Source organism: Camelina sativa, chromosome 20, assembly GCF_000633955.1.
Source record: "Camelina sativa cultivar DH55 chromosome 20, Cs, whole genome shotgun sequence".
In the NCBI taxonomy this organism is placed as follows: Eukaryota; Viridiplantae; Streptophyta; class Magnoliopsida; order Brassicales; family Brassicaceae; genus Camelina; species Camelina sativa.
In genome coordinates, this window is record NC_025704.1 from 18,513,774 (window position 1) to 18,585,862 (window position 72,089).

Sequence of the window (72,089 nt, forward strand, 5' to 3'; positions counted from 1 at the left end):
CGATCAGGACAGCTTGAGGCGTAGTGACCAAGCTTGTCACAACGAAAATACATACTTTTCGAAAGGTCTCTTCCTCCATTAGGTCTCTTCCTTCATTAGGTCTTCCACAACCTCTTCCTCTCAAAGGTAACCGTTCTCCTCGTCCTCTGTATCAAAAGTCTCCATTGTAATCACGATTTGGTTGAGTTTCCATATTTGTGTACATCAGCTTGCCTTGGTCCTCTTGTAGTGCTTCCTCTTCGAAGATTCTTTCTTCGTATGCTTTCAACCGACCAACAATGTCTTCAAAGCTGGTCTTGTTAAGATCTAGAACATGTTCTAATGAGGCTACGATGTGAATATATCTTGACCGAGGAAGACACTTGAGGAACTTTTTCACGATCTTAGGCTATCCATGATTTCTCCAAGTGCTGCAGCTTTTGATGAGATCTCAGATAGTTTTTCCAGCGAGATCATCGACCTTATCTGCATCCTTCATCCGCAGTCGATCAAATTCAGACATTAGGGTCTGCAACCTTGCTTCCTTGACTCTCTCTACTCCGACGTGTGTTGCTTGGATTGCATCCCACACCTTCTTTGTAGTGTCTAACTCTCCAACTTGCAGGATGAGTGCTTCCAGAATTGATTGAAACAATAGTGCCATCGCCATGTTGTTCATTTCGTTATCATCACCAAGAGCTTCAATGATCGGCCAAACTTTGTGTATTTTAAGAAGTATTTTCATCTTCATAGACCAAACTGTATAGTTTGTGGAGTTTAGCATTGGACACTTGAGCGAAGAGGATCCTCCTCCATCACCCGGTTTTATTGCAGTAGCTTCAATGATTTCTCCCATAGGTTTGTTATCTCCCATCGCTCTGATACCAAATATAGTTTCAAAGTAGTTTAAAAAACACAAGAATTTAAAAGAATCACTCTTTTTTATTAACCTTTAGGAAACTCTCTCAAAACCAAAAGCTTTCTTGCTCTCTCTCAAACTTCTTAAGTTATGCCACACATTGGCATCTCCTTATCTAGAGAACTCAAAACACCAAAACCTATTCTTACACTACAAGAAAACATCATGTTTTCCTACCGCAAATATTGTAGGAAAATGGTAGGAAACACATATTTCTTACTATTTTTCTACCAAAAAAAAATAGAGGAAATAGCCTGAAGGAAATCAATATTGGTGAGATTTTCGTAGGAAATTTCCTACGAAGTTCCTACGAAATATTGTTCGTTGGAATTTCGAAGGAAAGTGGAAGGAGATTTTTTGACTATTTTCCTACCAGAATATTAGTAGGAAATTCATTCTTTCTATTTTCCTACCAAACTGATCTTACAATTTTCCTACAAACTTAATAAAAAATAAAATTAACAAATGTAGTTTTCTATGATTATATTAATTTCGAATTTAATCAAAAATTTAAAATCATTAATTATTAATCCAAATTATATATATATAATCAAATTATTAATTTAATCAGAAATACAATTCTTTTTTAAACTAAATTACAAACTTAATAAAAAAAATTTACAAACTAAATACTAAATATAAAAAATTAATAGGTTTGCTTGAGACGACGCGGTGAAGCAACTCCTCCGGTGTGACCACCTCCTCCGGTGTGACCACCTCCTCCGGTGTGAGGACCAATTGAGTGAAACGCTGAACTCTCTTCCAAAACTTCAGATCTGGAACAATGCTGGCTTCCACATGGAGATTCCCAGACTATTTTTGCCAGCGTAGATCAGATTAGGTAGAGTCATGAATCGTGGTCTATAATGATGGTGATGCATGAATAGATCGATTCAACTGTTGGTGATGTCTTGGTTTATTTTCCAATGAAGAAGAAGGTAGAGATCTAAGAGGTAGAGAAAGAGACCAATTGCTTATCAGCGAGATTGGAGTCACTCCGATTAGAAAACGTTGAGCAAAATGTTGGATTTTCTAAGAAGAACAAAGGAGAAAGAGAATAATGAAAAATGAGGAGAAAATTTTGACCCAGGAAAATAAAGAAAAGAAGAAGTTGAGAAATGAATGAGATGGAGGCTGGAGCGTAGATTTTTTAGATCTAGGGTTTTTATCAATTTTCCTACCAAATTATTACTACAAGCTTTTTTATTTTTATTTTTAATTTATTACCACATTTCTTTTGTAGGAAATTCGAAATAATTTTTCCTACCATATTCATTCTATGTCTTCTCCTTTCATATTCCTTCTGGTTTCCTACAAATTTTCCTTCAACCAAATTATTTGTAGGAAATTTGAAATAAACATTTCTACCAAATTCATTCAACATCTTTTCCTTCTATATACTTTCAGTTTCCCTACAAAATTTTTCCTTCAACCAAATTATTTGTAGGATTTCGTAAAAAATTTCCTACAATTTTCTCATATTATTTTTGTAGGAAATTATCTTTGTTCTTCCTACGAAAATTGCGTTTCGTCAAAATCAGGTAGGTTTTTGGTAGGAAATTTTTCCTACCAAACTTTTCGTAGGAAATTTTGTAGGAAAACATGATGTTTTCTTGTAGTGTTATTAGACTTTGTATATATTTAGATAACTCCTAAATATATCTGGTCATTATCCTAATCTTTTAGAAACCACAACTTGGTAGGATTAGGATTCCTTATGACTCAAGCTTTCTTCAAGCTTAAGTCAACAGAAACATCTTCGGTTTATCACCGACAACAATTTCGTTGTTTTGTCCTTCGTCAACATTGAAGAAGAAGCCATTATACGTTGTTTGTTTACCGAGAGAGAAAAAAAGTAAAAGAAGAAGTTTATTAGTTTCTTGACAGAGAGAAAATAATAACAATCTTTGAGAATTAGGGTAAAACACAACATTGTTAAGGGTTATTATATAGATTTCGATTTTCATATATCTATTTCCTTAATTATAATTTCCATATCTGAGGTTTAGTTTCCTTTTCTTTTTTTGAAGTGTATCTTCTCTTCATTAAATGATATGAAGATACGCGTTTACTAATCTAACTATCTATATATAATAATTAATCACAGTAAAAACCCTAAATTGCTCTCTCGATCGTCATCTCACATTTATTTGATTAGTCTCTAATTTTGTTTCTTTTGAGTGTGTTTGGTAATGACGGGTATGAAACGTTGGTGTACAACTCAAGAGCACTTCCTTCCCAGGAAGCGATCCAAGGACAATATTGATAGGTTTATACCAAATAGGGTTGCGATGGACTTTACTACGCTCATTACGCTCTAACTGAAGGAAGAAAAGTTAAGTATGAGGTAACTTCACCATCCAGAAAAGCCTACATAGAACGATTAGGTGAGACGATGAATATGAATAGAACCCGGATTCTCGCATTCAGAAACAAACCTCAAGCTCTGCTTTCTAGTAGTATTCACTCTGCTTCTTCTGATCCTCACCAACAACAACCTAGATCCGTAAAGCCTCGTAGATGTATTCGTCAGACTTGTGAGAGAACCTTGGACCTACCTGACATAGCTGATGACTTCTACCTTAACTTGTTAAACTGGAGCAGTGATAATGTTTTAGCCGTAGCTTTGGGAGACACTGTTTACTTGCAGAATGCATCCACTGATGTTACATCTGAGCTTGTGACCGTTGATGAAGAGGACGGACCTGTCACAAGCGTTAACTGGACGCAAGATGGTAAATATCTTGCAGTTGGTCTTTACAACTCTGAAGTGCAGCTGTGGGATTCTTCTGATGGTAGACTGATAAGAACATGAAAGGTGGTCACCTGTCAAGAGTAGGATCATTGGCATGTAACAATCACATTCTAGCAACTGGAGGAATGGACGGACGGGTCATCAACAATGATGTGCGGATGAGATCACCCATTGTGGCTACTTACGTGGGTCACACTGAAGAGGTTTGTGGTCTCAACTAGTCATGATCAGGACGGCAACTAGCAAGTACTCTTAAACTCGGCATCAATCGTTTCATTGCAATTCACTTTGTTACCAAACCAAGGTTTTTTGCATTGAAACCACAACCCACTTGAGGTGACTGAATAATACTGATCATGGTCGGGATAGAGTGTGTGAGGACAAGAGAAAGGGGTCACTCGAGCCACATTTTTTTTTCCTGCTGCTTAACTTAGATTCGACAAGGCACGTTAAGCAGCTCAAAAATGATTGTGATCACACGCTGCATAAGGACAACAAAATGTGGGAGAAAACAGAAAGGTATGCTACTCAAGAAACGCTAACTAGCCAGAAACAAAGGCTAGGATAAAACCAAATCATAAATTCAACTTCAACTATGGGTCAGACCTAGCCGATATTTTACGATGCTACAGCTTGTCCCGTGATGATGAAAACACATCACAATTCATGTTCATGGTAAGATGTTGTTGCCCGACATGAATAGCTGAATAATGGGATTATTGAATCATTAAATAGCGGAAAATCAACATAACGACAAAAATGTTATGATGCAAATTTGTTTTATTCTTAAGCGCTTAAAAACTATTAAGATGTAGATAAATGAAGTTTTTCTAATTTAACTATAATATAATTATATAAAACATGCAGTCATTCCGTGCAAGGTTTTGTAAACGATATTTATTTTGTTTGAAGGTTTTTCTGAATGATATTTATTTGCCAGAACTATGTTTTGAAGATGTAAATGTGAAATGTGAAAAAGTTGCATACTGTTTAAGCCAAATGTTTTTTTTTTTTTGTTAAAAATTGGTAAGACCTAAATATTTCTCATTTTGATATGTATTTCAGACAACAAAGATACTAATGTATTATTTTTTACTCATAATGTATTATAATTTGCTTTCTTTCAATTGAACCCACAATATTTAGTGCTAAATATAAACATATAAATAAGATGAGAACAAAATAGTATACACTTTATATTTGCTAAATGTTTTTTTTTTAAATAGATAAAGATAAATTTATAAATGGAAAAATATAACCTTTTTTCTCACACATACATTACATTTAATATAGTGCAGCTGTGTTGTCGCAATATCACCACTGTAATTCAAATATGGTATCCATATTGATGCCTAAAAAGATAATGTCATTTTTTCTTGTTGATATAGATTAATGTCATTTAACTTTTTATACTATATAAAGAACACATCAACTTCTTCCAATCCAAAAGCAAATTTAGTTCTACTTATCATTGGGGGTATAAAAAACATCCTCACTTTCTTCACCACCAAAACATAACATAAAAAGAAAATTTATCCAAAAATAAAATCTTATATACAATAATCTACGCTCCTTTTAAGCAAGGTTATCAAAAAGTTTATCTTCTAACTCGTTTAAACATGATCAAAACGTTGTTCTACACCTTCCTTCAAACAAAACACCAAGAAGAAAACGCTGATAGGACATATCCTAACTATCCATTGTTTCCTCAAGAAGTCGAGATTCGACCCATAACTCCTTTCTGTTGGAAAATCCTCAAAACCCTCACAAGACATGAAATATTGGACGAAGACAAGTTACAACTTCCACATGAGAAAATCCTAGATATTTTGATGAGATACTATTCAAAACGTGTCATATTTCTCACAAATTATCTGACTTGTCAGCTCAATTTATTTGTGAAAGATATTGATACAAACACTATCCATTTTGTTACATTGTGGAAACATCCACATGAAGAAAATTTCACTATGTGTGAGTCTTGGATCAAAGAATTTGTTAAGAGGAAGGAGCTTGTGGCTGGCATGGTGGTTGGTATGTATTGGGATTACGAGAATTGCATGTTTTGTTTCTCAGTATTAGAGGGAAGTGAGTGACTCAATAGATTTAGAATTGCTATAACATATAAATAAATATATTCATTTTATGTTCAAAATGAGATCTAGCAATAAATTGTGTGAGACTTTTAATTTTAAATTTTTGGGTCTGGTAAAAGAAGAATCATATTCCATTCAATGTTTTTATATTAGTTTCGTTAATATATAATTAATATGAATATCAATATGTATGCAGTACTGTATGTATGAGGTAATTAATTTGAACGCACTGAAACGAAATGGAATGTGAGATGATGAATGTGAATTTGAACACAGAGAGAAAAGTTTCATCGCTGATGACGATCGAGAGCTAATGATGAATAAAAAGAAAAAAACTAGTGAGAGCAATGTAGGGGTTTTTTTTTGTTCACTGTGATTAATTATATACTACAACGGTTAGATTGATTTTAGTAAAATGGAAACCGAATCTCAGATTGTGACAATAAACTAGAAAAATCCGAACGGTTAAATTAGTAAACGTGTATCATCATATTATTTAATGAAGAAAATATACACTTCAAAACAAGACAAAAAAAAAAAAGAAGAAAGAAATTATGAAGGCCTTAGATAAGGAAATCTAATTATACAACGGTTAGATTGAAATTTAATTAAGGAAATATATATGGAAATCAAATTCTATATAATAGCCATTAATCGTGTTTTACACTAATTCTTCTCAAATCTCGAAGAGTGTCCTTCTTTATTTTCTCTCTGTCAAGAAACTAAAGCTTCTTCTTTTCTATTTTTTTTCTCTGTAAACAAACAACGTACAATGACTTCTTCTTCAATGTTGACGAAGGACAAAACAATGAAATTGTTGTCGGTGAGAAACCGAAGATGTTTCAAGAAACAACCCTCGCTCTCTTTCGTTTCAAAGAAGACAACAAATCTTCCTTTGAGAGAACAGACCATGTTTAAGAAAGCCTCCAAGCTTTCAATCCTATGCGATATCGAAGTCTGTGTTATATACTACGGCCGTGACGGAGAACTCATCAAGACATGGCCAGAAGATCAATCCAAGGTTCAAGACATGGCGGAGAGATTCAGCAATCTAAACGATAGAGAGAGACGCAAGAAAAGCAGAGACCTTTCTCTGTTTCTGAATAAGAAGACCCTCAAAGACAAGAAGACATCTTTTGATATCAAGGACAACAAATTCTCTGAGAAAGTCTTGGAGATGGAGGCTTCGTTAGAGAGTGCTCTACGAGTGTTACAAGATAAGCTTCTTCGGTTACAGAACCAGACGGAACCCGATCAGAACCCTGTGGTGTCTTCCGCCGGCTTCTTCACAACAGATCCATCATTGATGAGCGGAATAGAACAAGACCTATAGACGCCATCATTGACTCAACAACATCAGAGAAAAGTTTCAGTCTTTCTCTATAACCATGACAACGGTAGCTTCTGCCAATTCCCTCACTTTGTTTCTATCTTTGACCCATCGATGAGTACAGCTTCACTTGGGGCACAAGGACTTTGTCTAAGAAATAACGACTCGGATCTTCCCATGTTGTTTCCTCCTCAGATTCAGACACAAACCCCACCACTTGTCCACTTTGATCAGTTTGCCGGGTGGAATCAAACTCCGTCGTCTTTTGCTGATCCAGTGATGTTCTCTTCTTACAATTGAGTTAGGTCTTTGACTAGGTCAATGGTTTATTATTTTCTATTATGTATGATTATGAATGTTAGATTATGAGTTTTAACTCTGCTAGCAAAAAGTATCTTCTTGTGGCCGATTTAGGGTTTGTTAGAAGTCGACAATTTTTGTTATTATCCTTTGAATTGTATGTTTTCCTAAATATGAATGTATTTTTTTCTCAAGTTCCTCATATATATTAAGAATTTAAGAGTTTTAATATACAATCGACATTGAATGTTGGACACTAGAAAATTTTCAAGATACTATATTGGTATTCTTTCTTTTTTTGACAATGATATACTCTATATTGGTCTTCGAGAATATTGGTTAATAAATAATGGTCTTGTTTGTAACGAAACTACAAGATTCTGTCCATGTTGGCCAGTATTCTTAGACTCGGCATCAATCGTTTCATTGCAATTCACTTTATTACCAAACCAAAGTTTTTTGCATTGGAACCACAACCCATTTGAGGTGACTGAATAAATACTGATCATGCATGGTCGGGATAGAGTGTGCGAGGACAAGAAAAGGGATCGCTCAAGCCACATCTTTTTTTTCTTCTTCTTTTTTCTGCTGCTTAACTTAGATTCGTCAAGCAGCTCAAAAATGATTGTGATCACACTCTACATAAGAACAACAAAATGTGGGAGAAAACAGAAAGGTCTGCTGCTCAAGAATTGCTAACCAGCCAGAAACAAAGGCTAGGATAAAACCAAATCATAAATTCAACTTCAACTATGGGTCAAACCTAGCCGATATTTTACGATGCCACAGCTTGTCCCGTGATGATGAAAACACATCACAATTCATGTTCATGGTAAGATGTTGTTGCCCGACATGAATAGCTGAATAATGGGATTATTGAATCGTTTTTTTTTTGAATAAAATGTAAAATTTATTCGAAAAAAGTAGTGTTTACATCAAGTGCAGCATGTGGTAGATTGTTTGCCATAGATTATTGAATCATTAAATAGCGGAAATCAACATAACGACAAAAATGTTATGATGCAAATTTATCTTATTCTTAAGCGCTTAAAAACTATTAAGCTGTAGATAAATGAAGTTTTTCTAATTTAGCTATAATATAATTATATAAAACATGCAGTCATTCCGTGCAAGGTTTTGTAAACGATATTTATTTTGTTTGAAGGTTTTTCTGAATGATATTTATTTGCCAGAACTATGTTTTGAAGATGTAAATGTGAAATGTGAAAAAGTTGCATACTGTTTAAGCCAAATGTGTTTTTTTTTTTGTTAAAAATTGGTAAGACCTAAATATTTCTCATTCTGATATGTATTTCAGACAACAAAGATACTACTGTATTATTTTTTACTCATAATGTATTATAATTTGCTTTCTTTCAATTGAACCCACAATATTTAGTGCTAAATATAAACATATAAATAAGATGAGAACAAAATAGTATACACTTTATATTTGCTAAATGTTTTTTTTTTAAATAGATAAAGATAAATTTATAAATGGAAAAATATAACCTTTTTTTCTCACACATACATTACATTTAATATAGTGCAGCTGTGTTGTCGCAATATCACCACTGTAATTTAAATATGGTATCCATATTGATGCCTAAATAGATAAATATCATTTTTTCTTGTTGACATAGATTAATGTCATTTAATTTTTAACACTATATAAAGAACACATCAACTTCTTCCAATCCAAAAGCAAATTTAGTTTTTCTTATCATTGGGGGTATAAAAAACATCCTAATTTTCTTCACCACCAAAACATAACATAAAAGAAGATTTATCCAGAACTAAAATCTTATATACAATAACCTACGCTCCTTCTAAGCAAGGTAATCAAAAAGTTTATATCCTAACTAGTTTAAACATGATCAAAACATTATTCTACATCTTCCTTCAAACAAAACACCAAGAAGAAAACACTGATAGGACAGATCCTAACTATCCACTGTTTCCTCAAGAAGTCGAGATTCGACCCATAATTCCTTTCTGTTGGGAAATCTTCAAAACCCTCACAAGACATGAAATATTGGATGAAGGCAAATTACAACTTCCACATGAGAAAATCCTAGATATTTTGATGAGATACTATTCAAAATGTGTCATATTGCTCACAAATTGTCTGACTTGCCAGCTCAATTTATTTGTGAAAGATCTTGATACAAATACTATCCATTTTGTTACATTGTGGAAACATCCACATGAAGAAAATTTCACTATGCGTGAGTCTTGGATCAAAGAATTTGTTAAGAGGAGGGGGCTTGTGGCTGGCATGGTGGTTGGTATGTATTGGGATTACGAGAATTGCATGTTTTGTTTCTCGGTATTAGAGAGAAGTGAGTGACTCAATAGATTCAGAATTGCTATGACATATAAATAAATATATCATTTTATGTTCAAAATAAGATCTAGCAATAAATTGTGTGAAACTTTTAATTTTAAATTTTTGGGTTTAGGTAAAAGAAGAATCATATTCGATTCAATGTATTTATCTTAGTTTCGTTAATATATAATTAATATGAATATCAATGTGTATGAGGTAATTTGAATGTACTGGAACGAAATAGAATGTGAGATCATGAATGTGAATTTGAACACAGAGAGAAAAGTTTCGTCGCTGATGACGATCGAGAGTTAATGATGAATAAAAAGAAAAAAAACTAGTGAGAGCAATGTAGGGTTTTTTTTTGTTCACTGTGATTAATCTATATATACATTTTTGGAGAAATTTATGAAATAAATCCTGAATTTCATACCAAGGCATGTAATTGGCATTAAATATTAAATATTTAAAATTTTATGTATTAATTTTAACAACCAAGATTTACATTTTACAGAAATCTATACATTAACACAATTAATTGTCGAGTATAAGATCTCCTAGACGATATTACAAGATATCTCTTTCCATCTTTTCCTCTAATATCTGTAAAAATCAAATTAAAGAAACAATGATAAATGGCACAGGGTATAATATTCCTTCAATCTTCCAAAATAAAATCGATTACAAAATACTTTTATACCTAATTAGTTTTCTAAAGCCGTGATTTTGGAATCGAAAGATTATAAGAATTATCGACCTAATGATTAGCCTATAAATACTCTAACTTACTTAAAACCTTGAAGATGGCGTAGTTCTCTTCATAATGGATGCTACTTTTGTTCTTCAGATCCTACAAAACAGCTTGGAGGGTTCATCCTCCATTCATGGCATCTGTAAACACAAATAACTGATGAAACTCTCGAAGATGGTTTTGTCAGATGAAGTGGTAAAGATCTACCTATTAAATATGACTACTAATACAGTTTTTCGTTATTCATTTCAGGGTACAAAAATTCATTTCTTAGTAAAGAAGGATTTGGTTTCCAAAAATGTGAATAGGCTCTCTGTTGGTGACTGGGTTTTCTTTAAGACATTTGGGTGAAGAAGGTAATCATAAAGGTTGATGATTAGAACTTAAACATCTTGCTCTATTTCTATGCTTTATTTGATTCTTTAAGTTAATTATATAATCAACATATAAGTCATGTTAACTAAACAAAACCATCTATAGCTCTAAGTGTGGGTCGAGTCTAAAAAACCGATTAGTGAACTACTAATAGCACTTCTATTTTTTCTTCCTCACCTTCTTTTCCTTTTCCAGGTCATAACACAGTCTGTAACGAAATGAGAATCAACTCGATAACCATGTTCACAAGCATCGTGAGGTTAGAGGTCTCGCATCACAAGTAAAGAAGAACAGAGGTTTGCGTGGAAAGGGTCATAACAACCATAAGAATCGACCCACACTTAGAGCTACTTGGAAGAAAAACAAATTTAAACTCTGTTACCGTTGATTCTCTTGAACATAAACTAATTTCCATTACCCTTGACTGGCCTACAAGCCTACTCAATCGATGATTTCATGTTGAAAGCAACCCTCAGTCGCTAATCTACAATGTTTTCAATATTAATCTATTAACATCTCTGTTCTTGCACTTGATGTCCTATTTGATACCTAAAATGAAAGTGGGATCGAAAAAACCAAATTATGAGGAAAGAACAGAGTCTCTTAAGGTCTGATTCAATTGACAGCTCTATTCGAGTAAAAAAATTAGAATCGTGACAAATCAGGATCATTAGATCGATTGTTAGACCATAAATCAGATCAGATAGCATGTTGACAATGAAAGAAATAATGTGAGCGAAGAAGATGATGTGTTTGTTTTTATAAAATCATATTAATTTTATTTTACACAAAAAGACAATAACAAAATATATGTCTTAAAGTATGTACTTTAAAAGAAAAATCAATTCTTGGTTCAATGGACTGTTTTTTCCATTTCTAATATTATATACACAATTACTTTATCCATTTTACTAATGAAAGTTTTCTTAAAAATATTATAAGTATGACTGATATGAGCAAAAACAAAAACAGTCAAACATTTTTCTTTTCACTCCACAATGGAAATATATATATATTAAAGTGCTACAACTGTTAGATTGATTTTAGTAAAATGGAAACCGAATCTCATTCAGATTGTGACAACAAACTGGAAAAATCCAAACGGTTAATTTAGTAAACGTGTATCATCATATTATTTAATGAAGAGAAGGAAAAAAGGAAATTATGAAGGCATATATGGAAATCTAATTCTACAACGGTTAGATTGAAATCTATATAATAATAACAATCTGAAAAAATGTCAACAACAGTTGCGATTTTTCGTCGTACCTTTTCGTAAAAAGTATATTTTTTTGAAAGAAAAATTCAACGGTTACATCTCTTTAAAAAGTTGCGTCTTTTAATGTAGAGTTGTGTCTCTTACAAACAGTTGTGTCTATTCAAATGTTCACATCTTTATAAATTTATATATAAGTGACTTCTCATCAATGTATTTCTATATAATAATAACAATCTGAAAAATGTCAACAACAATTGCGATTTTTCGTCGTACCTTTTCGTAAAAAGTATATTTTTTTGACAGAAAAATTCAACGGTTGCATCTCTTTAAAAAGTTGCGTCTGTTAAATGTAGAGTTGTGTTTCTTACAAACAATTGTGTCTATTCAAATGTTCACATCTTTATAAATTTATATATAGGTGACTTCTCATCATTGTATTCAAATTTTCTTTATTTTATATTTTTGACAGTAAATTTTTACAGTTGCATCTCTCTAAAAAGTTGCGTCTGTTGAATATAAAGTTGTGTCTTTTTCAAACAGTTGTGTCTGTTCACATCTTTAAAAATCTATATATAAATAACTTCTCATCATTGTATTCAAATTTTCTTTATATTTGTATTAGTTAAAAGAGAATTTGCTAGAAATGACGTCTCATCACTATGAGAAATTTATTCCAGTTTAATATATTTTGTTAATCCTTGTAATATTTAATTATATTCAGTCTCTAGGTATACAACCATCTATTCATAGAGGGTTATCATTCTATTGGTATGAATCCAAACCAAAATTTTTGTTTTTAGCTGTTAAAAAATGTGGTTCAAGTTAGTTTTTCAGAAAATGAGAGCATATTGGCTCGTATATGTTTGTTTATTTTTTTTTGTCACAAGTATACATTTGTCTACTCCATGCTTTTTGATTAGAAAACTAATTGTATTATAGAAAACAAAAATGGATTTCTATATTTCTATTTAAAAAAAAAATCTGATTATAAAATATCAAGGTAAAAATAAAAAGTATGTTTCATCTATAAAACGATAGTTGTTTGTATTATATATTCATTTACAATACTGCCTTTATGAAAATAAATGTATTCTTTTTTATATGAATATATAACTGAGTTTTGATTCAAATAAATAAAATATGTTATAATTTTCTGTTTAGTTATATTCAAATTTGAGAGGATTGGTAATTTTCTTACTGGTTGAGTGAATAGTAATATTTTTATTCATTTTGTATGAAGTAAAAATTGATTTTGGAAATAGATATATGTTTGAGTTATGCTAAAAATACTAAAATAATTAATTAAAATGAATTTAAACAAATCATTATGTCATTTTAAGAATGGTCCTCAATTAATATTTTTCATATTTGTAATTTATTATATGATTATTTAAGAAATTTATATTGTCTTATACAATGTATTCATAATTTTATCATTTAAAAAAAAAAATATATATATATATATATATATATAATCATTTACATATCATATTTGACAACAAGAGAACAAGTTGTAACGGTTCATAAAATATATAAAAATACGACTGTAGATTGCATCTATTCATTTTTCAGAAATTAAAAAATATTTTACGAAAAATTATGACGAAAAGACAAAGATTAAAGGTTACATTGAAAAGATGCGAACGAAAGGCAGTTAATCGAAACGCATAAAAGCAAACAAAATAACACGACTGCAATGTAATCTCATGGCAGTTAATCGTAAAAATTTGTTTAATTTGATGTGTGTAGCATTGTTAATTACTTATTTAATTATATGTGAAGGTAAGATTATTTTTAAAGAATATCTTTCAATAAAGATATAAAGAATGTTTCAAAAATTTGTATATTTTTGAAATTTTTATTAAACAGTTTAGAAATCCCAATAGTTTAATAAATAAATTTAATTAAAGAATTTTTGTAATGAATATTTTACTAAAATGAGTTCTTCCGCGATATCGCAGGGCTCCATACCTAGTTATAATTAATGAAATATATGGAAATCAAATTCTATATAATAGCCCTGAACCTTGTTTTACACTAATTCTTCTCAAATCTCGAAGATTGTCCTTCTTTATTTTCTCTCTCTCAAGAAACTAAATCTTCCTTTGAGAGAACAGACCATGTTTAAGAAAGCCTCCGAGCTTTCAATCCTATGCGATATCGAAGTCTGTGTTATATACTATGACCGTGACGGAGAACTCGTCAAGACATGGCCGGAAGATCAATCCAAGGTTCGAGACATGGCGGAGAGATTCAGCAAACTAAACGATAGAGAGAGACGCAAGAAAAGCAGAGACCTTTCTCTGTTTCTGAATAAGAAGACCTTCAAAGACAAGAAGACATCTTTTGATATCAAGGACAACAAATTCTCTGAGAAAGTATTGGAGATGGAGGCTTCGTTAGAGATTGCTCTACGGGTGTTATAAGATAAGCTTCTTTGGTTACAGAACCAGACAAAACCCGATCAGAACCCTATGGTGTCTTCTGCCGGCATCTTCACAACAGATCCATCATTGATGAGCAGAACAGAACAGGACCTATAGACGCCATCATTGACTCAACAACATCAAAGCAAAGTTTCAGTGTTTCTCTATAACCATGACAACGGTAGCTTCTCCCAACTCCCTCACTCTGTTTCTAGCTTTGACCCATCGATGAGTACGGCTTCACTTGGGGCACAAGGACTTTTGAAAGCAAGAGTCGATAACCCTAGTAAACGAGAAGAGATGGTGGCTTACAAGGATAATTTCATCTTATTGTTGCTTATTACATCACATAGTCTTTATATAGACAAGTCTTAGGTTGACAAGATTAGGATTGTTCCCTGACAAGTGTCATCATCTGCAGAGGATTGCAAATCCTAGAGGAGCGAATCTGTTCGCAGTTTGGAGCGTTGTGTGAGCTGTAGAGTGAGCTGTCTGCAATGGTTTGACTGTACAGCAAGGTGCACATGGTTCTGCTTTGTTACCGTTGCAGAGCATTTCTCGACTTAGAATCTTAATGGGCTGGACAACCTTGACGAGGCCCACCTTCTTACCTTGTTGGACCGAAAAAACAAGAGCAGTGTTGTTATGCTTTACACCCNCCCGTCAAACTTTGTGTGGGCGGTGAGACTACACCAAGTTTGAACTTGAGATCATTGAACATCGGGATTGGTAAGGACTTTGTGAAGATATCTGCCAATTGATGAGCAGATGGAATGTGGTAGACCGTCAGTGACCCTTCTGCAACCTGTTCTCTCACATAATGATAATGCGTCTTGAAATGCTTAGACTGTTTGTGCAGAGTGGGATTTGCAGAGAGATATACCGCGGACAGATTGTCACAGTACATCTCTGGGACTTGAGAAGAAGGCATGCCAATGTTCTCTAACAGATCTCTTATCCAGTTTACTTCAGCTGCAGTGTCGGATAGGCAGCGGTACTCTGCTTCAGTGGAGCTTCGTGAGATTGATGGTTGACATTTAGCCGACCAAGAAATGGTATTTGAGCCAAGAAATGTGCAGAATCCTCTTGTGGACCGACTAGTACTTTGACAGCCACCCCAATCACTGTCACTGTAGGCACGTAAGGTATAATCAGTGTTTTGACTGAAAGAAAGACCATGATCAATGGTACCTTTGATGTATCGAATAATCCTTTTGAGGAGACTGAAATCTGCCACTGTAGGTGAGTGCATCCTTTGACACACCAAATTGACTGCGAATTGAATATTCGGTCTGGTCAGAGTGAGATATTGCAGTTTGCCAGCTAAACTTCTGAAAAAGTTGGATTATCGAACATGTCCTCTTGTCCTTTGACTTTCTGAAGTTCCAATAGTAGAGGTGTTGCAGCAGGAGCAAAATCAGTCATTCCTGCAGCAATAAGAAGATCCTCCGCATATATGTGTTGATTGAGAAATAAATCGTCAGAATGGTAGTGACATTTTATCCCGAGAAAGTAACTCATCTTCCCCAAATCTTTCATACGAAATTCTTCACTTAGTTCTTGGAGAAGCTTGTTGAGCAGCTCCGGATTGCTCCCTGTCAAGATTATATCATCAACGTAGAGGAGCAGCACAATGATGTCATTACCTCTGTCATAAACGAAGAGTGAGGGATCCTTCAAACTACATGTAAAGCCAAATTTTAGAAGAAATGTGCTGAACTTGTCGAACCAGGCACGTGGTGCTTGTTTTAAACCATATACTGCTTTGTTCAATTTCCACACATGAGATGGATTTTCCTTATCTTCAAATCTAGGTGGTTGTCTCATGTAGACTGTTTCTGTCAAATCTCCATGCAAAAAATCATTCTTAACATCAAGTTGTTTCAGGGGCCACTTGTGAACTGTTGCAGCATGAAGAATGAGACGCACTGTAGCAGTTTGTACAACTGGACTATATGTTTCAAGGAAATCAACTCCCTCTTCCTGATCATAACCTTTTGCCACGAGACGTACTCTGAGTTTATCCAGGCTACCATCAGCATTGATCTTTGTTTTAACCCACCTGCAGCCGAGAACATTCATTACTTCTTCATGTGGAACCAAATCAAAATTGTTAGTCTCAACAAATGTTTCTACTTCTTCTCCCATTGCTCATATCCACCCCGGATGTTTGAGAGCCGAAGCTACCGTCTCAGGTTCCTGAACCGGTGTTTGAGTGATGGTGAGAGCATACTTTGGATTAGGTTTCCGTACACCATCTTTCCCTCTTGTGATCATAGGGTGCTGATTAACTGTTAGAGCGACAAGTGGAGGAAAATCTGCTTCTGTAAATAAGGGAGCTTGATCTTCATGCAGAGACTCATCATCAGAATTTGTGTGTTCATGAGCATCATCGCCTGAGATAAGAGCAGGATCCTCAACAAGATCAGTGTTGTTCTGTTGTTCGACAATTGCAGGTTGAGGAGACTCTGAGGCAACCGAGCTTGGTACTACAATCTCATCATGAACGTGGAAGAAGTGTCAGGTTGCTGCACTGGAGTAGACTGAGAACCACATTGCCAAGCCGACAACAATGGTGTTGTTGCTGCAGGGATTAAAGCCGAGTACTCATCGACAAAGGGATAAGCATTTTCATCAAAAAGAACATGTCTACTAATATAGACACGACCAGTAGGAGGGTAGATGCACTGATACCCTTTGTACTTCTCATTGTAGCCGAGGAAAACACATTTTAAGGATTTGGGATCAAATTTATTGTTCCCATAAGCACGAAGAGTTTGATAACATACACTGCCAAAAACTCGTAATGCAGAATAATCTGGTTTTTGTGCAAACAGAGCTTCATGTGGACTTTTTGAGTCTGAAAGCACCGAAGAAGTTAGTAAGTTACTCAGATAGTTGGCAGTGAAGAATGATTCAACCTAGTACTGTTGTGGCACTTTACTCTGAAACATCATGTTGAGACTCAACTCTGTTAAGTATCTATGTTTTCTTTCTGCTAAACCATTATGTTGAGGGGTATAGGGACAAGAGATAAATTGCTTGATTCCACAGTTTGCAAGATGATTGACAAATTGAGAGTTAACAAATTCACCACCACCATCACACTGAAACATCTTGATTTTCTGATTCAGCTGATTCTCAACAAACTTTTGAAACAACACAAAAACTGAGTAGAATTCTTATTTATTCTTCAATAGATAGAACCAACAAAAGCGAGAGTAATTGTCAACAAAGATAACATAGTATCTAAACCCCTGAACAGATGTGATTGGAGCAGGTCTCCACAAATCACAATGTATCCTCTCAAGAGGTTTACTAGCTACAAAAGTAGAAGAAGAAAAAGGGAGTTGAACACTCTTTCCAAGTCTGCAAGGTTCACACAGCTTGTTGGTGCGCTTGTTTATTGAGATAGCTTCAGCATTAGATAAGATTTGTAAGACTTCTGCACTTGGATGCCCCAAACGTTTGTGCCAAACTTCATCACTAGCAGCCATTTGACGAGTCGAATAGAAAGAACCAAACGCAGGATTAGCCAGAACATAGTGGTCCTTACTCTGGTTTCCGGTTGTGAGGAGCTGTTTGGTATGCTTATCATTTACATGCACACCATCAGAGTCAAATTTAATAGAACAAGGGTAGTCGCCACAGAGCTTTGAAACGGACAACAGAGACTTGGTATTGTTAGGACTGACTAACACATCATTAAGAGGAAGAAAAGTACCTTATACAGTCTGCAGAGGAATCGAACCAATATGCGTATAGGTAAGAATTCACCATTACCAACCATTACCGAGTCATGACCTTGATATGTTTGAGCTTGTTGTAGGTTTGTTGTAGAGTTGGTGATATGAGCTATAGAGCCACTATCCGGTAACCACTCAGTGCCAGTGTGTTGTTCTCCATCAGAAATACGCATAGCAGCTAAAGCAACAGGCAGTTCTGGCTCCGGAAGAGACTCATTGTATCGATTGTAACACTTGAAGGCACTGTGTCCATACTTCCCACATATCTGATAAGTTGGTCGAGAGGAGACATTGGATTGAGTACTCTGACCACTTCCATGCTGCTGAAAACCTCAACCTCTGGTAGAGTAATTTCCCCTGCCTCTGTAGCCGCCTCTAGATCCTGAACGACCTCCTCTGGTGTTTGAACTACCTCTATCGAAGTAGCCTTTTCAGTTTGAAACGCCAAGTGAGGCGAAACCACATGCGCAGTGTTGTAAGTTTTCAGCTTATCATCAAAAGAGATGACTTTAAACACAACATCTTCATAGCAGGGACCAGGAACCGAATCCATAGAGTGTTCAATAACAGTAGTGACCGACTCATACTCCTTACCAAGGCCAGTCAGCAAGCCATGAATCTTTTCTATATCATTCATAGGGAAGCCAATAGAATCAAGTTGGTCATAGATCTGTTTCAGTTCACTAAGATACTCTTCCATTGTTCTTCCTATTTTAAGACAGTCTCTCAAACGGTTCTGCAACTCAAATTTCCTAGTAGTAGACACCCTATTTAACTTTTTAGCTAGAGCATTCCATACCTCATAAACAGATTGCATACCGTATACTGCCCGCAAAGCTGGTTCCATAAGCGAACCAAAGATCCAGGCCATGACCAGCTGGTCATTACGAACCCACTTCACAAATTCTGGGTTAGGCTCTTCAGAGGGACCTTCAACTCCAGCAGGACGTGTAGTTGCAGGTCGAGTAGCAGCATGACGTGTTATCGAACCATTGACGTATCTGAGTAACATTTGTGGTGAGAGGAAGGATTTGAATTGAGTCTTCCATAAGAGATAGTTGGACTCTGATAGTTTGAGAGTCACAACTTGAGAAATACAAAGAGGAGAAGAAGAAAAAGAATCTTCTGGAGCCATAGATCGTATTACCAGCGCTCTGATACCATGAAAGGAAGAGTCGATAACCCTAGTAAACGAGAAGAGATGGTGGCTTAATAGGATAATTTCATCTTATTGTTGCTTATTACATCACATAATCTTTATATAGACAAGTCTTAGGTTTACAAGATTGGGATTGTTCCCTGACAAGTGTCATCATCTGCAGAGGATTGCAGATCCTAGAGGAGTGAATCTGTTCGCAGTTTGGAGCGTTGTGTGAGCTGTAGAGTGAGCTGTCTGCAATGGTTTGACTGTACGGCAAGGTACACATGGTTCTGCTTTGTTACCGTTGCAGGGCATTTCTCGACTTAGAATCTTAATGGGCTGGACATCCTTGACAAGGCCCACCTTCTTACCTTATTGGACCGAAACAACAAGAGCAGCGTTGTTCTGCTTTACACCCCCCNCCCCCCCCCCCCCTCAAACTTTGTGTGGGCAGTGAGACTACACCAAGTTTGACCTTGAGATCATTGAACACTGTGATTGGTAAGGACTTTGTGAAGATATCTGCCAATTGGTGAGCAGATGGAATGTGGTAGACCGTCAGTGGCCCTTCTGCAACTTGTTCTCTCACATAATGATAATGCGTCTTGAAATGCTTAGACTGTTTGTTCATAGTGGGATTTGCAGAGAGATATACCGCGGACAGATTGTCACAGTACATCTCTGGGACTTAAGAAGGAGGCATGCCAATGTTCTCTAACAGATCTCTTATCCAGTTTACTTCAGCTGCAGTGTCGGATAGGCAGCGGTACTCTGCTCCAGTGGAGCTTCGTGAGACTGATGGTTGACGTTTAGCCGACCAAGAAATGATATTTGAGCCAAGAAATGTGCAGAATCCTCCTGTGGACCGACTAGTACTTTGACAGCCACCCCAATCACTGTCACTGTAGGCACGTAAGGTAGAATCAGTATTTTGACTGAAAGAAAGACCATGATCAATGGTACCTTTGATGTATCGAATAATCCTTTTGAGGAGACTGAAATCTGCCACTGTAGGTGAGTGCATCCTTTGACACACCAAATTGACTGCATATTGAATATCCGGTCTAGTCAGAGTGAGATATTGCAGTTTGCCAACCAAACTTCTGAAAAAAGTTGGATTATCGAACATGTCCTCTTGTCCTTTGACTTTCTGAAGTTCTAATGGTAGAGGTGTTGCAGCAGGAGCACAATCAGTTATTCCTGCAGCATTATGGTTTATGATTAACTCAGATTCTAAACAGAGCCGTTGGTCCGATTGTCACAAAAAAAGAAAAAAACGGAGCTATCGGATCCAAGGTACATGTGAGTAGATGAAAAAAAAAGAGAGATGAGAGGAGAAATGAGAGAAAATATAATATATTCTATATAGGTACATGTGAGTAAAAAAAAAAATTACAGGATAAATATTACGTTATTGGACAAAACCACTAGGTAAAAGGTTGATATCATATGAGAGTGCGGTTCAATACATTATCCAGCAATAAAATCTGCAAATTCTTTTTTTTTTTTACTTTTAAGAAAAACCGCAAATTGCTAAAAAAAAATTTTGATTGGTGACAAAAATCGTTTTGTGTGGTTTTCACTTTCCAATCCCACTTTTATAAGTTACCATTCATGGCATTTAAGCATGAACAGTGAAGTGAACACGTACGCAATAGAAAAACAAACCGACCACATTTTGACTCGTTGTTCTTGCCCGGTTGCCCCTTGACCAAGGTAATTACCAAATCATGATTCGTCGGTACCAACAAACAATCATGTGGTTTAAGCTCTTTTGTCGTTTTCCCCCCCTAATTTTCTTTGCTTTTTATTACCTAATCCAGAAGATCTTTTGCTTCTTGATCGTTTCCTTCTCTATTGTATGTTGTTTTATAACTGTAAGCTCAAATTAGTTTCTGGTTCAACACCTACAACTTTGTCGAGATATACACGAGATTAGATTCAACGGAGCTCGGGTTCAACTCAGGTAAGTTTTTTTTTCATCATCTCTCTTCAAAGCAGTGCCGTGCTCACATTTATGGAGGCCTAGGGCAATTTTTTTTGTTCACTTTTGTATATTTATTAGTAAATTATTTTAATATTAAATAAAAATAAAATGTTAATAACAAAACCAATAATATGAAAATAAAAATTAAGATCATTTTTTTAACTCACAATGTTCTATAGTAATTATCCACATGTACTACTTTTAGTCATTCTTTGTTTAAATACTTTTTCTTGACTTATGTTGTTATATATTAGTAAGGAATTTATTGAAAATCTCAATAAAACTTAAACTATTTTTAATATATACAATTTCTAATAAAAAATTTCCATTATTAAAACCAAATTATATTAACTTAACTAAATATAAGCTTACTTTTTATATAAAATGTGGCCTAAAATTTTAGTTTTTTTTTTGGTGGCCTGGGGCATTTGCCCTTTTTGCCCAAGGGTAAGCACGGCTCTGCTTCAAAGTTTGTTTTGATGTTTTGGTTTGTGTATCGAGTAAACCGAACCCAACGCAATCTCAGTTTCAATTTCATGAAATCGGTTTATTGAACCGATTCTGGAAAATATCACCTCAAATTCATTTCATGGGTGTATAATACATTATTATAGGGCTTATGCTAATCTAATGGGCTTTTCTGCTCCAAGATCATGCAACATTCGGGTTTTCTTTTTTTACCCCAGAAATCAGTCAATGTAAAAATTAAAAAAAAAATCAGTTAACAACAGTCAAAATACAACATAAAAAACTCACTCAACATAAAAACTCAACGTAAGAACTCTTTTCACAAAAAAAAAAAAAGTTAGTTTCCTATTTGTCCACCACACCAAAACTGTATAACAACAGTTTTCGGATTGACCAATCCAATGCTGAAGAGTTATATATCCATGTAACTTTATTCACATTGTTTTTTCTTCCAATATCTAGTTTATCGTATATATATATTTCCGTTAATTAGTAAACTATAGCTAGTATTTTTCTCAATCATCGAAAATTTCAAATACGAATCATTATTTTAGCAGGAATTTTTTTTTAAAACCAAAAAAGTGTTCCCTTTGAAAATCTTTAAAAGGCTGTGATGAGTCTCTCTACTTAAGACTTGAGAGTGACTTAGCCGGGTGAACCGCCTCTCATGTACCATGTGTGTCCTACTAGAATGTAACGTTTTATCCAAAAGGTTCTGAAAGGTTGTGCTCGCGAGTGGGCCCTGCGAAAACCGAATTCATCATAATCAACTAATCATGCATGTGATGGTTCTAGACTAGGTTCAGTTGCCGAACTGTAAACTTCCCCACAAAAATGGGAACCGATCACTAATCGAGGCTCTCTCTCCGCTCACACGGCCACACCAAAAAATTCTCTTGGTGGAGTGGCTAGTGAGTCTCTGTTTCTCTCATCACGTGTTCATGCATAGGTCATATGACTCATTACCACGTCGGCTCAGATCTAATAAGAACACCGAACACGTATTCTTTTAGTTTCACAAGATTTGAAAGATACGGATATCTTTTGGTCTATGTTTAGTATGTTACTGTTTTTAAATACACACTAGGCTATTTGTTTATGAATAAAAAAACTGACACAAAATATTTTTTTAAAAATCTTTAAATGTGCATTTAAATGGTTTGAAAATTCAAATTCCAACCTGTCGAAAACCCCTTTCTTTATTTACTACAATCAAAACGCCAAAAGATTATTAAAAACAGAGAAAAAGATTTGATGTTTGTTGCATGATTGTTGCCGACATATTGGGGATTCATTTCATCCAACGAATACACAAAACAGAAGAATCAGTGTTTCTTGTTTTCTTATGCGTGTTCTTTTAGGTCCCACTACCGTCACAAGCGGTCAGAACCACAGTCCCCACAATTGTCCCACTGACTTATTCCCCTTCTCGAGTAATGTGAAACCCGATGGGCGATGATAGAGAACCTTCAACGTCCAATTTCGTCACGGCGTCTAACTATTATTGCGACCTGTCACGTTACGGTTTCCAATTTCGGTTCATTCCCTTTGAGATCCAAACCGGAATATAGTAGTAAGCGAATCAAAAATATCTTTGATTAGACCGGAATATAGGACTCATGATGATATAATAACGAATCGAACCAAACCAATCAACTCTTTTTTCGTGAGCTGTCTATTGCATATATTAACACTTTGTAAACGTTCAAACAACAACATGATATTTGATGCATTGTTGTTTGAGATATTTCTATGTGATTCGATGATTATTTATATAGCTTTTTGAAATAGTACACTAAATCGATGTTAATCTATTAATTATATAGATATATGCACCTTTTATAAAGTATATTACTTTTATAGTTTCAATGATTTAGGTACAATCAAACATGGCCCATTTCACATGTCCAATATTATATGATTGTTTTTTTGTATACTTTATGTAAAACTGTTTATCTATACTTTAGGTTCCCTTATGTAAAACGTGTACGCGCGACCTACGTACTTTAATAGTATGCATTTTGCATTACTCAAATTGGCTTTCTCCATTAGCCTTTTTACCCATTTAAGTAAGTACTCTCAGTTGGTTTTTTAATTAGCAATTGTATGTTCGCATGTTGAAGTTAAATGATTACTAAGCCAATACGTTTATATATTGTTACTATACTAGCGTGCAAACCATTCAATTCGATTTTTTATACATAAAAAGATTAAGATAAATTGGCTCTTTCAAAATTCGAATAACTTATGCAAATGATTAGTTCGAATTATTCGTTTTTGAGTTTGAATTCAATGATTTATCTCTGAAAGTGATATTTTTTATTTTTACTTTTATTTTTCTGGTAAGTTTTTTTATTTTTTAATTAACTGTTGAGAATGACATACTTATTTAGATGTTATCGTTATGGTAAACCGAATATAATACTTATAATATAGATGTTATCGTTATGTTAAACCGAATATAATACTTATAATATAGATGTTATCGTTATCGTTTTATTCTTATCAGTGGTGAAGTTTGAGTTGTCAAGAATTGGTTTTGTCATTCAATATCCTCTTGGGCACACAGTCTAGACTTACAGAGATATAAAATGAATGTACATATTGGTATATGAAAATTAGTTATTAAATTATTATTTCAAAAAATACAAATATATAAGACGAAACATTATTATATATATTTAAAACTATATGGTTTACCAGGCGGCCGGTGCATGAAGGTGGAGATGTGGAAATGTCAATGGTATAGAACTATTTTTGGAATTGCTTAGAACTATTTCTTGGTCATGTGTCCTCTTTTTTTTGTTGGGTATAGGTTTTAGGTGTAAGTTGGTAAAAACATTATTAGAAAAATGTTTATGTTTTGTAAATTATGACTTTTTGGAAGACAATTGATATACTCGAACAATAGAGTACTAAACTTTAGTTTCAATAGATCTCAACATTTATGAACAAATGCCTGATTGCTAAGAAGCTAGGCATGCTTTTGTAGCTTTTTGCACACAAAAAAACCCATGTTTTTGTAGCCACTATAAATGGATTAAATACTAAACATATATGGTTTTCAACCAGTAAATATAAAACGAATCTTGATTTCAATGTAATATCTAGGAAATTTACATCTTATGGCAAAGAAAAATTTTTATTTATGAAAATGACAAGATGGTGCTCGAGTTATAGAGACAAAATTGAGTGTAAGTGGTTTTAGACGATTTTGTCATTATCATTAACAGTTATGGGACCGTTGATTTATCAATGTACAATGTTATTTTTCAATATCGACTTCTAATTTATGAAATTGATGTTGATACAACCAACAAAAAATACATAGTTTAAGTAACATAAAAATCGGAATTTTTTTGTAAAACTTTGATATATCAAAAGATTTTACTTATTTTTATATAAATGGATGCTTTATTATTTAAAATTCTGTATAATTATCTAATGTATTAAATATTGATATATTTATAGCAGATACTATATAAATATATATATATATATATATATTTAAACTTCGAGATTATTTTTTTATTTTAAAAATTGATATAGAGTCTGCATGAATTTTTACTTGTATTGCTTGTTATTTCTAGCAGTTTTTTTTCTTTAATGGTCTTTTTGATTGATTCGCCAAGTTATAGAAAATAACTTTAAACGTTGATGAAAAATTCTGATGGAATTACAATTACCAGTATTTTGTTGATGCAAATAGCAATGCTTGAGTTAAGAAAAAAAATAACAATCAGTGGCTTCTTCTATATTAGACTTTCCTAAAAGTTAAATAGAGCATTATTGTCAAGTCATTTCTATCGGCTCCATGCTTTTTCTACCCCTCTTATTTGGTCGGTAGTCAAAATCCATATCCAAATATAATCAAAACTTTAAAATATCTTAACTAATTTCTAGTATCTTTTTATAAATTCACCGAATCCTATACAAAATATTTAGATCATAAAAAGACTGATATGTAAAAAAAAAAAAAAAAATTCACTATATTGCAGTAAATATTATAACACTTTTTTCTCTTGTTTTCTTGTACCACTTATTTTTGGTGACACTAGTTTTAGACCATGTTTTAGAAATTGCTAGATGCTAATCGGGCGATCAGGGTAGGCCTAGTGCCTAACAAGAAAATAGGGAATTAAGCGGAGATTAATCAGAGACTAGTTTTAGGGTTATTTTGTTAAATTACTAATAAAATAAAGATATATATTATTAAGTATATGTATTAATTCTGTTTATGTTAAAATAAAAATATCAAATAAAATATAAAACTATAGTATTTTCTTTAAAATTACTGTAAACATATAAAAATGTAATTTTAAAAGAAAATTTACGATTTTCATTAAAAGTTTGTACATTAGTTATTGTAAAACATCATAAACTCTTAATTTAAATTTTTAAACAACAACAACAAAATTTGATTTATATTCGGCTCTAAAAATAATCATTATATACACAATTAAGCGGGAAGTAATCGGATTAGATGGGTTATAATCAAAGTAGACAAGTATAATTAGATAATTGATGTTAGGCAGGGATTAGTCATTAATCGAGGCAGAGAGGGTGGGCCTAGCGATTTTGTGCAGCGTAATCGGTGCTAGGCGGGGATTTTTAAAACAGGGGTTTTAGATTAGTACTGTTATTATTTTATTTATTTGTTTGATAACCATAGTCTTAATCCATGTTCTAAAAATCCCCGCCTAGCACCAATTACACCCCGCAAAATCGCTAGGTCCACCCTCTCTGCCTCGATTAATGACTAATCCCCGCCTAGCATCAATTATTTGATTATGCTCGTTTAATTTGATTATAACCCGCCTAATCTGATTACTCCCAACTTGATTTTGTGTTTATCTATTATTTTTGAGCCAAATATAAATCAAATATTTTTGTTGTTGTTTAGACATCTAAATTAAGAGTTTGTGATGTTTTACAATAACTAATGTACAAACTTTTAATGAAAATTATAAAGTTTTCTTTTTTATTTGATATTTTTTTTAATATAAATAGAATTATACATAGATTTAATACTATATTATTTATTTAATAAAATAACCCTAAAACCCCTGTTTTAAAAATTCCCGCCTAGCACCGATTACACCCCACAAAATCGCTAGGCCCACCCTCTCCGCCTCGATTAATGACTAATCCCCGCCTAGCATCGATTATCCGATTATGCATCTCTAGTCCGATTATTTTCCGCTTAATTCCGCTTAATTTTGTGTATCCCAATTTTTTTTAGAACCAAATAAAAATCAAACATAAATATTTTTGTTATTTAGGCATTTAAATTAAGAGATTATGATGTTTTACAATAACTAATGTATAACTTTTAACAAAAATCATAAAATTTTCCTTTAAAATGATGTTTTTATGTGTTTACCATAATTTTAATGACAATACTATAGTTTTATATTTTATTTGATATTTTCCTTTTAATATAAACAGAATTATACATATATTTAGTATAATATATTTTTATTTTATTGTTAATTTAATAAAATAACCCTAAAACTAGTCTCCGATTAATTCCCGTTTCATCTCCGATTTTCTCGCTAGGCGCTAGGCCCACTTCGACCGTCCGACTAGCGCCAGTGATTTCTAAAACTCCCTAGTCCCCGATTAATCCCCGTTTAATCTCTTATTTTTTCGCTAGGCCTAGACCCACTCCACCAACTGATTAGCCCCTAGCGAGTTTTAACATGGGTCTTAATGTATGATTGTATTCTTTACCGCAAAGCCTACAATTCATTTTAATAAGAATAAGGCATCTAAATCTGAAGGTGATCGTAGAAGATTTTATGTACTTAATTACAAAATTAATATAATGAAACTGACCTTTGTATATGCAGAGTGAAAGTTATACAATTTAAAAATTACAGTAGTATGGGATATTGACCTATAAATTTTGTTTGGTTGGAAAAAATAATTGATAATAATTTATTATTGGTTTTTGATGTGTGTAAATTTGATAATATTTTATTCAAACGTATATAATACATCAACTATGCTCGCGTAATTAAATATACTCACTCCCAAACAATATCGTGTATATTTTACTTTAGATTGATGTCGTTAACATGCCAGAGTATAGTTACCACGATAATCATATGATGTAATGCCATATAAAAAAGTAGCAATATCTTTCATAACAATTTTTTAAAATAAATAATCCCTAATATCAATGATAACATTATTATATACTGTTTTTTTTTATCAAACATTATTATATATGTATGATTGAATTCTCCAACTATCGAATTTGATTTTCTTTACTTGCTTGCCCAATTTTATTGTTTTGTATCTTTCGCTTACCTAATTTTATGCTAATTAAGAACATTTGTTCTTGCTATTATTCGAATAATGATTAAACACACAACATAATTTGATAAATAGTTAAAGAACACATAACGGAACTGTTGACATTCTCTACGGTACGGATAATGCTAAAGATGTATATCACTTTATCTTACGCATAAATAAAAATTACGTAAGTTTGACTTCTGCAATTGAAGAAAGAAAAAATACCAGTTATAAAATAAGTGAAGAATAACAATAATATAAAATTATCAGAAAATATTTGATTATTATTCTTGAAGAACTGTAAATTTTTACTGATTTTTTTCTTTTTTTCTTTTTTTTTGGAACTGCTTTATTTGGCCTTTGATATAACGATTGGGACACATCTAGCCAGCCATCGCATAACCCATTTCATCATTTACACATTTTCTGATATTAATATCTTTATCATATAAAATGTACAATCAAATCTCGACACCATTTTAAATTGTTTAAGTTCTTTATGTTTGTTAAAATTTTATAATATCTCAAATTAAACAGTTTGAATTTGAGATAATTGTTTAACTTCTTAGTCGACGCTGTTTCTTATATTACATATATAATATTGTTCAAATCAACCAATTTAAATTTTAAACTGATTTCCTTTGAGAAACATATATAAAAATCATCATAATCAACAAAATATCGTGGAGAAATGTAATTATATTGAATAATATTTGTGGTACATTTGAATTTATACATAAGCTACAAATATCTTGGAGAAACGTAATAATTGAATTATATGAATTTTTTAATATCAACCACAAAAGACCAAACCGAAGACGATGTCGTGCTACTTCTTTGTCCTTTCTCCTACCACAAGATTAAGAAAAAAAATGAACAGCGATCGGAAAAAACGTACCAGAAAACTTTTAATTAAAAATTCAATTTCATTCCTTAATTGTTTCATTTAAATCTCTTTGGAGCATTAAAATGGATTCTGATATATTGTTCTCTCATCGATGCTCCATTAGCTAAATCTTCTTCACCGTTGAGGTGTTACGTCAGCTTTTTCCGACCTTACATCATACCTCCGGCGCTTCATCCTTACGTGACATTTCAAAGGTCCCTCTATCTTTCTCTATCTTTATACATCTATTAAGAATCTGATTGAGAAAATGAAGATCCAAATGAAAGCTTAAGAGACACCTTTCTTGGGGTTCTTCTACTTTTTTCTCAGTCAGTAAAGATTTAGAAATTTTATCTTATCCAATGGTTATAAAAATCAGAAAAGCTTTAAACTTATTTTTGAAGCAAATTTCTGTGGAGATTAAGTGTGTTTGCTTCTTTTACCCTTTTGGGTATTCATATATTAATATATAGTATTAAGCAACAACATGCTGAGAAAGTTGTGTTAGTTTTCCTGGAAAAAGCAAAAGAGAAGAATCTTGGATTCTTGCAACTTGTTTTTTCATTTCCTTATTAAGAAATATCTCTAGATGTGTTTTCTATAAACAGAAACTCGATTTCCCTTCACGTCAAAAAACATTTTTTCTCATATTTATATCACAAAGATAAATCTCAGAAACTTGTTTCAATGGAATTCCATGTCATACTTATGAATATTCCACGAAAGTGTAATTTTTTTTTTTTTTTGGTAGTCTAGATTCATAACACTATGACTCATCTTCTTACGTTTAAGTTTTACCCTCTGTTTTTTCCCCGCAAATCTGATTTTTTTTTTGCTACTTTTGACATTATATTATCTCACCCTAAACACGTTTACTATATATCCAAGTTTCTAAACAATTTCTTGTTTCTCGTTTTATCTTTTTTTACAGATTCAGGATCAGGTCAAGCATAACAAGAAAGTTAAGGTCGTTATTTCTTGATATTTTCATCTTTCGGGGTGATTAAAAAATGGGGCATTTCTCTTCGATGTTCAATGGGTTAGCTCGAACATTTTCGATAAAGAGAGTGAAGAACAACAATGGAAACAGCGACGCAAAGGAAGCTGCTGATGATATGGCTAAAGACGCAAAGAAGAAAGAACTGATTCTGAAATCCTCTGGTTATGTTAATGCACAAGGTTCTAATAACTCGGCTTCTATTTTCTCTAAACGCGGCGAAAAAGGCGTTAACCAGGACTGTGCTCTCGTTTGGGAGGTACATTACTACCCTCTTAAGTTAGTATTTGGTGTTTTCTTTCTGTGTTTGCTTTTGTTTGTTAGTTTGCTTGGTTCTTTTTGATGTTAGCAACTCAACAGCAGCTAGATTTTTATAATGTGTTATGCTATTTACCACGTTAATGAGTATATTTATCTTATGAAAAAGTACTTATTTTTGTAAGAATCTCGTTTATCTTTTGTAAATAGGGATTTGGGTGCCAAGAAGACATGATTTTTTGCGGGATATTCGATGGACACGGTCCATGGGGTCACTATGTATCCAAACATGTAAGAAACTCAATGCCTTCATCGCTTCTCTGCAACTGGCAAAATATTCTTGCTCAGGCCACACTAGATCTCGAAGGCTCTAATAAAAAGCTCTCGAGATTCGACATATGGAAGCAATCTTATCTCAAAACATGTGCAACCGTTGATCAAGAGCTTGAACATCACCGCAAGATCGATGCTTACTACAGCGGCTCAACATCTCTAACAATTGTCAGACAGGTAAGACTTAATATGAATAGTTTCCTATTGTTAGTTACTTAGTTAACTCTTTTGAGAATATATATATATATATATATATATATATATATATATATGTATGTTCACTGATTAATGGTATTTTTGGCATATATAGGGTGACGTTATTTATGTAGCGAATGTAGGCGATTCAAGAGCAGTACTAGCCACGGTTTCGGACGAGGAAAGCTTGGTTGCGGTTCAGCTCACCCTTGATTTCAAACCGAATCTACCACGTTAGTTTTCTTAATCCCTCTTAAACTCGGATTCCATGGTCCTAGAATTCAGAGTAGCATACAAAATATGAATCTTATTGTGGTAAACTCTTGATTCCTAATTCTTGAATTTGTTTTGCTTTGAAATAAAAAAAAATAAAACAGAGGAGGAGGAGCGGATACTTGGATGCCAAGGGCGGGTTTTCTGTCTAGAAGATGAGCCTGGAGTACACCGTGTGTGGCAGCCGGACGCAAAAACACCGGGGCTCGCAATGTCGAGAGCATTCGGTGACTACTGTATCAAAGATTACGGATTGGTCTCAGTCCCTGAAGTCACTCAAAGGCATATCTCTACTAAAGACCACTTCATCATCTTGGCCAGTGATGGGGTAAATACTTACAAACCTAATATATATAGGTTACAATCATCTTTACAATATTGTAAATACTTACAATCATCATCCGAGTTGTACACACTCCTCATTTATTTATTCATCAGCAAAGTTATTAACCAATCTTTACCTTTATTTGGATTGAATATAACAGATATGGGATGTGATCTCTAACCAAGAGGCTGTAGAGATTGTTTCCTCCACGGCTGAGCGGCCAAAGGCGGCTAAGCGGTTAGTAGAGCAAGCAGTTCGGGCTTGGAAGAAAAAGAGACGAGGAATCTCCATGGACGATATGTCTGTGGTCTGTCTCTTCCTCCATTCTTCTTCATCTTCATCTCTATCACAACATGCCACGACTTTTAAGTAACACTTTGCCTTGTATATAAATAGATCAGCGATAGCCTTACGTTTGTGACATTCATCTTGAAGTTCGAAATGCGTTTTTTGGTCACAGCCATCATGACATGAGTTGATTCAATTGTCTCAATGTCTCATTGTTTGTAAGTTGTGTTGATACCCATAAAAAAAGTTGATACCAAAAGAAAGAACGTAACAATGAATTAAGTAAACCATAAGAAAGAAAAATCCTTTTCAATTAAAATGGGGTTTAGTCCATTATTAAACATTCTAATGGACTAAAGTAGTTCTGTAATGTTGGGTGTCTCTTTTTCAATTAGTGGGTTTGGCTCAATTTAGTTTCGTTTCCGCTGCGTGCAATTACGTTACAAACTTATCAGAGATAATATAAGCTCTTCTGTGCTTCCATCTGAAGTTTTAAGTCAAAACAAAAATAATGTCACGAACTCTTTCATTATTTTTGTTTATAAAGTGCAGATCTAACATTTTAAACTTAAAGTGCAAATCTAACATTTTAAACTTAAAGTGCAAATCTAATAAGCAGCTTCAGTTCCCCACTTGAAAAAATCCGGTTTAATTTTAGCGTCACCAAGGCTAAATTAAGGTCAGCTTGTTCGAGATATGACATGATTCTCATTTAAAGCATAATATTTGATTGATACTGTTTTAGGAAGTGTCTGTAATTAGCTTAACTTAGTATCTTCTCTACCTTCGTGTATAAATATCACAATGTACAAGACTAATGAATATATCAAGCATTCATTCTTTTTATAGTATCAGAGCTATTATCGATACCCTAAATTTTTTTTTTTTCGGCTGCCTCCCTTCTTCTTCTCTTTCTTCTCTATCGCTTGTTCTTCAGTTCTCAGCCGCCTATAATCATGGCCACTCTTGATGTTGTTGACACCAATCAACCCCTTCTCAACATCAATATGGTGAATGTCACAAAACTCACCTCTCACAACTTCATCACTTGGAGTCTCCAAGTGCACTCTCTCCTTGATGGCCACGATCTCGCCTGTTATGTCGATGGGCCATGGCACCAAGCCTGCTCCCGACTCTACTCTCACAACTGATGGTCAGTCTCGACCGAACCCAGCCTTTGCAACATGGCGCCGCCAGGATAAACTAATCTATAGTTGACTCCTTGGTACTCTCTCCCCTTCTATTCAGTCCGTCGTCTCCAAGACCACCATTGCCGCTGAGATGTGGAAAAAGCTCGCCACCACTTACGCAAATCCGAGTTGGGGACACATCCAGCAACTTCGTCTCCAACTCAAACAATTTTCCAAAGGTACGAAGACCGTTGATGAATATATGCAAGGTCTTGTCACCCGCTTTGATCAGCTCGCACTTCTTGGTAAACCGCTTGAACATGAAGAGCAGATCGAACACATCCTCACTGGCTTGTCCGATGACTACAAGTATGTTATTAGCAGATTGAAGGTCGTGAAATCCCACCCTCTATCACTGAAATTCATGAGAAACTCCTTACTCGAGAGGCAAAACTTCTTCTCACTGCATCCTCTGCTCCGTCTCTGGTGCCTGCCTCTGCCAACGTTGCCACATCGCGCCAACGTTCCTTTCCAAACAAGCAATCCCAGCGTAACAACCAGAACTGGAACAACAACAACCAGTCTCAGTATCAATCCTCCCGCAATGACAACCGACTCTCTCGAGGCTATCAGGGTAAGTGTCAACTATGTGGCGTGTTTGGTCACAGCGCCAAACACTGTACTCAACTCCATCAATTCCAACCAGGGTCGTCCAACGGCTTGCTCCCTTCACCGTTTCGTCCTTGGAAACCTCGTGCCAACTTTGCCACCGCCTCTCTCAATTCAAAAACTCCGTGGGTCATGGACAGTGGAGCGACACATCATCTGACGAGTGAACTTAACAATCTCTCGGTTCATCAACCTTATCACGGTGATGATGCGGTTCTTATTGGTGATGGTTCCGGCTTAGCCATCACTAACATTGGTTCTGCCTCTCTTCCTTGCCACCCACGAAATTTGTCTTTGCATAATGTCCTATGTGTTCCACACATCAAGAAAAATTTGATTTCAGTATATCGTTTATGTCACGACAATCAAGTCTCAGTTCATTTTTGTCCTGCTTACTTTCAGGTGAAGGATCTCAGCTCGGGGGTCCAGTTACTAGAGACGGTTTATACGAGTGGCCAGCTTCCTCCTCCATCCTTACCGCCTTCTTTGCTTCCACCACTCCTCCACTTACCTTAACTAACTGGCACCACCGTCTTGGCCACCCTGCTTTACCCATTACCAAACATCTTATTTCCTCTTTTTCCTTACATTGCAATAAAAATGTACCATCAAACACACTATGTTCTGATTGTGCTATTAATAAAACTCATAAACTTCCTTTCTCTCAAACCTCAATTGTTTCCACCCGTCCCCTTGAATACGTATTCACTGATCTCTGGAGCTCTCCCATCATCTCTGTCGACAACTACAAGTATTACCTAGTTCTTGTAGACCACTACTCTCGCTACACTTGGCTCTATCCCCTAAAACAAAAGTCTGATGTTCGAGTCACCTTTGCCGCGTTCAAAGCACTTGTGGAAAACCGATTCTCAACTACCATTGGTACATTATATTCTGACAATGGTGGCGAGTTTGTCGCACTTCGCTCCTTCCTCTCAACTGCAGGAATCTCACATCTCACCTCACCACCTCACACGCCTGAGCACAACGGCATTTCCGAACGAAAGCATCACCATGTTGTAGAAACTGGCCTCACATTACTTACTCATGTCGGAATGCCGAAGTCCTACTGGTCCTACGCCTTTGCCGCCGCGACATACCTCATCAACCGTCTTCTGACTCCGATCATCAAGATGTCATCCCCATTCCAAAAACTGTTTGGCGCTGCACCGAATTACACAAAGCTCAGAGTCTTTGGATGCATGTGTTTTCCTTGGCTTTGGCCTTACAACAACAACAAGCTTGAGGATCGGTCTACACCATGTGTTTTTCTTGGCTACTCTCCAACCCAAAGCGCATATTTCTGTCTCCAACCGAATTCAGGTTGCATATACACCTCCAGACATGTCCGATTTGATGAAAATGTCTTCCCGTTCAAATCCGCACAACCTCAATCTCCTTCACCCAATCCCGATTCATTGCCATTCTCGTCGTTCCCGTTAGTAACCACCATACCACTTCCTCCTTCTTCACCACCATGCCCTCCTCCATCTCTGCCGCCACTCGTACCGTCTCCCCTGCCTGGATCCCCGCACTCTGATTCTCACCGGAACGAAGCCTCAGATGAGATGGACTCTGCCCGGTCGTCGCGAAACAGAAACTCCTCTGTCACACAGCCTGTTAATTCGAATGGGCTCAGTTCGAACTCTTCCTCAGGCCAATCCTCGGCCCAAGAAGTCACTCCTTCCACAAGCCCAATATCACTCTCATCTGATAACGCAACTTCATCGGCCTCCTCGATACGACAGAAGTCTCCACCTGCTCCGATTCCACCACCGGTACCACCGCCGACCTCTCATCCCATGGTGACTCGTCGGAGAAACAACATCAGCAAGCCGAACCCGAAGTACAATTACTCTGCTGGACTCTCTCGCGTCATCCCGGCTGAACCTCAAATGGTGAAACATGCTCTCAAAGACAAACGGTGGCGCGGAGCGACGTCTACTGAAATCGATGCCTTCGCACGCAATCAAACCCTCACTCTCGTTCCTCGACAACCTCATTATAACGTTGTGGGATGTAAGTGGATTTACAAAAACAAATTTCAGTCTAACGGTTCTCTTGACAGATGTAAAGCGAGGCTTGTTGCAAAGGGATACAATCAACAATATGGTGCTGATTATACAGACACATTTAGTCCGGTAATCAAGTCAACCACACTACGTCTCGTGCTTGATGTTGCCGTTTCCAACTCCTGGCCCATTCAACAGCTTGATGTCAATAATGCATTTTTACAAGGGACGCTTAAGGATGAAGTTTACATGGAGCAGCCTCCGGGTTTCATTGATAAAGATAATCCCACACATGTATGTCGACTACACAAAGCCATATATGGCTTGAAGCAAGCACCAAGGGCCTGGTACACTGAACTTCGCAACTTTCTGGTTGAAATTGGATTCACAAACTCACTCGCTGATACCTCTCTCTTTGTGTTAAAAGTGGGAACCTCTTTTGTCTATCTCTTGGTTTATGTGGATGATATCCTCATCACTGGCAACAGCAAACAGAGTATCAGTCACATTCTTCACCTCTTGGCTGAACGTTTTTCAGTTAAAGATGCGGAGGGCCTCAATTATTTTCTTGGAATCGAAGCTCATCATACATCTGCAGGTCTCCATCTCTCGCAGAGAAAGTATATTCTTGATCTTCTTCACAGATATGATATGTCGAATGCAAAGCCTGTCACAACTCCCATGACATCATCACCCAAGATCACCATCGCCACTGGTATGCCTCTCTCTGATCCAACCAAGTATCGAAAATTAGTAGGCAGCCTACAGTATCTTGCTTTCACTCGTTTGGACATTGCTTTTGCGGTTAATCGATTATCCCAGTTCTTGCATAAACCAACTGATGCTCATTGGCAAGCGGCTAAACGCATCTTACGGTACTTGGCGGGTACACCGACTCACGGTATCTTCTTCTCTGCATCGAACAAACTCAGTCTTCATGCATTTTCAGACGCTGACTGGGCTGGTGATTCGGTAGACTATGTCTCCACAAACGCTTACATCATCTATCTTGGTAGTCACCCTATTTCGTAGTCAGCAAAAAAACAAAAGGGAGTGGCGCGGTCGTCTACTGAAGCGGAATACAGAGCTGTTGCAAACGTTGCGTCTGAGCTCAGCTGGATTTGCAATCTCCTCACCGAACTAGGCCTCCCACTTCCTTGACCACCGATTGTTTACTGCGATAATGTTGGAGCTACATTCCTTTGTGCTAATCCAGTGTTTCATGCATGCATGGTTCCTTTATCTACGAACCAAAATCGGAGTCGCTAGAGCCCCTCCATCTTGAGGGGGATGTTAGAGATATGACCATGATTCTCATTTAAAGCATAATATTTGATTGATATTGTTTTAGGAAGTGTCTGTAATTAGCTTAACCTAATGTCTTCTCTACCTTCATGTATAAATATCACAATGTACAAGACTAATGAATATATCAAGCATTCATTCTTTTTACAGCTGTGTGATTTGGCCCAAATTGTCTTTGCAATGAAACATGTTCAGTTTATCCACTGAGAAAAAGATTGACATAGGCTACGGTGCCAAAAGTGATGGACTGATAGTAAACCGGGTTGAGCCGATTAATCTATTTAATTTACTCAACCAATGGTACAAAACCGTTCTTGCTAGGACAAGACCTAAAAACAGCAAATGTAATAGACGATGACACCAACCTTAACACATAATATGGTGACAGAAATTGTTAAGTAGAGAACATATGCGTTAAATTCGATACCAAATTTGAACAATAGAACAAAATCAATAAAACAGGTGCATATTTAATGTATGGTAATTATATTGAAATTTCTGTATGGACCATAACATATGAGGTGACACATGAGCATAGATTCGTATTCTTCCTTTGGGAAGACAATGAACTCATTTTTGCATTTGATGTCATCATATGAACAATATCTACATATTCGGTGTAGTCTTAGACCAAGAAAATGTGATCATCATCATTAGTTTCCCTTATATAAAACCCCCACAACTCTTCACCTTGTTTTAAATCAATGAATATCAATACGAAAGGAAACACATCGTTGTATATATCACCATGTACGTATGTACTTTATTTTGTTTTGGATAAAAACACGTACGTATATACTTTTGCCACACGGTTCGTAAGTCTTGTTGATATATCTTAATTATTCTAAAATCTATCTATCACTTGATGAGATTTTTTTTAAAGCCTTTTTAAACATTTACTTAAAATCTTCCATGTGCATTTTTTTTTTCTTTTTCTTTTTGATAAAAGTGTTTCGTTTCTCTTCATTATTGTTGCGTCTCTTAAAAACAAGTTACAATCGAGTTGTATAAAACACGAATTGGTATATAATAAATGGATATTAATGTATACATAGTTTACGTGACTAGTATTTAAAAGAGAGGATAAAAGTAAAGAAGATATAAAAAAAAAAAATGGGTCCATTACATTGGCCCTTCTCCAAGCCAATGGTCAATGAAATGAAGTCAACGAAGTAGAGAAGAACGTGAGGTGCGAGAATCTCGCAACTTGTAGATCAAGGTAAGTCTTTCACCTTTGTCGTCATCTTTCTTTTTTTTGTAGGCTCAAGTCGGGTAGACCTTATTCTGTTCAGGTATATCACAGCCAGCCACCTATCTACATTTTAAATATTGCATTTTATTCTATAAAAAAAATTTCTATGTACATTTTAAAAATCATTTAAATATTGGCCCTTTATCTATAGATTCTGCATACGAATAGTATAAACTGCTAGCTTAATTGCAGGTGAGATATAAATACAATTTAAAAAGCTACTAAAACACGAAAAGAGAAACTACAGCTAAGAAATAGCAGTGTTATTGATGTGGATCATCGATCAGTCTCCATTACTCGTTAGTTAAGCTTATATTGTAGTGGCATAAAATGTTTGGCTAGTTTCATCTTGTTAACAATCAAGCATATGATGTTTGATTTTTTTTTGTGAACGAGCTCGAATTGTTATTGATATGTATTACAATGTTTTTTTTATTTATTAAGAAAGCGCTTACATATGTCTTTAGGCTGTCCATAAGAGACTTAATTGAGTAGCATTACATTTTAATAGGTTTGACTAGAATAAAATTATTTGTCCTTTAGATCGACAGCACTTCAAGGTTGTAAAAACCAAAAGATAGAAATTGTTGTTAATATCATCATTTGAAAAGATTTGAGAGATTACTATTTTCGAGAATGGTTTTTTAAAATACCTTTTTGTTTTTTTGCTTGATATTTTTAAGAATATCACAAAATATTAAAATCCTCAAGCTACCACATGAAAAAAAAATCCTAATTATTTAGGAACTCATTTTAGTAAACCCCTTCTAATCCTCATTGTGTAAGATCTGTGGTATTTTGGAATTTAAAAATTCAATCATATAATTTAGGAAAACTAAACATAGAAAGTGGTAGTTACTGTATATAAACCTTCATATTTGTACACCATTCGAAACTTGATAAAGCTAACTAAATCAACGAATGAACATAAAATCGATATATTTATTTGAACTGGTGTTTAATTAAATGAAATGAAAGACATGAAAAACTCAAAAAAATGTTGTTTGTCAATTTTTTCGTTGTTGTTTTGGTTTCTAGATTCACTTTAGGGATTCGTTTATCTTACAACAAATTGTGTCTACCACTATCATTTTGTATTTGATTTGATTTTGATGATTTGTTGCAATAATGTGGTACGCTTCTATGTTTTTTTTTTCTTTTTTTTTTTTTAACATGGGATCATGCATTTAGTTATGCTTAATTGTGTACCACATAACTAAATGTAAAATAAATATTTACATCCTTATCAAAAAAAACAAAAAAAACTTCTCAACAAATCGCATATTTGATATCACCGCATTCAATAGTTGAAAACTTGAAATTTCAGTAACCAACTATTAGTTATTGAAATAGTCTCAAGACTCTCAACCAATTCACCTTTTATGAGTGACATTATAAACCAAGAGGTTCATATTGAGAATGCAAAGGTATTTGATAATATTAAATGGCTAGGCTAATAATTAACTTTAAGATTTTTAAAAATTATAATTTTAAGAAAATTAATAATAGAAGAGTTGAAAAACTTACCAACTAATCTATCTTTTTTTTTTGTCTCAACAATTATATCTTACTTTTAGATTAAGTGTGTATTGACAGGTGGTGGAACAAATATGAGTTTATATTAATCAGAAAACAAATAAAACTCATATTTAGTTCTACCTCCTGTTGAAGCACATATTAATCTGAATAAGATTTCCAATATATATATAGGCGTGTTAGTTCTTGCCGTATATTTAACGGGTTTATTTGACATCAAAACCGAACATCTCTCTCTAGCTATATGTGATTATGCTTATATAACACGTCAAAAATTTTGTACAACTTGTCATCTCATCCTTAAGTCTATATATATACCACTAAATAATGTGTCAATTGTGTTATGAATTTCACATTGTCAAGAACCTTAGGAAGTATTGAAAGTGTTCTCTTGTGTTATTATGCCAAAGCGGCTGTGTAAAGTTTATATGTACAATACATTAGACCTAAGAGAATATACTGATATGCTATCAAGAGTAAATACAAGAATATACGACTGATATAGGAGATATGATTGATATGTCAAGATATCCTATCTTGCCATATCTTAACCCCCCCCCCCCCTCAAGTTGGAGCATGGAGGTCACAAAGGCCCAACTTGTAAATGAAGTTCTCAAACTCTTAACGTCCCAATGCTTTAGTCATGATATCAGCAAGTTGTTCTTTAGTACCAATGTGTGTAGTTGTAATAAGACCGTTGACAATAGCCTGACGAACGAAATGACAATCGTTTTCTATATGTTTGGTACGTTCGTGAAAGACAGGGTTATTGCTGATGTGAATAGCCGCCATATTGTCACAGTATAGCGGGACAGGAGCAGGAGTAGGAACACCAAGTGAGTGAAGGAGATAACGAAGCCACATGACCTCTTTGACAGTAAGTTGCATAGCTCGATATTCGGATTCAGCCGAGGAAAGAGAGACAACGTCTTGTTTCTTTGTCTTCCAAGAAATGGGAGAATCACCAAGTTGAACGAACCAGCCTGTCAAGGAGCGACGGGTAACTGGAAAACCGGAGTAATCAGCATCACACCATGCGGTTAATGTAAGAGGCCTATCAGCTCGGAGAAGAATGCCCTGTCCAGGACTGTTCTTGAGAAAACGCACAACACGCAGAGCAGCCTCCCAATGAGTATGGCGTGGTGATTTCATAAACTGCGAGAGGATGTGAATCGAGTAGGAGAGCTCCGGACGTGTAGTACCAAGATAGACTAAACGACCAACAAGATGTTTATATGGTGCCGGATCATGAAGAAGAGGATCAGATGCAAGAGCGAGTTGATGATTCTGCTCGATAGGAAACGTCACAGGGTGTGCATCATGAAGACCCATTTCATCAATAATACTCATAGCATATTTACGCTGACACAAGTAAATCCCAGAGGCATTACGAGCAACTTCAATACCAAGAAAATATTTCAAGATACCAAGATCTTTCATGTGAAAGCATTCACTAAGATACCGTTTGAAAGAAGCAATGAGACGAGGAGAGCTCCCGGTGATAATCAAATCGTCGACATACACAAGAACATTTAAACGAGATTTTCCATTCTCATAGACAAAGAGAGAGTAGTTATGAGTGGTTTGAATGAAACCGTAGTCCAGAAGAGATGTGTGAAGTTTGGCAAACCAACATCTAGGCGCCTGACGGAGACCATAGAGGGACTTGTGTAATCAAAGAACCTGTGTCTTGTCATGTGGACGAAAACCAGGTGGGAATTGCATGTAAACTTCCTCGTCCAAGTCACCATGAAGAAATGCGTTGTGAACGTCCATTTGATGGATTTCCCAATCATTAGATGCACAAACCTCTAGAAAGGTGCGAACAGTGGTCATTTTAGCAACTGGTGCGAAAGTTTCAGAGAAATCTTCACCTTCGACTTGTTTGTTACCAAGAGCAACAATCCGTGCTTTGTGACGTTCAAGAGTACCATCAGCTTTGTACTTAAGACGGAAGACCCATTTACAGCCTATAGCTTTCTTTCCTGGAGGGAGAGTAGTAGGACTCCATGTACGGTTGAGCTCGAGAGCATCAATCTCACTTCCAACAGCATCACACCAAAATGGATCAAGAATGGCCTCAGAGTAGTGTTTTGGTTCTATCGTACTGGAAATAGCCAAGAGATATGCCCTATGACCAGCAGAAAACTGTGACGGATCAACAAAATATCCAAGAGCATATGGAGAATCAGAGTTGTCAGTAGGAAGACCAATAATGTTGTTGGTGTAGTAATCAGCAAGCCGAGCCGGAGGACGACGAATGCGATAACCAACACCGAGAGGTTCAGGTTCAGTAGCAGATTGGTCTGCAACCACCGACGTAGGAGCATCATCAAGAACGTTTTGGTCTGCAGGTGATGCATGTGGGGATGGAGACATAGCGGAAGGCGATGGTGGAACAGTTGTTGGAGTGGAATCATGTTCATCCTCTGATTCTGTATCCGTGACAGCACGAGAATCAGAATCAACGGTAAGCGGAGGAATAACCTCAGGAAGAGGAACCGTATCTGTTGTAGAGTGAGATAGAGGAAGCATATCAGAAGCAGCAGAGTATAATGGCGAATGGTCAACATCCGGTGATAATGAGCTTGGTGAGGTTGATGGTGTTGTAGAAAACGGAAATTGATCCTCACAAAAGATCACATCACGGGAAACAGAGAGAGTTTTGGTTTCGAGATTGTAAACTCTCCAACCCTTCTTGCCAAAAGGATATCCCAGAAAGACTGACTTGGTGCTTCGACTAGCAAATTTGTCTCCACCATGTTTTTGGTTATGCACGTAGCAAAGGCAACCAAATACACGCAGGTGCGTCAGAGGAGGTGATCGATTATAGAGAAGTTCAAATGGTGTTTTGCCACTTAGAACAGAGGAAGGAGTGCGATTGATGAGATAGCAGGCAGCGAGAGCACACTCACCCTAAAATTCTTCGGGTAACGAAGCTTGAAAACGCAGAGCCCGAGCCACATTTAAAATGTGACGATGCTTCCTTTCAACCCTTCCATTCTGTTGAGGGGTGCCAACACAAGACGTTTGATGAAATATTCCATTTTCCCGAAAGTACTCTGTGAGACATAAGAACTCAGACCCGTTGTCACTTCTGATAGACTTGACCTTTGTCTCAAATTGTCGTTCGACTAATGCAACGAAGTTCTTGAGAGTAGACGGAGCAATTTGTTTGTTTGGTAAGAGATAAATCCAAACAGCACGCGAGTAATCATCCAATATAGTGAGAAAATAGCGAGAGCCACAAATAGCAGTAGAACGATATGGTCCCCATAAATCAACATGAACAAGTTGAAAAACATCTGTTGTTTTATTCAAACTTATTGGAAAAGAATCTCTTGTCTGCTTTGCGCGAATACAAATATCGCAAGCTTTATTGTCTAAAACACCATTGCTAGAAAAACCAGGAATAGATAAAAGCTCAACAACTTTAGAAGAAGGGTGTCCTAAGCGACGATGCCATACATCAGCAGAGGTGTGAGCCGAAGCTTGGATAGCCGCTGCAGTCTCCATTCTCATAAAGAAGTACAGTCCATTCTGTTGTTCACCCGCTCCAATCAGGGTTCTCGTGATGCGATCCTGAAGAAGACACAGTTTGTCAGTGATTTGAAACACGCAAGCTCTGTCATGACTCAACTGAGAAACTGAGATGAGATGACAATCTAGACCAGCAACGAAGAACACATTACTGAGACTGAGAAGAGAACTCAATCTAACTGTTCCTTTACTTGTAGATGTAGTAAACCGTCCATCAGGTAATTTAATCAAAACAGGAGGCATAGCAGAAGTTTCAACAAGAATTTCTGCAAAACCTGTCATATGGTTGGATGCACCGGTATCAATGATCCAAGAATTGTAATGAAATGTACCTTTAGCATTACGCTAATTGATCATTGCTTTGAGTGTCTCCCAGTCGGCATTGTCAATTCCAATGATCCCAACTCGATCATTGTTAGTGATCATAGAGTTTGCAGAAGCTGTTGTTGTATGAGCAGCGAGGTGCGGAACAGAGGAACCAGTGCTAGTACGGCCAAGAGACGAAACAGAGGGTAACGTGCGTTGCACTCCAGTGACAGAATTGGATCGTGGTCTGCTTCCCCACCAAGCTGGATAGCCAAGAGTGCGAAAACAACTCTCTGCAAGGTGACCAGTACGACCACAACTTGTACATGTCGCTAAACGATGATCAGTCCCACCTCGAAGCTCTCCTCCACCTCGAGGTTTAGGAGCAGTGCGAACAGCAAAACCAACTTATGTGGCACGCTCTTCTTGCAGTCGTGCGTTAGCTTTCGATTGTTCATCTTGAGTTAACACATTATAAGCTTCATCAATTGTAGGTAGAGGAATTCGAGACAAGAGACTCGATTTCACTGACCCAAACACAGCTTCATCGATTCCCATCAGAAACTGATGCAGTTTATCTTCTTCTCTCTCCTTTTCAATTTCTTCAATGGTCTTCCCTTTTTGATAATCACCAAGAGATTTCCAGAGCTTTGTAAGCTTGCCAAAGTAAGCTTCAATAGCGAGTCCATGCTGACGACAGTTTGCAAGCTCTGTCTTCAGCCTTTGTACACGCTGTCCATTCTTCAGCGCAAAACGGCGTTGAATATGATCCCACAAGTCCTTTGCAACATCACAGTGTGTGATATTAGAGCATAGATCAGGATCAATTGTTAGCTTGATCCATGACACAAGCAAAGCATTTTTGGTCCACCAGTCTTCAAGATCTGCATGTCCTTTGTTGGGTTGAGGAAGAGATCCATCAATAAAGCCAAATTTCTTTCTAGCTTTAAGAGCCCCACGAAGGTTAGTAGACCACTCATCGTAGTTAGGTCCTACTAGCAGAGGTTTCGAAATCACACAACCAGGATTGTCACTTGCAGACAGATTATAAGGAGAGATCGTACGTCGAGTAATCTCAACCTTTTGTTGTGATGATTTTGTGTCGGAGGATTCCTCGTTAGAACTCATTTTGTGTAAGAAGGTTTTGTCAAGAATAAGAGAAAGACAAAACTAGGACAAGAAAGAGAAACAAGAAGTATATAGAGATCAAACAAAATCTTTTGTATATGGTTATTGCTCTGATACCATGTCAAGAACCTTAGGAAGTATTTAAAGTGTTCTCTTGTGTTATTATGCCAAAGCGGCTGTGTAGAGTTTATATGTACAATACATTAGACCTAAGAGAATATATTGAAATGCTATCAAGAGTAAATACAAGAATATACGATTGATATAGGAGATATGATTGATATGTCAAGATATCCTATCTTGCCATATCTTAACACACATTAAAAAATAAGAAGCAACATATATACATATATATATTATATTGAATATATCATTACTATTATGATTTTTATTGCCACTACTAGCTATAATACCATTAGTGCAATTTCTTGAACCAAAAATTATATAATACTAGATAAGGCCCGTACGTCGAATGAGTTTAAAAATTGTGAAAGAAAATAAATTTTAAACCTTAAACAATTTTTTAAAAATATATAAAGAAATTTTATTTCCTAAAGTAAATATATAAATAATTTAACTTAAAGAATATTTATATTTACCTTCATACATTTATTTATATATATATATATATATATTTTTAATATATTATAACAATTATTACGATAATCTAAAGTTAAATTATATTCCACTAAATTTTTTACCAAATACTCATCATTACAAATATTATTATTGTCAAATTTCAAAAACGTTTCACAACATATTCACAAAATATTTTACATGCAACAAATTTATCAAAGCAACATCTAATAAGTAATCATGTACAATTTTACTTTATGTTTTACCATTAAAAATATGTTCTTACACCCAAAATTATTTTGTTGTTAAAGTATGCTCTTTATCACCACTTATAAAATGTCTTCTAAACAACTTAAACAAATTCTATGTTGCTTTAGTTTCATTTTGACATAATTATAGTTCTTATAATTACTAAAATTGTTTTGTGACATAATTTCTTTAACCATGAAGTTTTTTTTACTCCAAAGATATTAGATGAACAACTGGTGAAAATTATCTACTCGATTACAATGATTTTATGACTAACCCAATAAAAGTTGAGAAACTGAAAAAAATTAATATAATATAATAAAAATAAAAAATTTGAAGATTATAATCATGATGGTATATATGTCTTTCTTTTTTTGACAATGATGGTATATATGTCTTAGATAATTCAGATATACAAAATAGAAACTTTATATAATCTAAAACATGACATATGTCATAATCACGTTAAGGATCAACGACCTATTTACTCTTTAGAAGTATCCAGTTGTACCAAACAACTTAAAGGTATGACCTCGTCTCAAATATTATCGAATCATAAATTCTCAACTTATTTTTACCCGAATAAAAAGTTCTCGTATATTTCTCCATATACCTGGTTTAAACGGTTTACGAACCTAATCCGATAGAAAACTACATAAATCCGGTTTGAAACCAATTTTAAAATAGTATACCGTTCCAACTTCCCAAATTTGAAACCGCTTCTCAATTACTCGATCAAGCAGCTCTTGTTTCAGTACGGGAATCATCAACATTATTCAGAAAAGAAAACTCTAAATTTTGACCTGAAACATCAACCACCGATTTATCTTTCAAACTTATAATGCTACTAACTGTAGAATCACTTTGGAACCTCCATCAGTGTCTCCATCCTCGATTAAATTAGCGGGCATTATATACTTTGATTTCATTTTATTGCATCTGATAACTTCCATTGAAAAACCCGCACGAATCAAAGACCCACGCAATAGATCGGTAAAACTATATCAAAAAAAAAAATCAAAGATCAAAGTTTTCGATATAAACATGTAAGGTTATGTAGATATAATGTTATTTTCTTAACTAGATGTCCTATTATGTTTCAAAAACAATAATTTTTTTGACATAACTCATGTTATTCTTTTTAAATTTGTTATTCACTATTTATTTATTAATAATAATATACATACTTAGTGAATTACTTTTTTGTTTATACATGTCAAAATCTTACTAAGAAAACACATATAATATAATTAGCGTATAATGGAAAATAGATTAGTTTTGTTAATTTTTCTTTTTGATTTAGAAATTTTTTTAGATATAAACATGTAAATTTTGTTTAGATTTAATGTTATTTTCTTAATTAGCTGTTTTGAAAAATAATTATTTTTGACACATGTCAACATCTCATCGGTATACTTGACACGTGTCATGATCATGTTAATTAATTTAAAAACCCAAGTTTATATAATAAAGTTTTTAATATAATAAAATATTAGACTTCAATTCAAGCTTTTTTCCTAGGACTGCCAATCGGTTCTTCATGATCTCTATTTTCTTCGCATGTGCCTTCACAAATCTTGTTGCAGTACTCAGTGTCCGAAATTGGCTAACCATAGAGACATAATTTTTTTTTTCTTTTTTTTTTTGTGTGCAAACAAAGGCATAAAATTTAATGTGTTAGGCTATATATTATAGAGGTTATATTGTATAATTATACGGCCAAATATGGATGACACATAGTATATTTATTTTACCATGTAGTGGTTGAGAATCTTTGTAACAGTGAAACTTTGTTTTTTTTTCGTCTACAGTGAAACTTTGATATGGATGGCACAAATATATTTATCTTAATTGTTTTTTTTTAATATAATAAGATTACAATTATCTTATGTTTTGTTTTACCAAACTTAAAAACTGTAATTTCTGATCGTTAAAATTGATACGTGTCACGATCTGGTGAGTTTTTAATTTTGATCTTTGATCGTTAAAACTAACACGTGTCACAATCTGGTGAGTTACTAACTTTGAGAACGAATATTTATATAATAAAATACATAAATCTAATTCAATGAACGTTTAACATGTTAAAAACAATATATAATTCAGTAACCACTAATTATTAGATCCACAATTCTTGTTTTCTGGGTTTCTAATCGTATTTTTCGTTCTTTCAATTGTGCTAACGTATTTTATAAAAGCGTAATTTTACGTCGATAATCGAATGAGAAAATTTAGGTAGAAAGTTTGGTCGCGTATGCATGTCTTTTGTCTAAAAAATGTGAACTTGTGGAGTTCCGTACACCAAAGTACCACTGCGCATTACAAATGTCAGCATGTAAGCATTTTAATTTTGAGCTTGAAAAAGTATTCATGACTTCCATTTAATTACAACTCATCAACAATATATGCATGCTATATATATAAGTTATATAGTAGAACCAACTCCTACCCTTAATTATCTTATTCGTATGAATTACTATATGATAATATCCAGCGAAATTACCAACGCGAAGCGGCATGGTTTATCATTACCCTATTTTCTTCTTAGATACACGTTTTGTGTTGTGTATAATACTAAAATATCATACAAATACAATACAAAAACTTAATTTTGTTTATATTCCCTATATTAACAAGCCCATATTCTATAAATAAAACAAAATATTATTACTTATCTTAACTTAATAAAACTAATCAAATGTTTTAACTGATATAATTTCATTTAAAAAATAATAATAAAATAATTAATATTATTACCCCGGATAAAATTATTTTCTGGATCTGCCACTGATTAACTATTAAACTATTGCACGTTCATCGTTTTAAAAATTAGCAATTTGTAAAGGTCACACAACTTACAAGTTATTTAACTCCTTCATGAACGTTCGAGATCGCAGTCTACGATCGATCTGACACGACGATCTCGCGTACTATCCACGTCAGACAAACGAATATGCTTTCTTCATATATTTATTTATATGTTTTATAATAACATTTTCAGATTTTATCATATAGTTTGTGAAGTCAAACAGATAGGTACGGTCGATGCACGTTACGTGGGACCCGCAATTAGTACAAAACTAATCACCTGCTCCAGATCTTACGATACAGCCTCCGTAGCTAACCACTCATACATCACCACGTGAATAACTAACCACGCGTTCACAGATAACTTAACACTTGTGTCTCCGTACTCCAGGGGGTGTTTCGTCATTTCCGCTTCTTTCTTCTTCTTCTCCTCCTTTATATAAAAACCTTGGAAAAAAAAAAGGGAGAAAACTAAAACTAGAAGAGGGTTCGGTTTTTGTTTTTTTTCCTCACCGGGAAAATCCGAAAGGTGTGTGTGTGTGTGTGACTGATTTCACATAGTAATGAACACGAAATTGAAATCCGTTAACCGAATTCGGATTCTTGGAAAACCTGTTCACCATTGTCTACTCTATCTCCGAGCTGTGTTCCTCTTCATCCCGACTTAAAACAAAAAAAAGCTTCAAACTTTCTGATTCCAAATCCAATATAGGAGAAACCCCATTTCTCTTTTCCCCTCAATAAGTTTCGTTTTCTTTTTCTTTTTTTTTTTGTTTCTGTGGCAAATGTCAATGTCTGCATCAATATTATCCGTTTTGTCTGAAGATCTTCTGGTTCGTATCTACGCGTGTTTAGACCCACCCTGTCGGAAAACATGGCGTTTAATCAGCAAAGAGTGTCTCCGAGTCGACTCGTTGAGTCGTACCACGATCCGACTCCTCCGAGTCGAGTTTCTCCCGGCGCTTCTCCTCAAGTACCAAAACCTCTCTTCCCTCGACCTCTCCGTCTGTCCTAAACTCGACGACGACGTCGTTTTACGTTTAGCATTAGACGGCACGGTTTCTACGTCAGGCATTAAGTCGCTCAACCTGAGCCGATCCACCGCGGTTCGAGCCAGGGGACTTGAGACGTTGGCTCGTATGTGTCACGCTCTTGAGCGCGTTGACGTGTCTCACTGTTGGGGTTTCGGAGATAGGGAAGCGGCGGCGCTGTCGTCTGCCAAGGGGCTGAAGGAGCTGAGGATGGATAAGTGTTTGAGTTTAAGCGACGTTGGATTAGCGAGGATCGTTGTTGGATGCAGTAATCTGAATAAGATTAGCTTGAAATGGTGTATGGAGATCTCTGATCTTGGGATTGATCTTCTCTGTAAGATTTGCAAAGGATTGAAATCTCTCGATGTCTCTTATCTTAAGGTAAAATGGCTTACATTTGAAACCTATATTGATTGGTTTGTGGGATTCAAAGTTTCTATCTTTGTATTGATCAATGTGAGATTTGGCTAATATGAATAGTTAGTTGGGTTTGTGAATATTTTATTCAGATAACGAATGATTCGATTCGGTCTATAGCTTTGCTGCCAAAGCTTGAGGTTTTAGATATGGTAAGCTGTCCTTTGATAGATGATGTTGGCTTACAAATTCTAGAGAATGGTGCTCCTTCATTACAGGTAGTTTACTTTGCCTTCACAATCACACACAGCTTTTGATCAATTTATTTTTTTGTGTTTTTTTCTATAACGTTCAAGTGCTATGAACAGGAGATGGATGTAACAAGGTGTGAGCGTGTGAGTTTGTCTAGCTTGATCTCTATTGTCAGAGGCCATCCTGATATTCAAGTCCTTAAAGCCAGTCACTGTGTATCAGTAAGTTTCCGATGAAGGCCTTGGATTAGTATAATTACCTGGAAATGCACTCTTGTGGGTTCTGTATTTACTCTTCGGTCTTTGTGATTCACAGGAAGTTTCTGCAAGCTTCTTAAAGCACATCAAAGGTTTGAAGCATCTCAAGGTTATATGGATCGATGGAGCTCATGTTTCTGATTCCTCTCTTGTAACCTTAAGCTCTAGCTGTAGATCTTTAATGGAGATTGGACTGAGCAGATGTGTTGATGTAACGGATCTTGGGATGATGGCACTTGCACGCAACTGTTTGAGTTTGAAAACTGTAAATCTGGCGTGCTGCGGATTTGTGACTGATGTAGCCATCTCTGCTTTAGCTCAGACTTGCCGGAATCTGGAGATTTTGAAGTTAGAGTCTTGTCATTTGATAACAGAAAAAGGTCTTCAATCGCTCGGATGTTACTCCAAGCTTCTTCAAGAACTCGATCTTACTGACTGTTGTGGCGTAAATGACAGAGGTAAAACTAGATTTATGTGTACTACTCATCAACCTCCGTTTGTGTTTTACATCTTATCAGCTTTGGTAACTTACGGTTTTTGATTCCTTGGGATATTTTACCTCAGGGCTAGAATATATCTCAAAGTGTTCAAATCTTCAAAGATTGAAACTTGGCCTCTGCACAAATATCTCAGACAAAGGGATCTTTCATATTGGTTCCAAATGTTCGAAGCTTCTGGGACTTGATCTATACCGGTAAAATTCCTTCCCTCAAACCCGTCTCCTTCTTTTCTTGGTAGATTCTTGGCATAAGGCATGTTTCGTTTTCTAATCGTTTCTGGTTTTTGAGTGCAGCTGTGCCGGTTTTGGAGATGATGGTTTAGCAGCTTTATCTCGAGGTTGCACGAGCTTGAACCGACTCATTCTATCGTACTGCAGTGAACTAACGGACACTGGGGTTGAACAAATCCGCCAGCTAGAACATCTGAGTCACCTTGAACTACGAGGGCTAAAGAATATAACCGGTGTTGGTTTAGCTGCAATAGCGTGCGGCTGCAAAAAATTGGGCTACTTGGACCTGAAACTCTGCGAGAATATCGATGATTCGGGTTTCTGGGCACTAGCTTACTTCTCAAGAAACCTAAGACAGGTTAAAATATATATTTTACAGGCGTAAATTGAGAAGCATCAACTGAAAACATATTTGATTCGTTGTCTTTGTGTTTGGTTTGGCAGATAAACTTGTGCAATTGCTCGGTGTCTGATAAGGCTTTATGCATGTTGATGAGCAATCTGAGTCGGGTTCAAGACGTTGACTTAGTTCATCTGAACCGTGTGACTGTAGAAGGGTTTGAGTTTGCTCTGAGAGCCTGTTGCAATAGGCTCAAGAAGCTTAAACTACTCGCACCTCTCAGATTCTTGCTCTCATCAGAATTGCTCGAGACGCTTCATGCTCGTGGTTGCCGCATTAGGTGGGACTGAAGACATCAAGAACATAAGGTTTCTTGCGTTGGTTAGACTGTTATAGGTTTAGGGTGTTTATAAACTTAACGTTAAAATCACTGAAACGTTAGTAGCGGTTTGTTTGAATGCATATCCGTTAAATGAGTCATTTGCCAAACTGTTCAACCAAATGACATCATTGATTGCATATATCAACTACTTGATAGGGGGTATGGCGACAATATTATGCTATGCATACTTAACCTCCAACTAATTGAGTTACCACCAACGATAGACCCGTTATTGACATTCTCTCATCATTATGTCAACCAACCGTTAACCAAAATAAAATAAAACTAGATTTGAACTCGTGCTAGAGCACGGGTTGAACTTTCTTTTATTTATATTATAATTTTAGAATCAAATGTAATTTACATGATTGTTTTTTTAAAAAAATTGGATAAAAAATTATGCAATAAAATCATATGTTAAATATAATGGATTGAAAAAAACACTTATTTTGTAAGTTTTATATTGTTAATTTTATAATTTTATATATGAGAAATGATTATATTTGTTGTTTGTTTTTATTTTTATTTTTGATTTTTGAACATGTTTGGTGAAAGTGCTTTAATATGATCCGTGCTTAGATAAGATTTTATTTTTAACTGCAGAGTAAGATCTCAGAAATCACGATTAAGTGTAATAAATTGCTAAGATTTTATTTCTTTTTATGCCTAACAATATATATTTTATAATAATACATGGAATACTAAATATTTTATTTTGAAAATTGTATAAATCATTGGAATATTCTCTTTAAGAGGATTCTTTGGGATGTTCTTAAGTGTATTCATATATCCCACAGATTGACCAATTAATCTATAACCTTTTTTGTAACCAACTTATATTTAATATATATCATATTTTGTAACCAACTTATAAAAATTATATAGTGTACAAAAAAGGTTGTGTACTTCCGTTTTATAATATAGAGGATACTAAAGATTTTATCTTGAAAATTGTATAAATCATTGGAATATTCTCTTTAAAAAGATTCTTTGGTATATTCTTAAGTGTATTCATATATCCCATAAATTGACCAATTAATCTATAACCTTTTTTGTAACCAACTTATATTTAATATATATCATATTTTGTAACCAACTTATAAAAATTATATAGTGTACAAAAAAAGGTTGTGTACTTCCGTTTTATTATATAGAGGATACTAAAGATTTTATTTTGAAAATTGTATAAATCATTGGAATATTCTCTTTAAGAGAATTCTTTGGGATATTCTTAAGTGTATTCATATATCCCACAGATTGACCAATTAATCTATAACCTTTTTTTGTAACCAACTTAATTTTAATATATATCATATTTTGTAACCAACTTATAAAAATTATATAGTATACAAAAAAAATTGTGTACTTCCGTTTTATTATATAGAGGATGTCAATCAATAATATAACTAGGGATTGGACCCGCACATACGTGCGGGGGTAATTTTAAAAGAACTAAGTTTGTAATTAAGTTTGGATTATGCGGAGTTACATTTGTAATTATGAATGTTAAAAATGTTATTAACATTCATAATCTAACTTTGTACCAATTTATTTTCAGTTTGGCTTGGAAAGAAGATGATTAGATTTAAGTACATTAAAAAATAGTAAGAGAAAGATACAGATCTGTTTATGTGTTTCTGAACCCGTCTCATCCCATATACGGTATGTCCCTTTTTTATCTTATAACCGTAGTTTTAATAATATTTTATTAATTTGAGATTGTATATTCTAGTCCAACAAATAAGGAAGTATNATATCATATTTTGTAACCAACTTATAAAAATTATATAGTGTACAAAAAAAGGTTGTGTACTTCCGTTTTATTATATAGAGGATACTAAAGATTTTATTTTGAAAATTGTATAAATCATTGGAATATTCTCTTTAAGAGAATTCTTTGGGATATTCTTAAGTGTATTCATATATCCCACAGATTGACCAATTAATCTATAACCTTTTTTTGTAACCAACTTAATTTTAATATATATCATATTTTGTAACCAACTTATAAAAATTATATAGTATACAAAAAAAATTGTGTACTTCCGTTTTATTATATAGAGGATGTCAATCAATAATATAACTAGGGATTGGACCCGCACATACGTGCGGGGGTAATTTTAAAAGAACTAAGTTTGTAATTAAGTTTGGATTATGCGGAGTTACATTTGTAATTATGAATGTTAAAAATGTTATTAACATTCATAATCTAACTTTGTACCAATTTATTTTCAGTTTGGCTTGGAAAGAAGATGATTAGATTTAAGTACATTAAAAAATAGTAAGAGAAAGATACAGATCTGTTTATGTGTTTCTGAACCCGTCTCATCCCATATACGGTATGTCCCTTTTTTATCTTATAACCGTAGTTTTAATAATATTTTATTAATTTGAGATTGTATATTCTAGTCCAACAAATAAGGAAGTATGTAAAAGATTCACATCCACATAACATTTTATTTGTAAATATAATTATTTGGTATAACATTTATAACATAAACTTATATTGGTTTACCTTCATCAAATTTCTAAACGTTTGAAATAATAACCGCTTCACCATAAATGTTGGATTCACATAAAGTATAATTTAATTATCGTAATTTTATAATCTCATTTTGATATATTTATTTCTTGTTTTTTTTCTATGAAAAATAGTTTATATAATCNGATTTTATTTTGAAAATTGTATAAATCATTGGAATATTCTCTTTAAGAGAATTCTTTGGGATATTCTTAAGTGTATTCATATATCCCACAGATTGACCAATTAATCTATAACCTTTTTTTGTAACCAACTTAATTTTAATATATATCATATTTTGTAACCAACTTATAAAAATTATATAGTATACAAAAAAAATTGTGTACTTCCGTTTTATTATATAGAGGATGTCAATCAATAATATAACTAGGGATTGGACCCGCACATACGTGCGGGGGTAATTTTAAAAGAACTAAGTTTGTAATTAAGTTTGGATTATGCGGAGTTACATTTGTAATTATGAATGTTAAAAATGTTATTAACATTCATAATCTAACTTTGTACCAATTTATTTTCAGTTTGGCTTGGAAAGAAGATGATTAGATTTAAGTACATTAAAAAATAGTAAGAGAAAGATACAGATCTGTTTATGTGTTTCTGAACCCGTCTCATCCCATATACGGTATGTCCCTTTTTTATCTTATAACCGTAGTTTTAATAATATTTTATTAATTTGAGATTGTATATTCTAGTCCAACAAATAAGGAAGTATGTAAAAGATTCACATCCACATAACATTTTATTTGTAAATATAATTATTTGGTATAACATTTATAACATAAACTTATATTGGTTTACCTTCATCAAATTTCTAAACGTTTGAAATAATAACCGCTTCACCATAAATGTTGGATTCACATAAAGTATAATTTAATTATCGTAATTTTATAATCTCATTTTGATATATTTATTTCTTGTTTTTTTTCTATGAAAAATAGTTTATATAATTTTTTTTTTTAGATTACCCGTTCCCGTCTCGTATCTGATCTTCTTTTTTTTTTTTTTTTTTACAATTATGTATTAGTAAAACTAAAATTATTTGGGGTTAATTTATGTGAAGTAAACCTATGGACCAACCCGCACTTTTGTGCAGGGTTTTTAATTTTTTTTTTATTTGTTTAAATTTTTTATATTAGACAATTTATTAAAAATAGTGGGAAGACCTATAATATATAAATTTTGACAGAAAACATAAATTTGTCTAATTTAATTCAACCCAAAGTCTTTAGGAGCCATAATTATAGAAGTTCATTATAATAAGTATTGATAAAATAAAAAATGAAGTTAAAAATATATAAAAACTAATATTATTATTAGTTTGGTAAAAATAAAAGAAAAATAAAAAAAATGAGTCAAAACAGTATATGCAATTCAATTTGATCATGTAGAAGTAATTAAAAAAAAATTCAAAGTTGTAAAGGTTGCATTCATAAAAATTACAGATTCAAAATATAACTTTGTAATTAATTATTTTAAATGAAACTTTCTGATTGTTTGTTTAACTGGTGGATATATGTCATGCTTTTTTGTTTTTTTTTGTATCCTAAGTGTGCTCCCTAATTAATATTATAGATATATGATTATTTGTTTCTATTTAATTGTATTAAATTGATTTGTTATTTCTGTAAATATCTCACAATTTAAAATCAAATCAAATATGTTTACATATATATATATATAATTTTCTATTTAAATTCTTTGATTTTTATGGAAGCAAACTTTAAACTTTATACCATTTCCAAAATATAGGGTAATTTTTAATTTATAATTAATTTCGTAATTATTATTTCCATAAATATTAGATTTTTGACTAACAGTTGTTGTTTACCATATATTGTTTATTCTTTTATTTTTAATTATATAAGTAATTGAACCTGTTTGGCAACATGAATATATGTCATGTTTATTTTTATTTTTTTTGTATCCCTAAGTGTGCTCCCAATTAATATATATATATATATATATATATAATTTTTGATTTAAATTTTTTTGGTTATTATGGAAGCAAACATTAAACTTTAAACCATTTCCAAAAATATAGGGTAATTTTGATTTTATAATTAATTTCATAATTATTGTTTCCATAAATATTAGATTTTTAACTAATAGTTTTTGTTTACCATATATTGTTTATTTTTTATTTTTAATTATATAAGTAACTGAACCTGTTTGGCAACATAAATATATGTTATGTTTTTTTATTTTTTATATTCCTAAGTGTGCTCCCCAATTAATAGTATAGATTGTCGTGTTTACAAAGGTTGTGCCTAGAAAATATGATATTCACTAAATTTGTAATATGTAACTAAAATTATGGTATAGTGAAATTTTTTTATTCTATGTTTTGTACTCCTAGAGTTTTCTTTTTAGTTGGATCATGTAATATTAATTGATACGATATAAAGATATGATGTTTATTCTAAAACTATTTGAATATTAATATACTCTTAAGAAAGTCTTAAAATAATTTTTCTTATGTCATAAATAAGATTTATAATTTTCACTTTTTAATCATATTCCACATAAATTAACTAAAAACTTCAAATTATTAAATAAAAAATTGACAGGACAGAAAAATGAAAAATAATTATATGAACATTTGATATGCCTATTTTTTTCCAAGATATACATTTATTTATAAGGATAATAGTATACCAGTCCTTTTTGTATTGGTTGTAAAGTATAGAAAAAAAATATGCAATCTTTTTCTCTCTTGACTATTAATTATAATACTTAGATGCATGTTAATAAATAATTTCTATTTTCCATATACTTTAGAAAATTATATGTGTACAATAATAATTGTTTATGCATCCATAAGTTTACACTTCAAAACAATATGTATGTATACATTATATGAATATATGATGAGATGCATTCAAGATATCGTTATTAAAATTAGAATAAAATTAGGAGAAGTTATGGTATTATTATTTATTTAATTGGGGTTCTTTGATGGCATGCATAATACAAACGAAAAATTAATGTTGTCCTAAAAACTGATATTTATTTATGTTTTAAACATATTTTATAATAGTGTACTTATATTTTTTATTATATAATTTATCACAATTTTACTGAGCTCACCCATTGTATTTAAAATAAATGGTACACAAGAAAACCGTACCTCTATAAATAATATCAATATATTTTTTGTATTTAAAAACTAGTTTGGAATTGAAGTTTTATCGAGGTTATACGCGACATTATTATATGATTTTGGAAATATTCATTTGATGTTATATAGGCATATATGTGTGTGATAAGAACTTGAGTACTTTAAATAGGCAAACCTCTTTTTATTATAATTATAATATTACAAAAAGCACATATTATGAATTTAATCTAAAGACACCAATATTATTAATAATTATTTCTTACAAATTGGATTACATCTAAAGAGACAAATCAAGCCCCCAGTCTTTAAAATTATTCATGATAGAACTGTTTTTGTCGAGTTTTGGAATAAGATCTACCGAGTAACGATCATGACTTCCAATGGTTGAAATGAGATCCCTTGTAAACAACTCCGGAATATGAGCATTGCCACAAACAAGATTTAGTGATAAATCACATAAAAATGAGGTTGAAGGACTTGGAGGAGGGGAATCAAAACTCATGGTCAAACAACCATGTTCAGAACTATAACGAATGTTCTTAAATGGTTCGACATCTGATTTGGGTAGAGAAGCATCAAAGAAACAAGCATTAGTACATACGTTATTGAAAGATGAGTTATTCAAAGATTGACGAACTTGTGAAACTTGAGAAAATTTGGAGTATCGGTCAAGGTAGAAGAGGCTAGAATGCTCATTCTCCATCTATTTTTTATGTGAGAACACTTTTGTGGCTTTGTTTTGAGAGAATATTTTTTTGCAGAATCGCCAGCTTAATTAAATCTTAGATTGTGAGACTATATTTTTTGAGACACTCTAACCCACATTGCTTTTATAAAGTTTCTTTTGTTTGTATGACTTCACACATTGATGAGAAAAAGACTATGTTCTATTTATTATTAGTCTCAAGAGGTTAACGGTCTTGATTAAGCTTATTTAAGCATTTTTGGTATAATATCTTTTGGATTTGACAATCACATTGATTTTGTGAAACTGGAAAAAATTGTTTTAAACTATATAGAAACAAATAAGGCCCAATATTAACTTTCATAAAATTTGGTATATTAAATGTACAGCTAATTATTACTCAATTATTGATTTATATGAGCAATTAAAGTGAGTCATAGAAATTAATAATAATACATTCATGCACAATTGATGTGTGGATAAAAAAAAAATTAAACTTTTTGTGCCTAAGGAAACAATTAGCTACCAAAATAATATTTTTCTATGAGAAAAAGATTTTTTTTTAAATGTTATATTAATTTAACCAACAAAAAAAATATTTATAAAGGGAAAAAGGTAAAAATGTTTAAGCGTTAAAACAAAAAGTTTGGAAATAGAGGTTTAGACATTATTAATAAAAATGGAGGATAATGTCACTATGTTCTTAGGGCTGTATAGAGTAGACTCCAAATACTGAGGAGTGTAGAGTCATCGTTTATCCGAACTGAAGTGCGAGAGATGATGCGGTGAGTCATAGAAATTAATAATAATACATTAATGCACAATTGATATAAATGTGGATTAAAAAAATTGAATTTAAACTTTTTATGTCTTAGGAAAAAATTAGCTACGAAAAAGAATTTTTTTCTATGAGAAAAAGATTGTTTTTAAAAAAAATTTATATTAATTTAACCAACAATAAAAATTATTTACAAAGGGAAAAAAGTTTAATCGTTAGTTTGGAAATAGAGGTTTAGACATTAGTAATAAAAATAGAGGATAATGTCATTATGTTCTTGGGGCTGAATAGAGTAGACTCCAACTACTAAGGAGTGTAGAGTCTTCGGTTGTCCGACCTAAAGTGCGAGAGATGATGCGGTTGACAATCAATATGTCTATTGTTTGAGGAGTTTGAAAAGAAGATCTCGATGGTTATTTATGTCTTCTCCCTTTTCTTTCCTTCCAGATCTCGTAGATGGAAGCCTAGAAAGCAAGGCGGATGAGGAGAGAATCTTGTAAGGATTTCCGCTTGGTCATGATCGATTAGAGAGTGTAGTTCCAATTAGGACTGATGGAGTGTTCGACTAGTTTGACGTATATATAATTCTAAATTGTATAAGAATATGGGCAGGCAAAAGTCTTGACCAGCTCGCCGCATAGACTACACGGTTGCGTGCTACCCCAATTTTGTATTCGAGTCCTTGTTGAAAGCTTATATCTAATTGTTATTCAAGTAATTAAAGGGTACCTTGGAATAGCTAACAAGACCTTGGAATAGCTAACAAGAGCTGTACAAATCTATACCATTGAACGTTTGGAAAAGATTGTTGGATTTGTTTCCATGTTTTTTTCATTGAGAATGACGTTTTGAACTTTTCGTGGATTGCGGCAGCGCCTCAACCTCTAGTGCCCGTTGGATGCCCAACATTTGTGTCCCCACATATCCAATCTTTTTCATTCTATTACCTCCTTTGAGCCAATGATCAAACCAAAAAATACTGAGAGATTCCTTATCTTTATTCAGAAAAACTCTTGAGCAAGGGCCCTTAGCTGAAGAAGTTTCCTCTCCAAAACCATGATACTTTTGTTCCCTCACTGATATCCCAAAAAGAAGTTCCATTGAGAAGATAATGAGTGCACCACGCTATCCAAAGAGAAGTACTGAGAAGTCTCCATATAAGAATTTGTGAAAACACCATACTTGTATACTTGAAAAAAGATGAAGATTTTGTTGCGTTTAAGGATATTTTTTCGTAGGATTGCAACGATGAACTCTGCGCCACCCATCAAACAAAATGAATGCCACTCAAAACCTTTGTCCCTTCTTAATTTATGGTTCCTACAAATACTAAAATTAAGATTGTAAGTAATTATAATTAATTATAAATTTGACAAAAGGTTACTAGTGTCATCAAGTTAAGTCAAAATCTACTTCTACAAGCAATCTATTCTTTTGTTTTCCTATCAACAAATATCTCATTTAATTTCTGATTATGAGTAAAAAAGTGACCATATGACAAATTATCTACCATTTTCGGACAAACTGTGTTTCATCGAAAGTTTATTATAATAAAGAATATTTTGACAAAATTATGAGTTCTTTTTCATCAAAAGTTATTATATTTTTTACAAAACTCCTACGATTCAGGGTTTAGTGTTATTTGGTCGTTGAAACAGAGAGTGAGGTTAAAGATATGGATTAAGGTTGAAAAGGCTTGTTCCATAAATACGACTTAGCTAGAATTACATAATTGAAGAAACTTATACATTGTCACATGAAATTGGCTTGAAAGTTCCAATTCATGTCCTTGATAAATGCGAATGAAGTAATGAGTTGTTCTTTTTTCACTGTGAATGTCGATATGGTATGATATAATTGTTGAATCGTAAAAATATGTTTGTTTCGTATCTTGATAATACCATGTTACATGTTATGTATATTCAAGTTTCAGGAACTTCATTTTTTAAATGGCTAGAGTTTGATTTGATGTTAAGCACCAAGTGTTCAGTGAAATACCTAAAAGAATTTTACTTGGTTTTAATGTTAATTTTTTTTAGAGAAAAATGTGCCATAAACAGTGTTTTTTCTTTCCAGATCTGCCATAATCGTTTGCGTCTTTCCAAATGTGTCATACCGATGGCAATTGGTGGACAACTTAGTTTGGTGGACAACAGTTTAGGCATTTGGTGGAAAACTTTAACCTTTTTGATGGATACTTTTGATCTTTTTGGATAATCTTAACCCCTTCGTTTGATTACTTTAACTTTTTTGGACAATTTTAACCCATTCGTGGACAATTTTAACCTCTAGTAGACTTTTTTAGCTTGTTTCTTTTCATTTTGGTGGACAACATTTTATGCCATAATGTCAAATATGACACATTTGGAAAGACTAAAAACAATATGGCACATTTGGAATTTTTTTAAAAAATATGGCATATTTGACAAAAATCTCATTTTTTAATGTCGTTTGTAGTATCCTCGATAAGGTAACATTCTTGATTGTAGTGAATCTGCCATCTTGAACATAAGAATACGGACTAACGCATGTCAGAGATGGGAGATGAGTGAATTTCCTTGCTCTCTCATGCGTTAAGGTTCATTGTCAAGAAGAATATTAACCATAATGATTACACATTTTGATTGAACTCCAACGCATAAAAAAATTATGCTTCCACGATATAAATAGTCAATTGTATTATATTGTTTTGAATGAAATATGGGTATGTGATCAAGCCACATACTAATTTGGTAGAAGAAATCTATAATATGAAAGGAAGAAAACTAAAAACCAAAGAGGAAGAAGGGGAGACATAAATATCTAAAATATGCTTCAAGAAATATGATCTTTAAGCAGTTGTCTTATTTTTTGAAGATTTAAAAATCTTCAATTTCTTTAAATCTGTAATAGTACACGAAACTCAAACTAATATTTCAATCATAAACAAAGTACATTGAAATATGGAAATCCACTATACCTCTTTTGATCCATTTTTACAATCTTCATGAAGTTTTTGGCAGTAATCGGTGTACCTATCCTTACAGTTTTACCATATTTACATCACATTGTGAAACATCTTCCTCAATCCTCCATCATAACAATTCTACAATTAATAAAAAAAGGAAACAAATGGAAGATGAAACCTAGTGTCGATTTTATCTCATTTTATAAAATGACGTCATATTTTTATATCACTGGAAGTGATCAAATATGGACTTTTGGGAGTTTTTCGTTTGTTCGATAATTCTGTTTCACATCCAATATCTATGAACAAAATTTTGTGAGACTGAATGATTAAATATTTAAGCAAAAACCTCATGAAATTTTTATAGAGTATGCTCTTGTATCACGTTATAACCTCTTTCACAACAGTAATCTCTACAATCCAATACTTTCTTTTCATGGATCCAGTCACTTTCAAGTTTTCCATCGATACCTAATATACTTTCAATAAAGAATACAATCAATCCCACATGATTAACCCCAATTATGATGAGCACAAATTCACAACTGATTCTAGAGAAATGACGATAAAGTTACTGTTTTTCATGCATAGTGACAATCCGATAATATTTGGTGTAATATTCTCTAAACCAAGTTATGATATTACATAATATCAATTTTGATGCCTCATTTTTAAATTCTAATATTTGTTTGATATTTCCTTTAGCTACCCAAGTCCATTATCTGGTTCTAGCTTGTTGTACAAATCAGATTCATGTTTATAAGACTCACATTCTCTTAATTTTAATATACCATCTATTTGACCGATCATCCATTGAACATGTTCTTATACCAAGAACCCACAACAAATTTCCAATTTGCGTTTTTATATGTATTATTGTGGTCATTCTCTTTGATTATCCCTTTTATAGGTCTTAAAAGACTTCATAAGTCAAAATTGAGTTAAAAATAGTTAAGATGATACACACTTATGCTAAATTGGCCCCCTCAACCACTTTAATTGCAGTGTCAATGCCACATCATGCATAGTGAGATCATCTCGCATCGTATATTACGTGCTCTGAGTGAGGTGATTGAAGCTCGTATAAAAAATAATAACAGCTATCCATATTTCCTACTTTGTGGAGTAGAAAACACATGTTCTTATTTAAGTGACTATAGTGATTCAGGTTTGCATATTTGAGATCTGATTAATTTTTTGATCTTGAGTGAGAAACAACATATAGTAAATACCAAACTTTCTATTATATATATATATATATATATATATATATATATATATATTTGAAACTTCCAGTCATTCATACTTTAAATGGAAGATTTGTAAAATCAAAGTATGAATATTTTTGTGAGGAAAGGTATCCCTTCAAATTGTTGAGTGAAGACATCGGTTCATAGTCAATTGGCTTTACTATTTTACTTATTTATTTCCAAATACACTATCTTAATTTAAGACACAACCTTGGAAGAATCATGATTTATTGTAAACTGATGAGATATTAACGTTAGAATGAAAAGAAAACAAAAAAAGAGAATGGGGGATAAACACTCAACTAAAACACAATTACATGTGAATAGAAGAAGAGATGATACAAGAAAATGAACATTTAAAACGAAAAAAAAAATAACTTAAAGAGGATAAAAACAATTTTCATCCAGAGATGTGGTGGATAACAACAGAAGGTCTCTAGTAACTATGAAACCTCAAAATAAAAGATTAAATAACATAGAAAAGAGAAAGAAAAAAAAAGATATTCAAAGGGATAGAGATAAATCAATTTCTCCGCTTTTGGAGTTGTCTTCTTCTGGCTGAATATCATCATCATCATCAATCTCCACAACATTGTTTGTTCCAATCTTTGAGATGAAATTCTCTTCGCTCAAAACATTCTCTTTTAAAGCCACATCGCTAAAAAGTTTGGTGGCTCGAGGAGGAGGAAAAGGATAAACGTTTCTTGAAATTAATGGGAAACTCCTTTTTGGTAAAGGATCAGGGACCCTTGAAGCAATATCATTGGTGCTAGCGTTCCCGGTGAAGAAACGAGTTGGAGTCACACGAGGAACTACGGTCATGTTCATATCCGTGAGTCCTCCGAGGACTCCTCTATTGAAAGATGGGTAAACTAAACGTTTAAAAGGATCAAGAGTGATCCCAAGATGATTTTCATTTGATAAAGCATCTTGTGAATACCCACCTAAGAGAATGTGAGGCTTATCTAGGTAAGGGTTCAAAAAGGCGAGTCCAGGAAAGTCTGCTTCCATCTCCTTCCGCTTCTTGTCCCACTCCCGCTCTTGCTTGTGGGCGTTCTGGTGACCACCTAGGGCTTGAGAAGTGGAGAATCCTTTTTTGCAAAAGTGACATGTGTAGATCTTGTTCGATTTGGACGGGTAAATCTTCATGATCTCTCTTCCTCTTCGGACATCACTAGATCCAAAACAAGGGTTCTCAGTCCTCCTGTCAGAGGTGACCTCCTGAGGAGAACCTAGTTTCAGATCAGTGTTTCTTGTTGCCTTCTCCTTGGACTTCTGTGTGGCCACAACAACACCTTTGAGTTTTTCTGGTTTGGGTGTGGAAGAGCCTGAAGAAGACATAGCTTGGTTCTCCATAACAAATCCTTTTTTTCTTTGTTCGGAAATGAGAAGTGATCTTTATATTTTGTGCTTAGATTCGGAGAAAATGAGGTCACTATTTATTGAGAAAGCAACCTTAATGTTCGTGAACTATTATAGTAGAAAATCTCCAAAGGCAAATAAAATTAGAACAAGTAGACTTCATATCAAAAGTTATAGTTGTTTCTTTAAATATGTTGATTTTACTTATTTTGACTTACAAAATAATACTCTTTTTTGAAATATTAGTTGTATACAACTGTACTGTGAATCCATAATTTTGCAGTTGTTTTTCTAACAATTATTTACTCTTTTTGTATCTTCACTATATTTTTATATAAAATATGTACAGTGTTTTCTAATATAAATCCATACTTCAAAAATTTATTGGAGTTGCCTATGTTATATATAAAACAAATACTTAAAAGTATATGTTTTTTCCAACCATCTTGTTACAGAAATACTTAACGTTCAAGAAAAATATTGAACAAAAATTTGTTTGAACAAATAATTGTTATAAACTATTATATTTTCTATGAATTCTCCTGTTCTTTTTTTGAAAAAAGTATATATATATTCATTGATTTAAAATAAGTAATAATTACCAAGCTAACTAGTCAAAGTACCATATTTCACTACTATGGAAGGATGATGTTATTCTTTACTAGTTTTATAGAAGATAATTACTCATTACAAATATAAAAAATTGCATTCTACTAAGGAAAAATTAACTTGGAATGTGTTTCATAAACATTAAACTTAGACAGCTTGTGATTGACTACAGTTATTTCTTCCTCGTTTCTTTAATTGGTTTTTCTGTCCTAATCAACTTTTACTTCGGAGGAAAATACTAAAGAAGGAAACAAAATAACAAAAATGGTCTATGAACTGTAAAGAATAACAATTTTATTTTTTATAAATTTATTATCAGATATGTTACATATCATATGTATTTTCAGAAAAAGAAAGCTTGAATACCTTCATGAGATTACTCAACTATTTGGTAACATATATCCACAATACATTCATGAATACTGACTCATTACCACATAATATTTTTTATTACAGTATCTTTCTTTTTTCACTAAAATATTATGAAATTATTCTTTTATCTAGGCAAATATCAACGTTTATATTTTTCCAAATTGTATAACTAATTGTTCATACTTTTAAAAAACTTAATCATTAGATAATAACCCACACTTTGTGTTAGTTTATCAAGTAAACTAGGTTTGAACCCGCGGTAAACCGCAGGATGAAACTTAATTATGTTTTATAAATTAGACTACAAATTAAAAAGAACTTATATGTACAAAACTAATATATGTATCGTTTGTGCATGTCGGATATAATATATAAGCTTATTAATGTAATATAGGTTTTAACCCACGATGCATCCGAAACAATTTTTAATTTATAGCAAACATCACATACTCGTTATTCGTATATGCCCCATTTTAAAAATAAAGGTATTAATGACAGTGCGTTGTAGAGAGCTTCTTCGTCTCTCATCCTAGCCGGTATACCACATGAATCCTAGCAAGTAATATCAAATCCTAGCAAGTAATAGCAAATAAAAAAAAGCAAGAATACAATGTTTTAATTTCTTTTTATTAAATAGTATTGTTTCTTCTTTGTAGGTCGGTATATTTTGTAGTTCGTATAGTAAATATAAATATAATATATATCTTAGTTAATTCCAAACTATTATTAGGAATATACAATATATATAATAATTTCATAGTTTTAGTGTTGGTTTAATTTTTTTATTGTGTTTTAATATTTATTTTTATTTTTTTGGACACCATATTGTGTTTTAATATATTTTCTTATTTTTATTGTGTTTTAATTTATTTTTATTGTATAGCATTGTTTCTTCTTTGTAGGTCAGTCTATTTCGTAGTTGGTATAGTAAATATGGATATAATATATACCTTAATTAATTCCAAACTATTATTAGAAATATATAATATATAAAATAAGTTCATAGTTTTAGTATTATTTTAATAATTCAAACCAGCCATTCTAGATTTGTCCTACAATGGATTAGGAAAAATACAACCTGCAAAAAACTATCATATTGTAGTATATACTATATAGTATGTCCGCATCTGCTCTACTTATGATTACAAGATTATTGACGTTTTATTAATATTAATGATAAATAATTTTAAACATAAAACTGCTTTCCTTTAAGGAAAACTTAAATTATGAAAACTGCATTTGTCTAGCATGCTTTGGTTCTAATAGGGCTAAATATGGATACTAATTAACTCATCATACATTAATTACATTTTTTGGATATCTTGGTTCAATGATATTATATTTTTAAAAATAAAAAATGATCAGATATTTTGTTTTTTATATATTTGATGTCATTAACGTTTTCAATTTTTGAAACCATAATAATAGAACAAATAAGGATACTATATTTTCAAAACTGGTAACAAATTAAATTTTGTTAGTTATGTAAACTATTTGCAAAAACAAAAAAAAATACATGACCCGCTTTAAAAAGAAGCATATATTTTGATCCATATCCGATTAAGCATAAGATCTAAAATAAAATAAATGACATGGTTAAAAAAATAGAAAAGTACATGACACCATGACGGTTTAAATTTTCTTTAAATATATAATTTTTGACTATTATTTCAACACTTCAAAAATATTTTTAATTTAAGACTGAATAATAATTTTTTTTTTAACAAACATGAATAATAATACGTATTATTTAACAATATACTTGTAATCTAATTTGGTATCATAATATGTATTTTTTAATAACCAGTTCCATCACATGATCTACAACATTATCAAATTATGTAAACTATTTTGAACCGGCAATCACTGTTTTACAGATTAATCTAAGTATTATTAAAGTATAACATCATCATTTTAAACAAAAAAGTATTCAGCTATCCCGTTTATATCTTATGATATTTAACATATAATTATTAATATATTGTATAGTCTGCTGGTTTAAAAAGATTTTGATTACCCACAGGTCAGTAGTTCGATTCCTACCTAATATTTTGTTCCTCATTTTCATTGTCCTAATTAGAAATGACAAAATTACCCTTGTCTTCTTCTTTCAGAAATCGAAACTCCATTTTTATGAGGTTTTTTTTTTTTTTTTTTGTGTGGACAAACTAAGAATCAGTTCTTCTTTTCTCTATTTTCTATACATCATATGCTAGATCCAATAAATACATATTCATTTCTATGTTAGCAACAAATAAATGATTTTTTTTTTTTTGAGATTGTGATTTTTAATTTACATGAACAGATCATAACCCAAAGACAATTCAAGTTTGCTTGATTTATTTAAAGCCACATAGATCCTTGTTTTTTTTTACTGATAGAAGAAGCAATTACCAAAAGAAACAATGGAAATGATTATCAAAGAAAAAAAAAAGATGACCGAAACAAAAAAAAATTAATGACCCAGTCGGAGATCCATAAAAAACACACGGATCCTTCGATAAATGAGTTAGATTTTTTTAATTTCAAATTTACCCTTTTCAATTTTAATTAATCATCTCCTTAATGCTTAATTAAGTGGCAATTGCTGTAATATTAGCCAGGATTTTGGACATTCTTAATTTTGTACTTCTCTTTTAATAGAATTGCCAAAATGTGTAATGATTTTAGGTTGTTTTATATTCAATAGAATTGCCAATAGAATTTGTTTCTTCTTTAAATTACAATTGTTGGTATTAACTATTCATTTTCATTTCAGCCTCAACAAAAATATATATTCATTTTTATTTATGTATATTATAAGTGAGTTTTGATTCAAATAAATAAAATTTATGATAATTTTTAGTTTAATTATATTCAAATTTGAGATTGATTAGCAATCGTATTATTGATTGATTGAATAGTAATATACGCCTAAAAGAAATAAAGTTTGTAATTTGATAAATTTTGATTTTATGAAGTTAATGAATTCATTTTGAAAATATAATTATTTAAACATGTCCAATTATATAAATATGTTTAAATTATGTTAAAAGAATTAAAGTATCTAATTTAAATGAATTAAAGTAATTCATAATGAATTAAAATAATTAATTTAGATGAATTTAAATTATGTTATTTTAAGAGTTCTCCACAATTAATACTTTTACTAGGCAATATCCCGTGCTTAAAGCACGGGTCAACATTTAAAAGAAAAATATAAAAGAATAACAAAAGTTATTGTTATATATATATTTTTAAAAATATTTTGTTTGAGATAATATTTATTTTTAATTGTTCTGTAAATCTATATATGTTTTTTTGAATACTATTTTAGAATATTATAATATTTTATTTTTGACGTATATTATAGTTTTATATTGTTTATTTGTTGCATTTGCATCATTATTTTGTGATATATGAAGTAGTAATTTTAATATTACAATTATGAATAAATAAAATTTATTAATTATCAGCTATATAAATTTATTTTTACCAACTCGCCATTGTAAAAATTAAAACACACATTTTATTTTCATAGATCAAGTAATATATCTTTGTTTTTAAAAGTTCAAATCACAATATATGAAGAAAAAAATCTGCATTTTATTAATCATAAGTATTATATGAAAATTCTAAACAATTTGTAAATAAAATAAAATAAAGATGATAGGAGAATCATAATTTGAAATTTTAACAAAATATTTGAAATCTTGTTATTAAAAATAATTATATTGACTACTTGGATATAAAATCTTAGTTTTTGAAATTGTGATTTGTTTATATTTTTTTAAAAAATATTTTAGGTCAATTGGTGACAGCTTGTCCTGTGGGAAGGTTGTTAAAGGGTGGGGACCAGGGTTCGAGGAATGCCTGGTGCACTAATAACCTACTGTGGATTTGGATAAATAGTTCCATTCCACGGTGAGGAGTTAGGATCGATGCCCTGCAGGGCCAGCTTGGAGTCCATTGGGACGGCTAGCGGGGGTTAGCAGGGTCCACGGACGGTCCGTTGGGGCAGCTAGCGGGGAGCTAGTGGGGTCCGCGAGATGGGTTGTCATACAAATCAATGGCATGACAATGTAAAATTAAAGAAGAAAATAAACTCTATTATATTAGCAGTTAATTTTTTTTATTTTCTTTCAAGTACAAATTAGTTTTAATTTGAATAAATTTCTTTTACTTTTCTAGATTTTTTTATATTTGATCTGTCAGTGTTTTTATTTTTAATTAATTATATTTATTTAATTAATTGATTAATCATAATTATAATTTTCTAATGGCAATTGAATGTAATTTTTTACACATTTTAAGGTTAGTTTCATATTTGTACTTCTCAATTAATATAGTAGGATTATCTTTGTAGTTTTGTTGATACAAATTATTTTGGAAATTTATAGTGTCAAATACAATGGTTTCATTTTGTTAGTATTTAAACGAAAAAGTAAAAAATTTATAAGTTCTAGATCAAACAAATCTAATGAAATATAGAGTTCAAAATTATCAAATTAAAAATTTACATTTCTTTCAGATTAACATTTTATATGGTGATGTCATATGTCAACATATAAACATTTATATCTATAAACATGTTTAACTATATAATTATGTAATAATAAACATAACAATATACAGATTTATTATTATTTCATGTCGAATACATTTATTATTATGAAATTTCTTTAAACATGATATATATATATATATATATATATAGTTTAACATTATACACAAATAAAGCATTAAAAAATGGTCAATTGGTTATATGTAAATTAATTTTTTTTTTTAAGATTTCTTTTATACACCTCATGTTTGAAATTATGTTAAGATATATCCATCCATATACACTCACTTTAACTTAAACAATTTTATTGGAAAATTTATTAAAACAATTTTGAAGAAACAAAATAATTAAAAATATAAACAGCAAATCCTAGATTATAATTTTTGAACTCTATATACTAAAGTGTAAACCCATAAAACCAACCATAACCATAAAATTTAAATCGTACTCTAACCCCTAAAACATAAACCGTTAATCTTAAAACGTAAAAAATGGTATATTTTCTAATTTTAAAGGGTAATTAGCACTTAAACATACTTTCCATCAAACTTCTTTCACTTTCACCTGCTTTCTATTCTTACTATAAAAGATGTCGCCTATATTCTTGAGTAAGGATTTTTTAAATTAGTTTCGGATTATTCATTTTTTGGTCCATCAAATTATGTGAGCAAATTTTTCTGATTAATTATTTCCCATCTAATTTAGTTGTACCTTAAATTAAGTTGATTATAGATGATANAGAACACATCAGATCCATTGGAGCTGGTGAAGACAGCGTTTAACGCGACAATGAAACAGATAACTGGCGTGGCGAAGAAGTCACAANCTTCCCCGCCAAACCTCATAAAACAAAGCAAACCAAAACTACAAAACTCCTTAATCATAAACAAAACTATTCTTGCAAATATTTCCAAAATTATGCAGAACTCACACTCCTAAAGAGGCTACGCAAGNTGCAGAAGGATCCGAGGACGAAAATGGCGTTGGATCAATGCAAGGAGCTAATGGATTACGCAATCGGTGAGCTTAGCAAGTCGTTTGAGGAGTTGGGGAGGTTTGAGTTTCATAAGGTTGACGAGGCATTGGTTAAGCTGAGAGTTTGGCTTAGCGCAACGATTAGTCATGAGGAAACTTGTCTTGACGGGTTTCAAGGGACGCAAGGGGATGCAGGTGAGACGATTAAGAAGGCATTGAAAACCGCTGTGCAGTTAACGCACAACGGGCTTGCAATGGTCACCGAGATGTCGAATTATTTAGGGCAAATGCAAATTCCGGAGATGAATAGTCGCAGGCTTCTGTCCCAAGAGTTCCCTTCGTGGATGGATGGGCGAACGCGTAGGCTTTTGAACTCTCCTATGTCCGAGGTTAAGGCAGATATCGTAGTGGCTCAAGATGGAAGCGGACAGTATAAGACGATCAACGAGGCATTGAATCATGTCCCCAAGAAGAAGAACACGACTTTTGTGGTTCACATTAAAGGTGGAATCTATAAAGAGTACGTTCAGGTGAACAGAAGCATGACACATCTTGTTTTCATCGGTGATGGTCCTGACAAAACTGTCATTTCCGGCGACAAAAATTACAAGGATGGTATTACCACCTACAGAACCGCCACCGTTGGTAATGATTTCTCTTACATGTTTTGTTTTATTTTACAAATTACAAATTTGTATGTGAATTAGGCCCAAAAAAATGTATATGGCCAATGATTTATTAACAAAATTTGTTACTTTAGGACCGAAATTAAAATATTGGAGATTAATGTCTTTTATTGATGCATAAGGTCCAAAGTTTTAATGAGCCGGCCTGATTTGAGTGAACCTTATGGTTATTGCAGCAATCGTTGGAGACCATTTCATTGCCAAGAACATGGGGTTTGAGAACACGGCAGGGGCAATAAAACATCAAGCGGTAGCGATTAGAGTTCTATCAGATGAATCGATATTCTACAACTGTAGATTCGATGGTTACCAAGACACTCTGTACGCACATTCCCACCGTCAGTTTTACCGGGATTGTACTATATCGGGCACCATCGATTTTCTCTTTGGAGACGCAGCTGCGGTATTCCAAAATTGTACTTTATTGGTAAGAAAGCCACTCCCGAACCAAGCATGTCCCATTACCGCCCACGGACGTAAAGATCCGCGTGAATCCACAGGATTCGTGCTCCAAGGGTGTACGATTGCTGGCGAACCGGATTACTTGACAGTCAAGGAAACCAGCAAATCTTATCTTGGAAGGCCATGGAAAGAGTATTCAAGAACTATCTTCATGAATACGTTCATCCCGGATTTTATTCCGCCGGAAGGATGGCAACCATGGCTTGGCAATTTTGCCCTTG

At 33.2% G+C, this 72,089-nt stretch overlaps 8 protein-coding genes and 3 pseudogenes across 10 annotated transcripts in view; 8 read left to right on the forward strand and 3 right to left on the reverse strand.

The window, feature by feature from the left end:
• On the forward strand, nt 3,091-3,988 carry LOC104772637 (annotated as a pseudogene).
• LOC104771176 (B3 domain-containing protein At5g26805-like) lies at nt 5,273-5,866 on the forward strand. The gene has a single exon (XM_010495658.1). The coding sequence runs from the start codon at nt 5,273-5,275 to the stop codon at nt 5,747-5,749; it is 477 nt and encodes a 158-aa protein (XP_010493960.1). The 3' UTR covers nt 5,750-5,866.
• On the forward strand, nt 6,597-7,469 carry LOC104772638 (annotated as a pseudogene).
• On the forward strand, nt 9,253-9,762 carry LOC104771177 (B3 domain-containing protein At5g26805-like). Its single transcript, XM_010495659.1, has one exon. It carries the CDS (start codon nt 9,253-9,255, stop codon nt 9,727-9,729), a length of 477 nt encoding a protein of 158 aa, XP_010493961.1. The 3' UTR covers nt 9,730-9,762.
• Nucleotides 14,165-14,596, forward strand: LOC109131214 (annotated as a pseudogene).
• On the reverse strand, nt 16,631-19,360 carry LOC104772640. Its single transcript, XM_010497231.1, has 6 exons — nt 18,557-19,360; nt 18,204-18,491; nt 17,722-18,069; nt 17,424-17,628; nt 17,031-17,339; nt 16,631-16,968 (listed from the first exon to the last, which is right to left on the reverse strand). The coding sequence occupies exons 1-6, from the start codon at nt 19,358-19,360 to the stop codon at nt 16,631-16,633; spliced, it is 2,292 nt and encodes a 763-aa protein (XP_010495533.1).
• On the reverse strand, nt 20,055-20,982 carry LOC109131215 (uncharacterized mitochondrial protein AtMg00810-like). The gene is made up of 2 exons (XM_019241904.1): nt 20,976-20,982; nt 20,055-20,566 (listed from the first exon to the last, which is right to left on the reverse strand). Exons 1-2 carry the CDS (start codon nt 20,980-20,982, stop codon nt 20,055-20,057), a joined length of 519 nt encoding a protein of 172 aa, XP_019097449.1.
• On the forward strand, nt 21,235-31,875 carry LOC104771178 (probable protein phosphatase 2C 73). 3 transcript variants are annotated; one of them, XM_010495662.2, is made up of 7 exons: nt 21,240-21,332; nt 29,135-29,225; nt 29,942-30,266; nt 30,476-30,775; nt 30,909-31,026; nt 31,171-31,394; nt 31,552-31,875. In XM_010495662.2, exons 3-7 carry the CDS (start codon nt 30,021-30,023, stop codon nt 31,762-31,764), a joined length of 1,101 nt encoding a protein of 366 aa, XP_010493964.1. In that variant the 5' UTR covers nt 21,240-21,332; nt 29,135-29,225; nt 29,942-30,020; the 3' UTR covers nt 31,765-31,875. The 3 variants fall into 3 exon arrangements, with proteins under 3 accessions (XP_010493965.1, XP_010493964.1, XP_010493963.1); XM_010495663.2 differs by lacking the exon at nt 29,135-29,225 and having other exon boundaries at nt 21,235-21,332; XM_010495661.2 differs by lacking the exon at nt 21,240-21,332 and having other exon boundaries at nt 28,949-29,225.
• LOC104771179 (F-box/LRR-repeat protein 3-like) lies at nt 48,668-51,707 on the forward strand. Its single transcript, XM_010495664.2, has 7 exons — nt 48,668-49,602; nt 49,731-49,856; nt 49,947-50,051; nt 50,146-50,545; nt 50,652-50,781; nt 50,881-51,175; nt 51,262-51,707. The coding sequence occupies exons 1-7, from the start codon at nt 48,976-48,978 to the stop codon at nt 51,505-51,507; spliced, it is 1,929 nt and encodes a 642-aa protein (XP_010493966.1). The 5' UTR covers nt 48,668-48,975; the 3' UTR covers nt 51,508-51,707.
• On the reverse strand, nt 63,364-64,215 carry LOC104772641. The gene has a single exon (XM_010497233.1). It carries the CDS (start codon nt 64,213-64,215, stop codon nt 63,364-63,366), a length of 852 nt encoding a protein of 283 aa, XP_010495535.1.
• The window catches only part of LOC104772642 (putative pectinesterase/pectinesterase inhibitor 28), a 2,424-nt gene continuing 812 nt past the window's right edge, over nt 70,478-72,089 (forward strand). Inside the window, exons 1-3 of the mRNA XM_010497234.1 lie at nt 70,478-70,598; nt 70,670-71,365; nt 71,583-72,089. The exon at nt 71,583-72,089 is cut by the window's right edge and continues 812 nt beyond it. Coding sequence (XP_010495536.1) covers nt 70,478-70,598; nt 70,670-71,365; nt 71,583-72,089 — 1,324 coding nt within the window. The remainder of the gene's footprint in view (nt 70,599-70,669; nt 71,366-71,582) is intronic.

Coding starts and splice junctions, on each gene's coding strand:
- LOC104772641 (XM_010497233.1), bottom strand. CDS start 64,215: ATGGAGAACCAAGCTATGTCTTCTTCAGGCTCTTCCACACCCAAACCA.
- LOC104771179 (XM_010495664.2), top strand. CDS start 48,976: ATGTCAATGTCTGCATCAATATTATCCGTTTTGTCTGAAGATCTTCTG. Junction 50,052..50,145: donor AAGCCAGTCACTGTGTATCA/GTAAGTTTCCGA, acceptor TGTGATTCACAG/GAAGTTTCTGCAAGCTTCTT. Junction 50,782..50,880: donor CTGGGACTTGATCTATACCG/GTAAAATTCCTT, acceptor TTTTGAGTGCAG/CTGTGCCGGTTTTGGAGATG.
- LOC104771177 (XM_010495659.1), top strand. CDS start 9,253: ATGATCAAAACATTATTCTACATCTTCCTTCAAACAAAACACCAAGAA.
- LOC104771176 (XM_010495658.1), top strand. CDS start 5,273: ATGATCAAAACGTTGTTCTACACCTTCCTTCAAACAAAACACCAAGAA.
- LOC104772640 (XM_010497231.1), bottom strand. CDS start 19,360: ATGGCTCCAGAAGATTCTTTTTCTTCTTCTCCTCTTTGTATTTCTCAA. Junction 17,629..17,721: donor TTCAGGGGTTTAGATACTAT/GTTATCTTTGTT, acceptor TTGTTTCAAAAG/TTTGTTGAGAATCAGCTGAA. Junction 16,969..17,030: donor GTTGTCGGCTTGGCAATGTG/GTTCTCAGTCTA, acceptor ATGAGATTGTAG/TACCAAGCTCGGTTGCCTCA.
- LOC104771178 (XM_010495663.2), top strand. CDS start 30,021: ATGGGGCATTTCTCTTCGATGTTCAATGGGTTAGCTCGAACATTTTCG. Junction 30,267..30,475: donor ACTGTGCTCTCGTTTGGGAG/GTACATTACTAC, acceptor TTTTGTAAATAG/GGATTTGGGTGCCAAGAAGA. Junction 31,027..31,170: donor TTTCAAACCGAATCTACCAC/GTTAGTTTTCTT, acceptor AAAATAAAACAG/AGGAGGAGGAGCGGATACTT.